This window comes from Budorcas taxicolor, chromosome 3 (assembly GCF_023091745.1).
Source record: "Budorcas taxicolor isolate Tak-1 chromosome 3, Takin1.1, whole genome shotgun sequence".
NCBI classification, from domain to species: domain Eukaryota; kingdom Metazoa; phylum Chordata; class Mammalia; order Artiodactyla; family Bovidae; genus Budorcas; species Budorcas taxicolor.
Genome location: NC_068912.1, coordinates 87,995,298 through 88,067,386, shown reverse-complemented (window position 1 = coordinate 88,067,386; position 72,089 = coordinate 87,995,298). Strand labels below are relative to the sequence as shown.

General features: G+C 41.7%; 1 non-coding gene across 1 annotated transcript; it reads right to left on the bottom strand.

Annotated features, from left to right (window-relative positions):
- Window positions 1-40,568: 40,568 nt before the first annotated feature.
- TRNAW-CCA (transfer RNA tryptophan (anticodon CCA)) lies at window positions 40,569-40,640 on the bottom strand. The gene has a single exon. It is a non-coding gene; the product is annotated as a tRNA-Trp (tRNA).
- Between the last annotated feature and the right edge of the window lie 31,449 nt (window positions 40,641-72,089).

Genomic DNA, 72,089 nt, shown 5'->3' with positions numbered 1-72,089 from the left:
ACTGGGTCCTGCTGGCTTAAAACACTGCAGCAAAGTCCCACGGCTCTTGGTATAAGTCCAAAGGCCTTATAATGGCCCACCAGGTCACATACAAATTTGGCACACCCTACCCCTGACCCCCTCAGGCCACTTGCACACTTTCTCCATATCCGGCAGGCACAGTGCCTCGGCACCTGTGGTTTCCTCTGGCACATACTTCCTTGGATTCTCACATCAGTTATCCTCTTGAAGGTCTCAGGTCAAGCACCGTCTCCTTAGGGAGGTTGACCTTGTCTCTTTAACTGGAATGTCCCCATATTCCTCAGTCACTCCTTCACATGTTCTTGTGTTTTCCACACATGTTGACTTATTTGTTGATGGCTTCCTCTTTAAAGAAGTGAAAATTCCTTATGAACAAGACTCTAGTCAGCCTTGTTCACAGCTGTATCTGAAGAATCTGTAGTGGTGCTGAGCATAAACCAGGCACTCAATAAATACTTTCTGAATGAATGAGTGAATGAATGATTGAAAATGAATCAAAGAATGTTTTTCCAGTAGACGACGAGTTCCTTGATAACAGAAGTGATGTTTTATACTCTTTGAAGTCCCAGCTGTATGATCATAAAACTTTCTGTGACTCTTTTCTATTCTATAAAATAGAGATGGCAGTAGGTACTTCATGGATGAAGATGAAACAGAAGCTTTGATGTGTTCCTAGCAAGAGTGTCTGGCAAATGTGGCTTATGGGTGACAGGTTCGTTTCCATGTCATTGTTTATGAAATCCACACTTCTTAATGCAGAGTTCAGCCCAAAGTAGACTGGCAACAATAATTTGCCAAATGAATAAATGAATGGAATGAATGAGTTTTCTAAAGATTCCCGTCAATCAGATACAGGGAGCATCACGCACATGTTCCTGAAGTCTGCTGTGATTCCGGATGGTGTGATCTAAATCTGATGCCCTAAAGAGAGAAGGAGTGCCTCTGAAAATCTGTAAATTCCTCCTTCCTGAAGCCCTTAAAAATAAGGAGAAGCCATTGCTCTGAGATACACTCTTACCTGCTAGAGAAGGAATGGATAAAAGGGTGACTGATTTCCAGTGAAATACCAGCCACCATGCCGGACATAAAAGATAAGTCAAGCATGACATGTTCTTTGAACTCACAGACCCATAGCCCAGTGAAGGAAACAGACAAACATGCAATTACAGCATTGTAGGATGAGAGCTATAGGAGATGCTTCCTAGTACAAAGGAGGGGTGACCAAAACAAGTTTAAGAAGTCAGAAAATGCTTTCTGGAAGAAGTGATGCCCAGATTAAGAGTGGCGAATGAACAAAGAAGTTGTAGAGAACAAACTAGTGGTTATGGGGAGGGGGTGCAATATAGGGGTGGGAGACTAGGAAGAACAAAGTATTCATTTAAGATAGGCTCAAGGACATACTGTTCAACACTGGGAATATAGCCAATATTTTATAATACCTGTACATTGAAAATAACCTATAAAAATTGTACAAAATTTAAAAAAAAAAATTTTAAAAAGAACAAACAAGGAAGACTCAGCAAGGACAAAAGGAGGCAAGTAGGACTCTGGCCAGAAAGGACCAAGCTCTTGATTGGTTGGAAGGCACACGGGAAAGGGATGTGTTAGCGATGATGGTAAGGATTCTGGTTTGGGCAGTCCTGTGATTCTTCATACCCAGAGGGATGACACGCCTTCTAAACTCCTCCACATGATGGGCTACAGTGTGACTGGCATCCAAACTGCATAATTTGCCTTTTTCAGGCATCTGATCCTTAAAAGTTCCAGTTTTTCCTCTGCATCATTCACCGAGCCATCATAAAGCGTCTACGGTTGAAGGCTAAGGCAGGGATGGCAAAAACTTCTAATCAGAGTGTATGAGTGTGGGTATGTGTTTGTGTACCGGAGTCCCTTGAGGGGGGAGAGGTTCTTGTAGATGAAGAGCTCACTTCAATGACTCTATCGTGGTAATTAATATACTCCCAAGGCAGACTATGCTGCTGAAGGAAAGATAAGCTGCTCTCAAATTGGGGCAGATGTGATGCCAGGAAATGTGAATACTCTGGAAAGTATAGAAGGTCCTTGCAGCATGGGGAGCATCGGCAGATACGAAGGCTGTTCTAAGTAGTAATATCCATACACTGCATTTGAGTTGACAAAGCACTTTCATAATCATGATTTTATTGAATCTCCCAAGTATGATGACCACTCAATATAAAAATATTTGAGTAATACTAAAAGGTGCCCCCCTTTAAAGTCAAAGACATAGACTGAATTTCCATGTCACCATTCAGAGTAGGTATATGACAGAGGGATGTAGAGCCTGAAGGAGAAAGAAATGGCTTCTATCCAGTAGGGCAGGAGGCAGGATTACCTAGTCCAGAATGCAATGCCCATTTGGATACCACTCAGAGAGAGACAGCTACAGGTAACCAACTTCTGCTATTCCAGTCTCATTGCCAGGACATCCCTAACATGGAAATGGATGCAGAACAGGGACCATCACACTTCAGCCCACAGGCCAAATATGGCTTCTTGCCTATTTCTGTAAATAAAGTTTTATTGGAATGCAGCCATGACTGTTCGTTTATGTACTGTCTATGGCTGTTTGCAAACAATGATGGCAGAGTTGAGTAACTGCAAGAGAGATCATACAACCTAAAATATTTACTATTGACCCTTTGTTGACCCTGATGTAGAACACTGCACAGCATCAAACACTGCTGAAACATAAACATCCGTTCTTAACACTCTTCTCCCTGGTCACCGTGTATAATAAGCAAAGCTAATGTTTATGTATTGTTACAACTGTTCTAGTTGCTCGTTAGGCATCCGTTGCATTGGTCTACGGCTGTGCCCCACTGACGGTTAATTTTTAAAAATATCATTCCAGTGATAGAGGCTAGAAAGGTAAATACTCAGTTTCCCAACCTCCCTTGAAGTGAGATGTGGCCAGGTGACGCAGTTCTACACAATTAAGTGGAGGTGGAAATCTGCTCAAAGCATCCTGGGAAAGTTTTACCTTTAGTCTTTTCCTTCCTCTTCCTTCTTGGATAGTGATATGATGCCTGGCGCAAAGGCAGCCATCTTATGAACAGTATATAGGAAGAACTAAATCTAGAGGCATCTTCAAACAACTGCAGTAATGCTAACAACTGCCTATATGAAGACTTCTCCCCAGGTGAGGAATATTAAATTCTGCTTATGTAGACAGCTACTGTTTGGGAGCCATAACTTGGCGCTACACATTCACATCCTAACTAACTCAGCACCCACAGGCTTCAGGTATTTCAGGTCCCATTAACAAGGCCTTTCCTACAGGGAGATGGCTACACCATGCTCTCCCAATATACATTAGACTCGTCTAAATCCTTTTGCTTCAAGCTCACCACACAACTCTTCATTAGAACTTGCCTGATGAATGGGCTGTGAGTCACCAATTCCAGTCTTACTCTGCCAATGATTGACCCTCAGTCTCCACACATCCTCCTTGCTCTCTCTAGAGTTTCAATTACTGTATCTATAAAATTTAAAAAGCTAGACTTCAGTGTCTACTGTTTCCTCTTGTTCTCTCACAATGTAATTAAATTCTTTAATTCTAAAACTGCAGAATAAGTGACTAACATTTTCCAGGGCATCTTCCCAACCCAGGGATCGAACTCTGGTCTCCTGCATGCATGCTGATTCTTTACTGTCTGAACCACAAGGGAAGTCCAACATGACTATAAATTAGCATTAAAATAACTACAAACTTCCTGGTGGTTGGTAGATGAGTGGCGATGGGGCTGATGATGGTATAACTCATGGTTAAAAGAAAATCAGAATCTTATAAGATGACAGTTGTTACTAATGTAAAATCCAAAATATAAAGTTCAGAACTTATAAAGAAGACAAAAGACCACTTAAAGGATAGTGCTTTAAACAGCAGACCCTAAAAGAACAGTGCCAACACTAGCATAATCCTTTACTTCTCAAATATGCTTCACTCACCTTTCAATTAACCCTCTTTCAACAACACAAGAGAAGACTCTACACATGGACATCACCAAATGGTCAACACCGAAATCAGATTGATTACATTCTTTGCAGCCAAAGATGGAGATGCTCTATACAGTCAACAAAAACAAGACCAGGAGCTGACTGTGGCTCAGATCATGAACTCCTTACTGCCAAATTCAGACTCAAATTGAAGAAAGTAGGGAAAACCGCTAGACCATTCAGGTATGACCTAAATCAAATCCCTTATGATTATACAGTGGAAGTGAGAAATAGATTTAAGGACCTAGATCTGATAGATAGAGTGCCTGATGAACTATGGAATGAGGTTCGTGACATTGTACAGGAGACAGGGATCAAGACTATCCCCATGGAAAAGACATGCAAAATAGCAAAATGGCTGTCTGGGGAGGCCTTACAAATAGCTGTGAAAAGAAGAGAGGCGAAAAGCAAAGGAGAAAAGGAAAGATATAAGCATCTGAATGCAGACTTTCAAAGTATAGCAAGAAGAGATAAGAAAGCCTTCTTCAGCAATCAATGCAAAGCAATAGAGGAAAACAACAGAATGGGAAAGACTAGAGATCTCTTCAAGAAAATTAGAGATACCAAGGGAACATTTCATGCAAAGAGGGGCTTGATAAAGGACAGAAATGGTATGGAACTAACAGAAGCTGAAGATATTAAGAAGAGGTGGCAAGAATACATGGAAGAACTGTACAAAAAAGATCTTCACGACCCAGATAATCATGATGATGTGATCACTCATCTAGAGCCAGACATCTTGGAAAGTGAAGTCAAGTGGGCCTTAGAAAGCATCACTACGAACAAAGCTAGTGGAGGTGATGGAATTCCAGTTGAGCTGTTTCAAATCCTGAAAGATGATGCTGTGAAAGTGCTGCACTCAATATCCTAGCAAAATTGGAAAACTCAGCAGTGGCCACAGGACTGGAAAAGGTCAATTTTCATTCCAATTCCAAAGAAAGGAAATGCAAAAGAATGCTCAAACTACCGCACAATTGCACTCATCTCACATGCTAGTAAAGTAATGCTCAAAATTCTCCAAGCCAGGCTTCAGCAATACGTGAACCTTGAACTCCCTGATGTTCAAGCTGGTTTTAGAAAAGGCAGAAGAACCAGAGATCAAATTGCCAACATCCGCTGGATCATCGAAAAAGCAAGAGAGTTCCAGAAAAACATCTATTCCTGCTTTATTGACTATGCTAAAGCCTTTGACTGTGTGGATAACAATAAACTCTGAAAGAGATAGGAATACCATACCACCTGACCTGCCTCTTGAGAAATCTGTATGCAGGTCAGGAAGCAACAGTTAGAACTGGACATGGAACAACAGACTGGTTCCAAATAGGAAAAGGAGTACATCAAGGCTGTACATTGTCACCCTGCTTATTTAACTTCTATGCAGAGTACATCATGAGAAACGCTGGAATGGAAGAAACACAAGCTGGAATCAAGATTGCCAGGAGAAATATCAGTAACCTCAGATATGCAGATGACACCACCCATATGGCAGAAAGTGAAGAGGAGCTAAAAGCCTCTTGATGAAAGTGAAAGAGGAGAGTGAAAAAGTTGGCTTCAAGCTCAACTTTCAGAAAACAAAGATCATGGCATCCAGTCCCATCACTTCATGTGAAATAGATGGAGAAACAGTGGAAACAGTGTCAGACTTTATTTTTTGGGGGTCCAAAATCACTGGAGATGGTGACTGCAGCCATGAAATTAAAAGACGCTTACTCCTTGGAAGAAAAGTTATGACCAACCTAGATAGTATATTCAAAAGCAGAGATTACTTTGCCAACTACGGTCTGTCTAGTCAAGGCTATGGTTTTTCCTGTGGTCATGTATGGATGTGAGAGTTGGACTGTGAAGAAGGCTGAGCGCCGAAGAATGGATGCTTTTGAACTGTGGTGTTGGAGAAGACTCTTGAGAGTCCCTTGGAATGCAAGGAGATCCAACCAGTCCATTCTGAAGAAGATCAGCCCTGGGATTTCTTTGGAAAGAATGATGTTGAAGCTGAAACTCCAGTACTTTGGCCACCTCATGTGAAGAGTTGACTCACTGGAAAAGACTCTGATGCTGGGAGGGATTGGGGGCAGGAGGAGAAGGGGATGACCGAGGATGAGATGGCTGGATGGCATCACGGACTCGATGGACGTGAGTCTGAGTGAACTCCGGGAGATGGTGATGAACAGGGAGGCCTGGTGTGTTGTGATTCATGGGGTCGCAAAGAGTCGGACACGACTGAGCGGCTGAACTGAATTGAACTGAACCTTTCAATTGATATTAATAACATGTTTATTACAACATTCTTTTTCCACTAAGACAAAAATGATGACTACGAACAAAGCTAGGGGAGGTGATGGAATTCCAATTGAGCTTTCAAATCCTGGAAGATGATGCTGTGAAAGTGCTGCACTCAATATGCCAGCAAATTTGGAAAACTCAGCAGAGGCCACAGGACTGCAAAAGGTCAGTTTTCATTCCAATCCCGAAGAAAGGCAATGCCAAAGTATGCTCAAACTACCACACAATTACGCTCATCTCACATGCTAGTAAAATAATGCTCAAAACTCTCCAAGCCAGGCTTCAGCAATACGTGAACCATGAACTTTCAGATGTTCAAGCTGATTTTAGAAAAGGCAGAGGAACCAGAGATCAAATTGCCAACATCCGCTGGATTGTGCAAAAAGCAAGCGAGTTCCAGAAAAACATCTATTTCTGCTTTATTGACTATGCCAAAGCCTTTGACTGTGTGGATCACAACAAACTGTGGAAAATTCTGAAAGAGATGGGAATACCAGACCACCTGACCTGCCTCTTGAGAAACTTGTATGGAGGTCAGGAAGCAATAGTCAGAACTGAACATAGAACAACAGACTGGTTCCAAACAGGAAACGGAGTACATCAAGGCTGTATATTGTCACTCTGTTTATTTAACTTCTATGCAGAGTACATCATGAGAAACACTGGACTGGAAGAAGCATAAGCTGGAATCAAGATTGCCAGGAGAAATATCAATAATCTCAAATATGCAGATGATACCACCTTTATGGCAAAAAGTGAAGAAGAATTAAAGAGCTTCTTGATGAAAGTCAAAGAGGAGAGTGAAAAAGTTCGCTTAAAGCTCACCATTCAGAAAACTAGTCCCATCACTTCATGGCAAATAGATGGGGAAACAGTGTCAGACTTTATTTTGGGGGCTCCAAAATCACTGCAGATGGTGATTGCAGCCATGAAATATTAAGATGCTTACTCCTTGGAAGGAACATTATGACCAACCTTGACAGCATATTAAAAAGCAGAGACATTGCTTTGTCCACAAAGGTCCATCTAGTCAAGGCTATGGTTTTTCCAGTGGTCATGTATTGGTGTGAAAGTTGGACTATAAAGAAAGCTGAGCACCAAAGAATTGATGCTTTTGAACTGTGGTGTTGGAGAAGACTCTTGACAGTCCCTTGGACTGCAAGGAGATCCAACTAATCCCTCCTAAAAGAGATCAGTCCTGGGTGTTCATTGGAAGGACTGATGTTGAAGCTGAAACTCCAATACTCTGGCCACCTTATGCGAAGAGTTGACTCATTTGAAAAGACCCTGATGCTGGGAAACATTGAGGGCAGGAGGAGAAGGGGACGACAGAGGATGAGATGGTTGGATGGCATCACTGACTCAATGGACATGGGTTTGGGTGAACTCCGGGAGTTGGTGATAGACAGGGAGGCCTGGTGTGCTGCGGTTCTGCTGCTGCTGCTGCTGCTACGTCTCTTCAGTTGTGTCCAACTCTGTGCGTTCCCATAGATGGCAGCCCACCAGGCTCCCCCGTCCCTGGGATTCTCCAGGCAAGAATACTGGAGTGGGTTGCCACTTCCTTCTCCAATGCATGAAAGTGAAAAGTGAAAGTGAAGTCACTCAGCCATGCCCAAGTCTTAGCGACTCCATGGACTGCAGCCCACCAGGCTCCTCCATCCATGGGATTCTCCAGGCAAGAGTACTGGAGCGGGTTGCCATTGCCTTCTCCATGCTGTGGTTCATGGGGTCGCAGAGTCAGACATGACTTAGTGACTAAACTTAACTGACTGAAAAATGATGACTAAGACTTAATAAACAATGCCAGTTACTAATGCACACTAAATATCTATGTTTGTCTCTGCCTAAGCTCAGAGGCTTATCTTCCTACCAGAAGAAAAGTGTTGCCTGTACTAGTATATAACTTAAGTGTGCTCAGTACTTTATAACTAACAAAGTGTTTTAATCTATTTTGCATTTGATCTTCATGACAATATGTGAAGGAGACAGAATCACAATAATTACCCCTTGTTGCAAATGATGAAACTGAGGCTCAAAAAGCTAAAGCAATATGAGAAGGTCCCCAGGTTTAGTTCAGGACTGAAACCAAACTGCATCCCATTTAACTCCATACTTGGGGTTCCTGCAGCAAACAAAACACCTCTTTTCATATCAGGCATTGCTCACAGCTATATGCAGGCACCATCTGGCAGGTTCCTCTCAAGAGCGTGATCCAGGGCCTCTCTGGATAACTTCCAGGCAGCAGCCCCACTCTATTTCTATTTCGACCGCTGTCAAACAGAATCAATGAAGATTCAACATATTATCTCAAATATATAGTCCTGACAGCAGATTCGATGCCTTACAATAGCCTAGTTATAGCTGATTTTTAAAAATTAAGATTAGAAACAGGAAAATGGTACAAAGTGGAAATAAAAGATATGAACTGAGTCTTGGTCTAGTGAATCAATAACCATGGTTCACTGTCGGTCTCTTCATCTGAGCCTGACTCTAAAGACCAGGCTATCACCCAGCTATTCCTTGCTCTGGGCATCCAGGTCACCACTCCCAGACTCTCTCATTTATTTACACAATCATTCATTCAGCAATAGAGGACAAGAGATGAATGGGACATGTTGTCTGGAGAGGCTATAGAATATGCAACTTAAGAGCCAGGACTTGAGGACCGAGTTTACAACATCTTTCTACGCCTTGATTTCCTCAGGTTTAATAATAATCATAATAGGCAGAACTATTAGGAGATAACTTCAAGCCAGGCACTGTTCTAGTTTTTTACATATATGAATGCATTCATACCTCACAGCAAATGAAGCGGATAAGATCTTCACGCCCATTTTACAGATGTGAATACTGAGATGCCAAGAGGTAAAGCAGTTTGGACAAAGCCATGTAACTAGGGAATGATGGTGCTGAGCAGTACAGCTCCAGAATCCATGCTCATAACCACCATCCTATATGACATGTAGGCCAAGGTTATCCAATAGAACTTTCCATTGTGAAGGAAATATTCTGTGCTGCCCAGGATGGTTTAGGTACCAGGTATATGCAGCTACTCCAATATTAGCCATTAGCCACATGTGGCTATCGAGCTCTTGACAGTACAACCAAGGAACTGAATTTTTAATTTCATTTGATTTAAATTAGTTTAAATTAATTTAATTAATTTAAATGGAAATAGCTGTACGTGACTAGTGGCTATTGATTGCACAGCACAGCTCTACACTGCTGTACACAGATAGTAACACTATATTCATCATCAGCTCTGGAGCTCTTGTGCAGTAAATGTCTGTAAACGGTTCAGTCCAGTGCTGAGCATGTAACAGGTGCTCGATCCGTGTGAGCTACTATTTTTGCAGTAACAGGCATTGAACAAATATTTACCTGCATCTCTTATCTGAATTACAAAACCCAAAAAGCTCCGAAAACCCGATTTTGTGTGTGCATGTGTGTGTCTGTGTGTGTATAACTCATTTTGAATTTTATCAAATGCTTTTTCTGTACCTATTGAGATGATCATGCAGTTTTTGTCTTTCCTTTTGTTGATACAGTATATCACATTGATTGATTTGTGTATGTTGAACCATCCTATGACCCTGAAATAGATACAACTTGATCGTGGTTCAGTGATCTTTTTCATGTGTTGTTATATTCAGTTTGCTAATATTTTGTTGAGAATTTTTGCATCTATAGGCAACTCATTTTGGCAGCATATCTAAGCTGATCTGAAATTCATCTGAGGCTACAAACTGACCTGTACTGACGGGATACTACTTACAGCATCTATTCATGCTACATTTATTTATTACACATTTTACTGCAGAAATATTAATGTGTTTGATGGTGGGTGCTGCCCCAAGCTTGGCAGAGGTGTTGTATAATATGTAATATACATATCACATGGCCTTTTTCAGATCTGAAATATTCTAAATTTCTGATGTACAACTGGCCCCTAAGGTCCCAAATTAGAGATCATAGACCTGTATTTGCATTTTTATACTAGGTTAGCTGTGATGAACAGGGCAGAGAAAACCAGGCCTGACCTGGAAACCTCAGTCTGCACTAGTGTTGCTGTCAGAGAGGAAGTACTGGTTCTCCAGAAAAGCTGGAGCAGAGGTGGGGCTGAAGCCCCACTGTGTCTGAGCAGACAGACCCAGCCATGGGACAAGGGAGCATCTGCAGCTGTGTTCATCCTGGGGTAGCCACATTTCCAGTCATTGCATTATGAGTCTGCTCAGTAAGTTTACTGAAATAGTCCTGCAAGGAAAAGGACAAGATGCTCTTATTTCTTTAGTGAGTGTGTCATTCTAGGAGGTCTTCTGCTCCAGGCTGATGCTGCCCAAAGCTCCTGCTCCCTTGTACAGAGCCAGCCTCTGACCTCTTCCCCTCATCTTTCTCTTGGACCTACCCCTATATTCCAGAATGCCAGGGTTTCATAAAAATGGACCTGCTTTACATATACCTCTCTCATACCGTGAGCTGGCCCCGGTACCAGAAACATCCCTTCCTGGCTTCATCCTTTGAGAGGAGGCATTTTATCCTGTAGAGATCTCAACTTGAAGGCAGTGTAGTGAGGTGGAGTCTGTACTTCCTAACTGAGTGATTTGGGATAAATCATTTAGACCCGCTGAGTCATGATTATTAGCTCATTCAGAAAAAGGAGCAAATAATATCCTACAAAGAGTTCTTGTAGGAATAAGAAAAGCACCACAGAGTGTACTAGCAAAATGAATGGGATGCTGGAAGGCATAGAATGGTGGCTGATGGACTGAAGCCTCCTCTACAGGAACCCTCTTTGCCTCCACGTGTAGTCATCATCTTTATCTCAGTGGAGAGGGAAAGGACCAGGTTCAGAATAAGCCTGGTGGATCTTATTATAAAGGGCCTGCAATTCCTGTGAGCCTCAGTTTCCACATCTGTATAAATGGGAAATAAGGCTTCCCTCTCATGGTTGCACCCTGAAAGAATCAGAGGGGCCCTATATATCCAAAAAGCCCCACCCAATGTCTGGCCCATGGGGCATGCTTCTCTTCCCTTCTACTAATAAGCCAACAACACTAAAAAGACTGACATTTTCCTTTCAACTTCAGCTGCTTAATAATTCCTAACTAAGAATGATGGAATTCGATACTGAAATCAATGAAGAGGAGCCACGTGGCCCTTTTTAATCGAAATCTAAATCGGCAGTGTCATCACCTGCAGCCACATCAGGGGAAGCATCATCGGGGAAGAAGCCAAGGAAGAGAATGCTTTTCAGAGTTCCCGTCTTCAAAGAAACAAGAGACAGGCAGAGTTGGCCTCCGTCTTTAATGATAGGATATAATTCCAATTTCACAACTTAATTATGAGCGGATGAAAAGGACAGCGTGAAAAACTAGGTGTAGGGTAGGGAGTTTCATCTCGTTAGGTTCACTGACACCTCATTAGGGACTTTGAAAAACATTCTGCTTCCAGGCAATTTTGCTACTATCTCGACTTTTTTCTACGTTTATCTGGCTCCATTTATTTGACTTGACACAAGTAGGAAAATGGGATCTTTGATTTTTTTTTTTTTTTCAGCTCATCAACCAACACTTCTCATCCCCGACTTGGAACTGCAGGTTCTTCGTCAGGTTATGATCATCAATGCCATAGAATCAGAGCTGCCAGACTCATCTTCCAAAAACATGAGCTGGATCACGCCAGGCCCCTGCTCCAAAATCTTTAATGGCGCCCCATTGTGTACAGGACCACGTCCAAACACAAGAGCATGATGTTCAAGTACTAGCTACTTCTCAGATCTCATTTCCTACTTCCTTTTTTCTAAATGTCCATTCAGATTATAACAGGCCTACTTAGCATTTCCTCAGGTCCACCCAGCAGAAGGTATCATGATATTCACGATGTTTCCATCTTCTTTCTCAATTTCCCCTACTACCTGTGAAAACACAACTCATTCCCAAAGATTCAATTCAAACATTCAGATTTGGGGGACTTCCCTGGTGACTCAGTGGTAAAGAATCTGCCTGTCAATACAGGAGACACAAGAGACACGGGTTCAATCCCTGGGTCAGGAAACTCTCCTGGAGGAGGCAATGGCAAACTACTCCAGTATTCTTGCCTGGAGAATCCCAGGAACAGAGGATCCTGGTAGGCTACAGTCCATAGGGTTGCACAGAGTTGGACATGGCTGAAGCAATTTAGTACACATGCATGTATAATATATACATATGTATATTTATTTATATATATGGACGGAGGAGCCTGGTGGGCTGCAGTCCATGGGGTCGCTAAGAGTTGGACATGACTGAGCGACTTCACTTTCACTTTTCACTTTCATGCATTGGAGAAGGAAATGGCAACCCACTCCAGTGTTCTTGCCTGGAGAATCCCAGGGACGGGGGAGCCTGGTGGGCTGCCATCTATGGGGTTGCACAGGGTTGGACATGACTGAAGTGACTCAGCAGCAGCATCACTGATTCACTTTGCTGTATACTTGAAACACACAAAATTGTACATCAATTATACTTCAATTAAAAAATGAAGGGAAAAAAATTCAGTTTTCTATCAAAGTGTGTTTGTTTTCCATAATCCAATACTTCCTATTCCTTTGCACCGCTAGTACAAAGATTCTTAATACCTGTCTTGAATGCTAGTCAGTGGCCCAGGTCTGCCTGCCCACCCAACTGTGAGGTCCTTGAGGACAGACTCCTGCTATAGTTAACTGTCTACACTTACTACTGGAGCACATCACACAGGTACATCCCAGTGAGTTGTGAGATGTGTCGGAAGCTTCCTCTAAGATACGAAACTTCGTAAAAAAAAAAAAATTAGTATTCAGAATAAATGAAAGATAAATAGTTTTTTCTCCTAACAATGTCCTTGTCACTCCTTTCCTTACTCTCTTGAGCAGAAAAGGGTCAAGTTACAGTTAGAACACGAGGAATGATCCATATCCTTGAGGTCTCCCACAGGTGTGTGTCTTGTGTGTGTTTAAAGAAAAATAAAAGCTTTGAGACATGCTACTCTGTAACATCAAATTGTGTAATGATAGGACAAATATATGGAAGACTAATCACTGTCCTTGATCACATTCTGAGGGCTGGGATTCATTCACTTGACAGGAACATACCACCAGTAGATGGTACCATCCACCGGACCACACCATTGCCCAAAGAGGAAAAGTCTTGATGATATGTGGAACCAAAGAGAACGTCTTAGTCTCCTAAGGACAATCCACCATTTATTTATTTGGAGATTCTGCCTTTACTGCATGTTGAGCCAACTAAGAACCTGAATTAATTGCTGCAATATGGCAAAGGGATTTGAAGTTAGGAGATGTGGGTTTAATTTCCTGCAAACTGCTAACTGTTAGAAAATAGCGGGATGGCTTTTGGCAAATCCCTTCTCTGGGCCTCCATTCCTCAATTGTAAAGCCATAAACTAAAATTGTTGTGAAATCACCACCTTGCAGCTTCGTTAGATGGATCTAATGAGATGATGCATATGGAAAAATGCAGTGTAAATCATAAAGTATTCTATCAATGGGAGTTAGTTATTGGTATTAGGAATCAGCTAAGGGTGGAAATGACAACCCACCAGTATTCTTGCCTGGAAAGTCCCATGGACACAGAAACCTGGTGGGCTATGGTCCACGGGGTCACAAAGAGTCAGACGCGACTTGGCAACTGAGCACAGGGGTAAAATGCATTCTCACTTCTGGATCCTTTGTTATTAAAAAGGCAGCCTCAGACCATAGCAGAGACAATGGGCTTTGGAGTCTGACATCCTGTGCTCAAGAATTGATCCCATCACATACTGGCTGTGTGATTTAGAATAAGTTATATAGCCTCTCTGAGCTTTGTATCCTTATCTATAAAATGGGGATGACAAGATTTTTGTGACAGTATTAAAAGGAATGTATTTCTGAAAGATAAAGGCAGCAAAACTGCTCAAGTATCATCCACAGAAACTTCAGTGAGGGCACCAAAGAGGAACTGAGTTTCATCAAGGAACTGGCTTTGCGGAGTGAGTAGGAGTTTTCTGGGGAAAGTAACATTCCAGGAAAAAAGACAGTGCAATGAAGGGCAGAAGTGAGAATATCTAGAAATCTCTTGATTTCTCTTCCTTCTGCTTTCCTATATACAAAATAAGATTAGGAAGCTCTGCCTTTCTCCTATCTTTCTGAGATATTCTGAAGGGGAATCAGACCAGGAACTTCTAACACATTTCAGTCCCCAGAGAAATAAATATACACAGTCAATATGGTCATTATCTCTCTCTAGAGGACTATGCTTCCACTGCAGGGGGGTGGGTTCAATCCCTAATCAGGTCAGGGAACTAAGATCCTGCATGCCACTTGAAGCAGCAAAAAAACCCAAGAGCCTATGACATCAGTAGGCCCACGGATGGAGAAAGGACTCTATAAGGAAGGGAAAGTGCCTGTCATTCCCCTATTGTTTTCAGTTGCATTTTCCCAAGTTCAAGACATTTGAAGAAGTAAAGTACAGGTACAGTCTGTACAAAATGTCTCTTAGAATCTTCCTGGGGAATATTTTCTTAAGTTCCTGCTCCACCTGAGATAGTCCTTAAAATAAGAGCCACAGATAGAATGATAAATTATAATAGACTTTTCCAAGCAGGAGCAATTGGTGATGGGGGCGGGGGCAGGAAGGAGATGAATAATAGCAAAGTAGGTGAAAAGAAAAGTATTTCGGGAGCTCTCCTGTTCTTCAGCAAAATGGAAATGCTTTACCTTGACAAAGCTCCCGGGTTTTAGGGCACCTTGCAATTTATCCTTTATAGAAGACACAGTTTCCCTTTGTTCTATGAAATCACAGAGAGCCCAATGACAAGACTGGCTTAGAGAACAGGTGGGCCCTTATTAGCCAGGTGGTCTCAGGTAAGACACATAGCATCCCTGGTTCCCAAATTTCCCATCTGGAAGATGAAAGTATTTAACTCACAGATTGGTCAAGACTCTTCTGGCTCTTAAAAGTCTTACTCAGTTCATATCTGAAACCATGTGCTAATTAAGCACTAGGGGAGGGGAAGGAGAGGACCACTTGGAAGATACAGTCTGGGTCGTGTTTGGTTTACAGTCAGACATTGGAGGGAAATCTGATGGCCACCAAACAACTACCATGTGTAAAACACCATGCTAGATTCTTAATACCCTTACTCTTGCTTTAACCATGGCCTCAGTCCTGTGAAGTGCTAGAAGGTAATGACCACTCCCTGGCAGAGTTCCAAGCCCAGAACCAGCTGAAGGATCCATACAAAAGTCAGACAGAGAGAGATCAAATGCTCAGATTTACTGCTGATGCAGCTAGATTGGAGAAAACACTAGTGTGTGACCAGAATCAAGCTTCCTGTAACTATCCCCCTTCCCTAACTCCTTTGCAAGGTACCTTCTGCAAGAAGGCAGGTAAGGAACACATGTGTCCTTTACATAAGCAGATGCCAAAGTGAACTTCCGGACAAGGCTGGACCTCTGGGACAGCCCTTCACTCACACTCAGCAAGCAGGTAAGTCACTCCCGGTCCTCTGGGTAACACAAAGGAGTGAGCACAGAAAGAGCGGGAGGTTTCTGCTCCTACCTTCCTTTCCTGAAGGTGGTATGGAAGCTTTTTGTCTGTGAAAATGGAGGTCGTCATGCGGGATAAGTAGCCCCTTCAAAACAATGATTATCCAGGTTCACAGGAGCTTAGCGGGCTCACACTAGCTGCTCAAGGTGACCCAGCTAGGAAGGGGCAGGGCCAGAGTCAGCACTCAAGTGTGCCAAATTCTTTCTCTTTCCATTCTACTATGTCTTATGCAAACACACACATACAACTTTGCTGAGTGACAGTGTCATGGGTATCATGTGAATAGTAGAAATGCCACAGACTATTTTAAAATAAGCAGTGTAAACATCTAGGTTTTCAGAGTAACTTGTCATCTCAGTATCTCAGTTACTGTGAAGTTACATATATATATAGATGTGTGGGTATGTGTGTGTATGCATATATATACACACACAAATACATATATCTTTCTCTGTGTATGTTTATGTAGCATCATCTTGTAGCCCTGTAGCAATAAGCTTCGGGAGGCACATAAACAGCAATAGGGAATAAAATGGTTGCTATGCTATGGATTATATATATCATCTTAGATTTCTATATATAAACCACACAAGACCTTATTTATCCAAACTCATGAATTCATAGAGATATGAGCGATTGTAGATTTAAGACCAGTGCCTTAAAAAGTTACCTTTAAAAAAATAACGTTCTTTCTATCATATCTTATTCTCATCCCTGCTTCCTTAAATAGGGGTTAAGAAGTCAAGTCAGCATTATCCACATCAACTACAGGGCTACGTTTCCATAATGATTCAGAGTGAGCTGTGTTCAGGAGAGGATGTGCTACCTGTATTTTCTTGACTATCCTTTGCAAAGATGCACGTCTACCTGCATAACATCGGGATATCTGTTCTTCGGAACTTGCATGCTTTTGATCAGTTACAGGTAATAAGCTAGACATTAAGAACCATCAGATAAATGATTAAACACTTGACACAAGATTCTCTTTGGTGTCTCCCCATGGAAATGATCTAGTATAGTAGCTTAAGACTGTGTACCATGGAGTCAGATGCCACCTGCCACAGTGTGTGTTTAGGCAAGTGTCTTTGCCTCTCTGAGCCTTATTTTTCCTTTCTATAAAATAGGAGCACAGTGGCACCTTCATCATAGAGAGCATTCTGAAGGTCAAGTGAACTCATTCAAATAAAGTAATGAGCAATAAACCCAGCACATACTAAGCATTAGAAAGAACATGGTCATCACAATTGTATAAGGCAGATTATATAATAATAACAGATATGGTTATAGATCTAATCTGTCATGATTATTATTACTCCTATTATTACTATTACTATTATATTTATAGTATTACTATATTTATATAATTATTATATTCTCTGGAGAAGGGAATGACCACCCACTCCAGTATTCTTGCCTGGAGAATTCCAAGGACAGAGGCCCTGGTGACCCATGGGTTCACAAAGAGTTGGACATGACTGAGTGACTAACACTCCCCATGACATGATGTTACCTTATTTGAACTGAGGGAAATTTAAGATCTGGTTTTCTCATATTTCTTATGCACCTATGAGGTAACAAAAGATAGAAATTATAAATAGTACACACTGAAGTATTTTATTGGGGACTTGTGTTGAATCAAATGCTAAAGCAGTTAAGGGACATTGAGGGGAAAATCCAGTGGTCTTGAAACAAACAGCACAAAGGTGCAGGACTATGAGGCATGGGTTCACCAAGTTGAATGGATTTTGCTTATTTGTTTGTCTGATTTTTAATTAGTACAATCTTAAAAACATGAATTTTGATTAGGTCCGTTTGAAATTCAACACTTTTATCCTGGGCTCGATTCAGTTTCTAGTTTATGAAAGCTCCTTTCATTCTTTTAAGAAATATCTATGAGTAGAGTATAAATGATAATGCTAGAAATAAAATATTATTTATATATCATTTTTTACTTTTTTTTTTTTGGCTCTGCCACATGGCTTATGGGATCTTAGCTCCCTGGACCAGGGATCAGTCCCTGTAGTGGAAGCACAGAGTCCTAATCATTGAGACTCTGGGGAATTCCTATCATTTTAAACTTTTCAATAGGACTTTAAGTATATTCTCTCCTGCTGAAATTCATTAGGTTCATGGATCTGGGATACTCAACTCATTATATAGATGGGAACACTCAGAGGTGAAGAAATGCAGAGAAGTGAGGCTGGATTATGATACTATTGATCTAAGCTGTGGGGGAGGCCAGAAAATGATCTAAAAATCTCTATTGCAGGCTCCAAGAGAAGAAGGGGACAGGCCATCACCATGAAGAAGCCAGAGGAAGGGAATGGGGCTACTGATGAAACACTGGACTTGATTATTAAGACCCCCTTCTATCTATTCTATCTCTCTATGAAAAAGCACTTTCAAGCATCACACCAATTTGGTCCTGGAATGTGGTCAATCTGGTCTTTTCCATCAGAATATGCTCTACAGAAGGAAAAAGCCTCAAAGGGCCCTCCTGGCATGAATGCCCTGCTGCTCCCCTTCACTAGACCAGGGCCAAGATTCCTATCGAGGTAACTAGAGATGAAGAAGGGAACACACCAGGCCCTTGATATTTCTGAGCCTCCGGAAAAGCCAATCCCCCAGGACTCCCTGCAGGCGAGGGGAAAAAGAAACCCTTTGAGGCTCAGCTTGAATCCGCAAGCCTTTCAGAACACTGAGAAAGCTAAACACAGCAGTTCCATGACTACTCATTTGGAAAGAGCCCATCTCTTTCAAAACGTGGGTCTTAAAAGTGGATCATCTATTTTTGCTTTTGTCGCTTTTGCTTTTGGTGTCAAATCCAAAAAGTCATTGCCAAGTCTGATGTCAAGGAGCTTAACCCTTATGTTTTCTCCCAGGAGTTTTCTGATTTCAGGTTTTACATTCAAGTCTATCCATTTTGAGTCAATTTTTTGTATGGTGTAAGATAGGGATCTGGTTTCATTCTTTTGTGTGTGGCTGTCTGCAAACAGGATATGGAAGAGATATCTGTACTCCAATGTTCACTCAGTATTACTCACCGTAGCTAAGATGCGGAAAAGTCCTACATGTCTACAAACAGATGAATGAATAAAAATGTGAGATATATACTAGGCTTTCTTCTGTACATTCCTATGAGCTTATACTCTCTTGGGTATATCCCTGTTTTCTGCTTATACACAAACTGACAGACCAGTATCTGATATTATAGATGTTATGGGGAGGGAGGTGGGAGGGGGGTTCATGTTTGGGAACACATGTAAGAATTAAAGATTTTAAAATTAAAAAAAAAAGAGAGAAAAAAAAATTAAATGTGTCTTTGTCCTTTTCTTCCATCTCCAACTTTTGGGCATCTAAGCTGCTACAAGCCTCTGTCTGGTGTAGGTGCATGACTACGTTTTAGTCTCAATACTTCCTTTTTCCCTACTCTGCACCTTGCACCCCTGCTTGCTAATGGTGCTGCTAAGTCGCTTCAGTCATGTCCGACTCTGTGCGACCCCATAGACGGCAGCCCACCAGGCTCTGCCGTCCCTGGGATTCTGCAGGCAAGAACACTGGAGTGGGTTGCCATTTCCTTCTCCTGCTGCTGCTGCTGCTGCTGCTGCTGCTGCTGCTGCTAAGTCGCTTCAGTCATGTCCAACTCTGTGCGACCTCATAGACGGCAGCCCACCAGGCTCCCCCGTCCCTGGGATTCTCCAGGCAAGAACACTGGAGTGGGTTGCCATTTCCTTCTCCTTGCACTCCTGCTTAACACTTTGCTATTTGGTCTCTGTGGTTTTCTGCAAAGGTTACATTTCCTTCACTTACTCTCTTTGTCTCCTGGCAAACTCCTATTCACCTCTCAAAATTACACTAAAAGATTTGCAGGCACCAGTCTCCAAAATAGCCCTCTTCCATTACACATCTAGCAGGCAGCCTCAGCTAATGCCAGAGCCCCTTTAAAGATGTCCCCTGCCAGAGCAGTGTGAAGAGGCGAGAGAGACCCCTGGACTGACTAAAGCCGCATGCCACAGCATCCCTGTGTCCAGCACCTACGTCCCACTGCTGGAGCCACCATACCCAAGAGAAAAGCTGAAGGGAATGCTAAAGGAGATGAGGCCGAGGTGAAGGACGAACCACAAAGAAGATCTGCAAGGTTATCTGCTAAACCTGCTCCTCCAAATTCAGAGCCCAGGACTAAAAAGGCCCCTGCAAAGAAGGCACCCAAAGGGAAAAAGGGGGAAGCTGGTGCTAGCAAGGGTGGGAATAACCCTGCAGAAAATAGAGATGCAAAACAGACCAGGCACAGAAAGCTGAAGGTGCTGGAGATGCTAAGTGAAGGGTGTGCATTTCTGATAATTGTGTGCTTCTGGTGACTGTACAGTTTGAAATACTATTTTTTATCAAGCTTTATAAAAATGCATAATTTTGTTTTACTTTTTTTTAAGCTATGTTGTTAGCACACAGAATACTTCATTGCTGTTTTTTTGGGGGGGGAGAAAGGCACATGTCTCTAACAGAATGTCTCAGAAGCTGAATTGACGTGGGAGAAAAACACCTTTCCCATCTAGTTTTGACAGACTTCCTTTGGTTCCCAGGAAGGAGGGATTCCTTGATGTTGACACACATTAGCTGCCTTGGCACAAACACCTTGTGATGTGGACAAACTAAAATTTAGTTTTTATGTCCTCTTCTCCTTCTCCACCTCAGCATAGAAATTACTCCCCTAAACCCAGAGACCTGTGGAACCTGACCCCCAAAATTGATGATCAGTATGTCAAGCAGTCTGGACTTTCCAGTGTCACCATTGAGATGGTATCCTTCAAAAGAGGAGCAGTTCATTTTTTTAGACTATGGCTCCTCAGAGTGATATTTCTACCATCTCCATTTCCATTTCCTGAAAGTCAGGGTCAGCTTGTGAAAAGTTGTTAAACAACATGCAAAATATGAAATGTCAACCCTCAGTCTAAACTTTCCCTGTTCAGAACATCACATGAAGATTTCACTGGGTTTCATAGCGGCTTTCTGATTTTGGTAGTCCATTTGAAAAAGGGAGTTTGAAGTTGTATACAGTTAACGACTGCCTGCCCATATCCTGCCTGAAATACCATGATTGTTTATTTTTTTAAAAGCTGGATACAGTTTGGCTTGAAAAAAATAAAAAGATGTTCCCTGTCCACCTTACCTGGCAAGCAGCCTCTGCCAGGACTGGCATTCCCCCTAAATGTCTCCTGGGTGGCTGGTCCCATCTACCAGAAAGCCTGCAACAGTCATGGCCACACCAGAATGCCTGCAGCAGTTGTGGACCAGCCGTAATAAGAGGGCACACCCACCCCACACAAGTGGGTCCTCCTGGAACACCTGGCTCTGGTGACAAGCGGAGACCATGCTATTGGGCCCCCAGGATACCTTCCACATGAAACCACTCCTTCCAAACGGGGAAGCATAGCTAATCTACTTAATATGTAAAAACAGAGAGCTAAACAAAATAAGGAGACAAAGCAATCTATTCCAGATGAAAAAATACACAAAACCTCAGCAACAGAACTAAATGAAACAGAGATAAGCAATCTATCAGAAAAAGTTCAAAATAATGGTCATAAAGATACTAACTGAACTTGAAAGAATAATGGAGGAATACAGTGAGAACTTCAAAAAGACAAAAAATGAAAAAGAACCAAAGAGAGCTGAAGAATATCATAACTAATGCAAAAATACACTAGAGAGAGTTGAGAGCAAATTAGAGGATGTAGAAGAATGGATCAGTGATCTAGAAGAGAGAGTAGTGGAAATCACCTAATAATAACAACAATAATAATAATTTTTTAAAAGAGAAGAATTTAGAAGACTTCTGGAACAACATCAAACATACTAACATTCACATTATTTGTTCCACATAAGAAGAGAGACAAAGGGGCAGAAAATCTATTTGAAAAAAAAAAAAAAACAGAATAATGGCTGAAAATTTCTCTAAATTGCTGAAGGAAACAGATATCCAAGTTCAGGAAGCAGAGTCCCAACCAAGATGAACCCAAAGAAACCCACACCAAGACAAATTATAGTTAAAATGTCAAAGAGATAAAGAGAATCTTAAAAGCAGCAAGAGAAAAACAGCTAGTCACAAAACAGCTATCATAATACCAGTGCCATTTGTCACAGAATCAGAAAAAATAATCCTAAATTTGGTATGGACCTATAAAGCAATCTTGAGAAAGAAGAAAGAAGCTGGAAGTACCAGGCTCTCCAATTTCAAACTATACTACAAAGTTCTAGCAATCAAAACAGTATGATACTGGCACATGCGTGCACGCACACACGCACACACACACACGCACACACACACACAAAGATCAATAGAACAGAATAAAGAGTAAAGAAATAAACCCACACTTCTGCAGTCAACTAATCTATGATAAAGAATATACAGTGGGGGAAAGACAGCTTCTTCAATATGTGGTGTTGGAAAAACTGGGCAGCTGGATGCAAAAGGATGAACCTGAACCATTTTCTTATACCATGTTCAAAAATAAACTCAAAGAAGATTAAAGACTTTTGCGTAAGACCTAAACCCATCAAACTCCTAAATAAAAATGTGGGCAGTAAAATCTTTTGTATATATCTTGGTATTTTTTGGATCTGCCTTCTTAGGTAAGGGCAACAAATGCAAAAATAAATGCAAATTATTACATCAAACTAAAATGAAAAGCTTCTGCACAGAAAAAAAGAAACAACAGAAAAAAAGCAAGCAACAGAAAAAATATATCATAAAGGGTTAAATTCAAAATATATAAAGAATTCATAGGATACAATTTCAAAAAGAAACAATCCAATTAAAAAACTAACAGAAAATATGAATAATCATTTTCCACAGAAGACATAACACAGCCAGTAGATACATGAAAAAATGCTCAATATCACTAATCATCAGGGAAATGCAAATGCAAATGAAAACTACAATGAGACACCAACTCACATCTGTCAGAGTGACTATTATCAAAAGACAACAAATAACAAGTGTAGGCAAGGAGACAGAGCAAAAGGAAACCTTTGTGCACTGTTGGCAGGGATATAAATTGGTGCAGCCACTATGAAAAACAGTGCTGAGCTTTGTAAAAAAATAAAATAAATAAATAAAATAGAGCTGCCATATAATCCACCAATTTCACTTCTGAACATTTACATGATGAAAATAAAAACACAAATTTGAAACAATATATTCACTGCAGCTTTACTTGCAATGTAAGACATGGAATCAACCTAAGTGCCCATCAATAGAGGAAAGGATAAAGAAGATGTGGTGTACACAAACAACAGAATATTACTAAGCCATTAAAAAAGAACAAAACCTTACCATTTACAACACAGATGGACCTAGAGGGCATTGCGTTACGTGAAATAAGTCACACAGAGAAAGACAAATAAGATGTGATTCTACTGATGTGTGGAATCTTTAAAACAAAATGATAAAAGAAAACAAAACAGAGACAGACTCATAGATACAGAGAACGAACTGTTGGTTGCCGGAGGAGAGAGGTGGAGCGTTGGGCAAAATAGATACAGGGGATTAAGAGGTACAACCTCTCAGTTATAAAGTAAATAAGTCATGGGGATATAATATACAGCATAAGGAATACAGTTGATAATACTGTAATAACCTAAATGGGGACAGATGGTTATTAGACTTCCCATGGTGATCACTTTACAATGTATTTAAATGTTGAATAGCTATGTAGTATACCTGACATTAACATTAGTGTACACCTGAAATTAACGTATTGTTGTACATCAGCTACACTTCAATAAGAAAAAAACGGAGGCTCGGAGGCTCGGAGACTCCCTTCCCAGTGCCAGTCTGACCTGTCTGATTTGGATGCACTCTTAATTTTCTTTCATAACCTCTGTCACAGGATCTTTTCCTATTTGCCTACATGTCTGGCTCCCATCCTTGGCTCGATGCTTGCAGAGAATGGGCACACTGTCTTACTTCTATCTCGAGTGGGTTATTAGGGCTTGTGTAGAGTATGTGTTCATACATTTTTTCTTTTGCTGTTTCATTTATTTAGTAACTGAGAAATTAGTTGATAGATCTCTTTTGGTCACTCAGAGATCTTTTATCCTCATTCAAGGCTCTCAATTATTTTCTGAATAGATAAAGTTGGTGGAAAATTCAAGTACCTTCAAGTAAGTGGAGGTCACTTCATCAAGTTTCCAAGTATTATACTTTGATCCATCCACACTTGGCAGCCAGGTATTGCGGAAGAATAGATGGCTTGGATGTCTTCAGCAAATGCAATCATTCTTCACGGGGATGGTAATAAGCAACATTACCAATTTCAACCTTCAGTTCAGTTCAGTTCAGTTGCTCAGTCGTGTCCGACTCTTTGCAACCCCATGAATCACAGCACGCCAGGCCTCCCTGTCCATCACCAACTCCCGGAGTCCACCCAGACTCACGTCCATCGAGTCAGTGATGCCATCCAGCCATCTCATCCTCTGTCGTCCCCTTCTCCTCCTGCCCCCAATCCCTCCCAGCATCAAAGTTTAGGTCCTTCCAATTTCTCCCTTTTTCAAGCTCTGCACTTCGTGCAAGGTTTAATTCTCCATCCCCAATTCATATAAGGCGCTCATCTTCAACTGCTTTCTCTTTACCCTGGTGTTCTGCTTCTCGCTGTGTGAACTTGGGCACATTACTTCCCCTCTCTGCCTCATTTGCCTTCACTGTCAAATGAGGTAGGATGGGAAATGACTGTCTACCAGCCCGTTTGATTCAACAAGTGCTTTCTGAACCTCTACTTGGCAACTGGTAGCTTCTCTGCACAGGAGACAGTACCAGGTAGAAACTGGCTTAATGCAGAGTAGAGACCTGGAAGAACTGGGGCGGAGAGGGTACAGACTATGCCATCTGCAATCCATATTCCAATCTCCCCTCCTATCTTTAGTTCTGTCAGTCATCTAAGTCTCTGGGTTTTTTGGTCAAGGAAAAGGCATTATCTTTCTGAGAAGACCATTGTAAATCAAAAGAGTTAATGAGTGCGAAGGATATCTGGCAACTGTAAAGTTCTGGAGTCATTACGATTTCTCTAAAGTAAACTGTAGGTGTCAGTGGGGGTGTCTCTTGACTTAAATCACTGTTTACCAAAATGCATGTCATGAACCTGGTTCTGTGAAGTGTTTACAGGAGTTACAGGGTGAAGGGGTAGGAAAAGTGAGGTTCTGTGGTCAAATCATTTCAAGGAACAATGCGATGACAAAGTTAAAAGAGGGTTCCTTACTGATGAGGGCCCTGTACCAGCCACCAAGCACTGTGAATCTAAAAAGGGGAACATGTTTTTGCAAAGTTTCTCAATCCCTTTTGGCCACAGACCTCTTTTTCTGGATGGAGCATCAGATGAGCATATTTTGGAAAATGCTGAACCAACAGAATAATGTTTCCATAGAAATATTGGATGCTTTTAATGGATTTAGGAGAGGTATCTTGGGCAGGTAAGAGGGGCTTTCTGTATGTTTAACTTCCTAACCCTGGGGGAAGATAATCATAAGCTGCCGAATGCTGGAGGGTGTGGAGGTTGTAACTTGGAGTAAGGACCCCTGGGTTGCAATCCCAGCTCTACCACCAACCCCCTGTGTGACCCTGGACCATTCTCTGAGGCTCAGTTTGCTCATGTATAAAACATAGGGCCAGATGGTGGGAGCATCAGGACCACCAGAGACCAGTCTGAGATGCCCAGATCACTTCCACAAAGTGCTTGCTGTGGGAAAAGAGGAGGAAAAACAAGGCAGCCTGCATATTTGATATCATAGGAAAACACAGCCGCTTTCAGCTCTCAGATCATCAATTCAGGAGCAGGTCACCTGTAATCCAAGGTTCGCTAGCAACAAGGCTCTAGATGGTGGAAACTGAGGTTAGCATATGTGCAACCTATTCGAGAAGACTCTGCTGGGGAGATGCCCTCACCACTGGCTGCCCATTTTACCTCCTAGCACTTCAGAAGTGACTTAGATAACACCACTTATTCTGAGGCTGGGGTCGTTTTCTGCGCTACCTCAGTGTTTTCATACGTTCCCCTATACGCCACACCCACCACTCAAATGGACACAAAGGTCAAGTGTCTGATGGCCTCCTAACACTCAGGACTGCATTAATCTTGGACCCATGGTGAAAAAAAAGAAGCTGACCTCAATATTCATAGCCATGCTCTTGAAACCCCAGATTTATGATGTGTGGAAGGCATTTGCAAAGTTTCACATTTGCATTTTCTACTCCACTGGTGATAGATTGAAAGCATTAGCTGCAAAGCAAGTAAAACCCAGAAGCTGGAAGGAATTCAAATCCATTTGATTCAACAAGTGCTTTCTGAACATCTACTAGGCAACTGGTAGCTTCTCTGCACAGAGCAGAGGGTAAGGAGGAGACTTCCACTTACCAGAGTTATCAAGACTTATTGCCTTCCTGACACAGCTGTTCTCTTTAATCCTCACTGTGAGGCATTTGGTGACATCAATTGACAGGTAAAAAGGTCTAAGAAGTAACTAACTTGCCAAATATCACAAATATATAGGGAATCCAGATTTTGATTCTAATATCTGTCTGATTCTAAAGTCTGAGTTATTTCCACTAAAATACACTTTCTTACTAGTTATGGATGGGATAAAGAATTGTAACCCTCCGGAGGCGATGAGGGTTTGGAGAGATAACACAGGAAAAAATGGACAGCATGGTGGGAGGTACACAGAACGAAGAATCAGGAACTACGTGTTTTTTCTGCTTTGATTTCTGAGAAAACAATAAAACTACATGCTTGTATATCAATATCTGTTTTTTAAGATCAGTTAAAAACTACAAATACTGATTTATGTTCTACTTCACAGAGCTACAATTTCAGAATATGATTTTACAATTATCATATAGATCATCTTAAGTCCATTGTTTTGCAGATAAGAAAAAGAATTCTCAGACACCTTAAATAAATTGCCTGGGGTCATATAGTAAGGTCATCCAGCCCTCTGTACTCTATCCACCCATGCATCTCTACAACTTCTATCCATCTACCCTCCATCCAACCTCTACCCATCCAACCATCCATCCTTCCATTTTTTATATATATATATACTCGTCCCCCTGTCCTCTATCTATCCATCCTGCATCCATCCGGCTCCCACCCATCTACCCATCAAGCCATCCTTCCTTCTAGCCAACATTGGGCAAGCACCTATTCTAAACCAGGTCCCAAACCAGACCCCAAAGAACTCCAGGCTTCCTGCCTGTTCCAGTAACATGTTTTTACTGTAAGAGTGAATCTGGACCAAAGTTCTACTCCATGATAGAAGGCTACATATCGAAGTGTCACAAATAAAGAATGTATGAGGTGAGAGGAAAGTTCTCCAGGGCTTGGACCTGCTATCATATTTCAGCCTGGATGCCTCTGGAGCTTCAGCAGAAGGCACATGCATGCATCTGAGCCAGAGATTATGGGAACGTGATGGTCTGACATTTGGAAATTGAATCAAGACCTGTAGCTCTAGCCTAGACTGGGCCTGAAAAAATATTTCCTTGTAAAAACAATATTATAAGTTCATTAAAAATAGTGAATATTGGCATAATTTTTGACTGATTATATTTATCCATTCACAAATACTTGTTGAGTACCAATGATGCATTTCATATGCTTTTCATTTAATGCTCACAATAAGTTTATAAGGTTGATATTAATATTTCCTCCACTTTCATATTATGGGTGCAGAAACTGAACTCAGAGAAGTCTGTACCTTTCCCATAATCAAATAGATAGTAAGTAAAAGAGCCAATATTTTAACCCAGGATTCTTGGACTTCAAAGTTTATCCTAAACTAAGCTATCTCCAAAAAGCTTGTGCTTCAAAGGGAGAAGGAATAACTCCTTGCTATGGGGTTCAGAGAAAGACTCACAGAATAGAATTCTAATCAGAAAAAAACAAGGTAGTATTCTGGACAGGGCCAAAAAGGGTGGCTCCAGGAAGAGAAACAGCTTGAGCAAAGGGATAGGAACCAGGGAGCTGAGTTCAGGGAAAAGCAGGTGGGCTGTGGTGACAGAGCCATGAGTTGGGAAGATGTAGGTGGGGTCCTGTTGTACTTGATCTTAATCCTTTGAAAAATAAGGAGCCACTGAAGGCTAGTAAAGTAATGCTCAAAACTCTGCAAGCCAGGCTTCAGCAATACATGAACCGTGAACTCCCAGATGTTCAAGCTGGTTTTAGAAAAGGCAGAGGAACCAGAGATCAAATTGCCAACATCCACTGGATCATCGAAAAAGCAAGAAAGTTCCAGAAAAATATCTATTTCTGCTTTATTGACTATGCCAAAGCCTTTGACTGTGTGGATCACAATAAACTGTGGAAAATTCTGAAGGAGATGGGAATACCAGACCACCTGACCTGCCTCTTGAGAAACCTATATGCAGGTCAGGAAGCAACGGTTAGAATTGGACATGGAACAACAGACTGGTTCCAAATAGGAAAAGGAGTATGTCAAGGCTGTATATTGTCACCTTGCTTATTTAACTTCTATGCAGAGTACATCATGAGAAACGCTGGGCTGGAAAAAGCACAAGCTGGAATCAAGATTGCTGGGAGAAATATCAATAACCTCAGATATGCAGATGACACCACCCTTATGGCAGAAAGTGAAGAGGAACTAAAAAGTCTCTTGATGAAAGTGAAAGAGGAGAGTGAAAAAGTTGGCTTAAAGCTCAACATTCAGAAATGAAGATCATGGCATCCAGTTCCATCACTTCATGGGAAATAGATGGAGAAACAGTGGAAACAGTGTCAGACTTTATCTTTTTGGGCTCCAAAATCACTGCAGATGGTGACTGCAGCCATGAAAAGACGCTTTCTCCTTGGAAGGAGAGTTATAACCAACATAGATAGCATATTGAAAAGCAGAGACATCACTTTGCCAACAAAGGTCCGTTTAGTCAAGGCTGTGGTTTTTCCAGTGGTCATGTATGGATGCGAGAGTTGGACTGTGAAGAAAGCTGAGCGCCGAAGAATTGATGCTTTTGAACTGTGGTGTTGGAGAAGACTCTTGAGAGTCCCTTGGGCTGCAAGGAGATCCAACCAGTCCATTCTGAAGGAGATCAGCCCTGGGTGTTCATTGGAAGGAATGATGCTGAAGCTGAAACTCCAGTACTTTGGCCACCTCATGCGAAGAGTTGACTCACTGGAAAAGACTCTGATGTTGGGAGGGATTGGGGGCAGGAGAAGAAGGGAACGACAGAGGATGAGATGGCTGGATGGCATCACTGACTCAATAGACGTGAGTCTGAGTGAACTACGGGAGATGGTGATGGACAGGGAGGTCTGGCGTGCTGCGATTCATGGGGTCACAAAGAGTCGGACACGACTGAGCAACTGAACTGAACTGAACCAAAGGCTTTTGAGCAGGAAGGTGATGCAATAAAATCCATGCTATTAAGATATTGATCTAGAGGTTGTGAAAGCATGAAGGAAGAAGATCCTTTAAGAGGACAATGTTTAAGAGACTTCTCTAGAAAAGAAGGAATAAAAATGTAAACACGGTGGCAATGACAAGAAAGAAAAAGGAAGAGAAGAATACAAAGATGCTAAACAGGTTGAATAGATAGATGAGCGAATGGATAAATGACTGGTTAGATGGATGGATAGCTAGATGGCTGTCTGGCTGGCTAGGTAGATGGATAGATAAGTGATTGGGTGGATGGATGGATGGATGGATGGGTGGATAGGTAGATAAAGGGATGGTTATTTGTGCTTGTGTAAGAACTTCTCTATTAGGAAAATATTTCCTTTCCTTTGAGCTCTACCAACAGTGTGTGTAATTTTTGGCTTTCCCCCTAGTGAGACCTCAGTAACAACCAGAACTGCATATCTGGCAGCCTCCACTTCATTCTATTTTCTGGGGAGAAAGGCCAAAACATGGAAGCCTCTCCATTCATCCACTCTGCACATCATCTTGAGATTCTTCTGCCAAACCATGATTTCATCATGTCTCCACATGTTGTCAACGAAATTAAAAAATGTAACAAATGTTATTTATGCTGTCAACATGACACGTACTAAACACTGTATTAAGTGTACGATATAAGCCTGTGAAAAGCCTAAGTTTTCCTATTAGGCTTAATTTGATTTTATCCTGACCAGACCATTGGAAAAGACCCTGATGCTGGGAAAGATTGAAGGCAAGAGGAGAGGGGGACGACAGAGGATGAAATGGTTGGCATCTCCAACTTGATGCACATGAGTTTGTGCAAGCTCCAGGAGTTGGTGATGGACAGGGAAGCCTGGCATGGTGCAGTCCATGAGGACGCAAAGAGTCAGACATGACTGAGTGACTGAACTGAACTGAAACCACTTACTAGATATGTGACCTTGGACAAATGATTCAATTGTACTCAAGCACACCTATAAAATGGTGATATCACCAATTTATAGGGCTGTTACAGGAATTAAATAAGCTAATATATGAAGTGATCAGTGTAAAATATATGCTCAATAAATGGAAACTATATCTTTAAATTAAATAAGGTCTTCTAATTCACTTTGGCCACCTCATGCGAAGAGTTGACTCATTGGAAAAGACTCTGATGCTGGGAGGGATTGGGGGCAGGAGAAGAGGGGGATGACAGAGGATGAGATGGCTGGATGGCATCACTGACTCAATGGACGTGAGTCTGAGTGAACTTCAGGAGTTGGTGATGGACAGGGAGGCCTCGCGTGCTGCGATTCATGGGGTTGCAAAGAGTCGGACACGACTGAGTGACTGAACTGAACTGAATTCCTATAATGGAGTTCTTTTTAATATCTTCCTGTTTCTCAAGGATCATTGGATGCCTGGGTTCCCCTAAACAGGGATCCTTGTGTAATGGCATATTTTTGGCATTTGGAAGATAGGCCCTCTCACCACCATCACTCTTTTTTTTTTTTTTTAATTTTAATTTTTACTTTATTTTACTTTACAATACTGTATTGGTTTTGCCATACATTGACATGAATCCACCACGGGTGTACATGAGTTCCCAAACATGAACCCCCCTTCCACCTCCCTCCCCATAACATCTCTCTGGGTCATCCCCGTGCACCAGCCCCAAGCATGCTGTATCCTGCGTCAGACATAGACTGGCGATTCGATTCTTACATGATAGTATACGTGTTACAATGCCATTCTCCCAAATCATCCCACCCTCTCCCTCTCCCTCTGAGTCCAAAATTCCGTTATACACCTCTATGTCTTTTTTGCTGTCTTGCATACTGGGTCGTCACTGCCATCTTTCTAAATTCCATATATATGTGTTAGTATACTGTATTGGTGTTTTTCTTTCTGGCTCACTTCACTCTGTATAATCGGCTCCAGTTTCATCCATCTCATCAGAACTGATTCAAATGAATTCTTTTTAACGGCTGAGTAATACTCCATTGTGTATATGTACCACAGCTTTCTTATCCATTCATCTGCTGACGGACATCTAGGTTGTTTCCATGTCCTGGCTATTATAAACAGTGCTGCAGTGAACATTGGGGTACATGTGTCTCTTTCAATTCTGGTTTCCTCAGTGTGTATGCCCAGCAGTGGGATTGCTGGGTCATAAGGTAGTTCTATTTGCAATTTTTTAAGGAATCTCCACACTGTTCTCCATAGTGGCTGTACTAGTTTGCATTCCCACCAATAGTGTAGGAGGGTTCCCTTTTCTCCACACCCTCTCCAGCATTTATTGCTTGCAGATTTTTGGATCGCAGCCATTCTGACCGGTGTGGAGTGGTACCTCATTGTGGTTTTGATTTGCATTTCTCTAATAATGAGTGATGTTGAGCATCTTTTCATGTGTTTGTTAGCCATCCGTATGTCTTCTTTGGAGAAATGTCTATTTAGTTCTTTGGCCCATTTTTTGATTGGGTCATTTATTTTTCTGGAATTGAGCTGCATAAGTTGCTTGTATATTTTTGAGATTAGTTGTTTGTCAGTTGCTTCATTTGCTATTATTTTCTCCCATTCAGAAGGCTGTCTTTTCACCTTGCTTATATTTTCCTTTGTTGTGCAGAAGCTTTTAATTTTAATTAGATCCCATTTGTTTATTTTTGCTTTTATTTCCAGTATTCTGGGAGGTGGATCATAGAGGATCCTGCTGTGATTTATGTCTGAGAGTGTTTTGCCTATGTTCTCCTCTAGGAGTTTTATAGTTTCTGGTCTTACATTTAGATCTTTAATCCATTTTGAGTTTATTTTTGTGTGCGGTGTTAGAAAGTGATCTAGTTTCATTCTTTTACAAGTGGTTGACCAGTTTTCCCAGCACCACTTGTTAAAGAGATTGTCTTTACTCCATTGTATATTCTTGCCTCCTTTGTCAAAGATAAGGTGTCCATATGTGTGTGGATTTATCTCTGGGCTTTCTATTTTGTTCCATTGATCTACATGTCTGTCTTTGTACCAGTACCATACTGTCTTGATGACTGTGGCTTTGTAGTAGAGCCTGAAGTCAGGCAAGCTGATTCCTCCAGTTCCCTTCTTCTTTCTCAAGATTGCTTTGGCAATTCGAGGTTTTTTGTATTTCCATACAAATCTTGAAATTATTTGTTCTAGTTCTGTGAAAAATGTGGCTGGTAGCTTGATAGGGATTGCATTGAATTTGTAAATTGCTTTGGGTAGTATACTCATTTTCACTATATTGGTTCCTCCGATCCATGAACATGGTATATTTCTCCATCTATTAGTGTCCTCTTTGATTTCTTTCATCAGTGTTTTATAGTTTTCTATATATAGGTCTTTAGTTTCTTTAGGTAGATATATTCCTAAGTATTTTATTCTTTTCATTGCAATGGTGAATGGAATTGTTTCCTTAATTTCTTTTTCTACTTTCTCATTATTAGTGTATAGAAATGCAAGGGATTTCTGTGTGTTGATTTTATATCCTGCAACTTTACTATATTCATTGATTAGCTCTAGTAATTTTCTGGTGGACTCACTCTTTATCATAAATCCACAAATTTAATGTCCCTTTTTCAGCCTTTAACAATGGGCAGCCTCATCCCTCTAACTTCACAAGTCTTTTCTCTATTAAGGCCAATTCCCATTATCTGGTCCAGATGCCACATGTTGACTCAATAGGAGACCACACTCTCCAGTGTTTCCAGGAGTTCTGCAGTGCAATCAGGTGTCACAACTGTATCTTCAGCATTGACATCAAAGAGAAGTGTCTTATTCAACAGAGCTTGCTAGAGGAAGTACTGTGATCTGATGTCAACGTGTGTACAATGAACTGGTGTTTGTAGCGTTTGTCTCCCTCCATCATCTTGAGCAACATCACATAGTGAAAAGGATGGGAAAAATCCTTAAAAGCATGAAAATAGGAAGGTACAAGGATCCAGGTGAAACTGCTTCCCTTTGTTCATGCTCTTCCCTCTGTCTAAACCTTACACAGTTTGTGCAAGCCAACACCATTGCCATCCTTCAGAAGCCTCTTCTATAGGCTTCCTCTCTGGTTGAGGTGCCCATGGACACCCCCTTTGCACAGTGCGCTCATCCATAGTCAGGCAAGGATCATGCTCTCACCTTCCTCATCTCTCCTGCCACGCTCCCAGCACATCTCATTTATCCCCCTGCCACTCAGCTGCCCATTGTCCCTCACTCATATGAGGATGAAACAGGAGTACGATGCCAGGAACATTAAGCTAGTGTTTCAGAAACAGTTTTCACGGAACAGTGAGCTAAGCATATGATTTTTAAAAAGATGGTTTCCAGATGAACTGTTAATTCCATTTTTAATTCTGTTGACATTCCCTGGGGGACTGAGTGATGGTGTTTTTGTTTCTGCAGGAAATGGAGTTTCTTCATCGTTGATCTAAGGGAGATGGGAACTCTCGTTAAAACTGCAGTCTCATTCCTAGCCCACATGAGGGCAGAAATTGGAGCTTTTAAATACAAGGGGAGAGATTTCTTTGAATCTAACCCTTTGCACCTTTATGTTCCCCTGAGTCAAGGAAGGAAAGAAAGAGCAGATAACCTTATAGCATCTTTTCTGAACCCCTAACCCGCTATATTTCAGAGAAAATCTCTTCTGCACCTTTTCACACCTGCCTAGTTCCTTCTTAGACTGCTGCCTCTTGCCACCTTCCCTGATTGTCCCACAGCACAGAAATTGCTCCTTTCTCTCTGCCTTTTCTTTATGCCTCTGTCTTAACCTCTCACAGTCTGATTCTTATATGAATCCATTATCTGCACTTCTCACCAGAAGAAGTGCAATAAGTTCCTTAAGACAGTGGTTCTCAAAGTGGTCCTTGGACCTGCAGCATCAGCATCATTTAGGAACTTGTTGGAAATGCAAATTCTTTCCCTTCTCCTTTCTCCAATAACCTGCAACCAGCTATCGAGTCAGAAACTCTGGAGGTGAGGCCAGCAATCTGAGCTTTAACAAAGCTCCCAGGAGATTCTAAAGCATGCTGAAGTTTGAGGACCACTGCTTTAATAGTGGCACCTGGTAGAGTGTTTCCCCCCCAACACACATATACATACACAGTAGGAGTAGGCTCTCAATAAATGTTTTGTTGAATGGAACTGTTTAATGATACAGCCCCTAATGTACTGCTAATTATAATACATTATGGAAAAGAAGATGTGAAGGAGCACTCATTCAAGAACAGAGATGAGCCATATACATGCAACTGCCCCAGCTCTCCACCCCACTTAGACCAACATAAAATGTTTTAAAAGATCATTTCAGATAACAGCAGGCGTTCATTCCAAATCAGTTGATAGCTGCTTTGTGTCTGAGACATCCCTGGAATGTTTATTGTCAGGAGTTCTTCACCATTAACGATGGTATTTGGTTGGAGAGTCCGGAAACCTCTGTTTGCACTGAAGCTGTTTCACAGTCTGAGAAGGTGGCGCCTACAGCATTTGGAAGCCCTGGCAGAGAAGGCAGGTGATAACAGTGCTTATTATTGTATGGATTCAATATAGAGCAGGTCAAAATCCTGTTCCCTGGTACACAAAAACTACCTGGAATAAGAGCCTGAAATAACACAGCTGTCCTCTAAGCTATTATTTTCCTCCAGTATCATCATCGTAAAGGGTTTCACTTTACTTACCTTTCTCAAGAAAGACTCCCAGCTCCAAAACAAAAGATAACAGTCCTAAGACTCAGATCCTTTCTACCCCAACAGATCTTACATATGTATTTTTTTTTCACACAAGCAGATTTTAACGACACAAATAGAATGATGTCTCACCAGAGTATTTGTAACTGTTTTTTTCTCATGAATTCCTTCCTTCCATTTAGTTGCATTTTATTTCTTTAAGGAGGGTCAGTGCATTTTAATCACACTGGCTAGAGCTACTGATGCAAGAATTCAAAGCTCAGTTCATTTAGACGTGAACTACCAAGTTCAATGAGAGAAGCAAAGGGTAAAATGAAATTACACAGCCTTTTGGCTGATTTCCCATTTCTTTGTCTATAAAGGCACGGGATGGCCTTTGATGCCCCAGATTTCTGGAACAATAATGCCCTAGAAAGAGTTCATATAATATTAATAGCATGTTATTGAAGGAGATAAATATAAAACCCAAATTTTAAAAAAAAACTGACTTGGTAAGTAAAGATTATCAAAAGTCCTTTCTCTCTTATTTCTAACTAACAATCATCACCAAAATAATAACTAACATTTGTACAGAGCTTTGCAATTTATGAAACACTCTTATATCCATTAAGTCAGTTAACCAGCATGGTCAGTACTAATAGCTAAGATTTATATAGAGCTTACGACACACCAGGCATTGTGCCAAGAACCTCATGTGGATTATGTAACTTCATGTTCATAACAGTCTTCTCATGTGTCCTCATTTTACACAAACAGTAACTAAAGTTGTGACTAGATCACACAGCTAGTAAGTGATAAAGCTAAGACGTAACCCAAGCCTTCTGATTCTACTAGAATCTGCTACTATCTCCTAGCATCTTATACTAGTATTATACTAATGTCTAGATACTATCCATTGGTATCTCATATCTATCTAGCAGCATCTTAGAGGAAAGAAATTTGGACTCAGGTAGATTGTGCGATAAGCCCAGAGTCACCCAGCAGTAAGCAGCAGAGTTTGAACGAGGACCTAAGTGTCCCCAGTTCTCAGTTTTAAGACAGCCCCTGTGATCTCTTCACACAGTGTTCACGCATAGGCGCAAGCAAGACAAAGGCCCCTGTGGCGATTCCAGCCTGCCTCCTCTGCAGACAGACCTTGTGTCCAGTTGAAATTTCCTTCTATAATTAACACACAGAAAAAATGAAACATTGTGAAGAATGAGAAACAAGAGCTACTGGAAAAAGAACACAAACAGAAACAAAGCAAGTGTCAGTGAGGGGGTGGGCACTCAGCGAGGAGCAGCAGAATGCAGACAGGAGATGGAAATCTTTTGTACTTGCTCAGTTCAGAAAGGCCACATTGTACTGCAGGACAGAACCAGCCCAAACTAGTTTCACATGCCAAGGAATGCCACTGCCTTCCCTTCACAGTGGCTTCTCCTCCTGTGGGACTATGCAAGACTTGTTCTTGGCTTCCAAGACTTCCAGACTGAAGGCTTTTGGAGGGCAAGGTCTCGGCTTACAGCTGCAGCATCTTGCTTAATGCCTGGCACTTGTGAAACTCCCAAAGGGTTTTGGTGCATAGAACTGCAGAGAATCTGGCTGCTATTATTAGAGATGCTCCCACTTCTCTGCCTCAGTTTCCCATCTGTAAAATGGGAACAGTAAAAGTACCTCTTTCACAGGACCATTCTGTGCTAACATACAACATATATATGACATATAACACATTGTCTGGCCCCACTGTGTGTTCCATAACTGATGGTTGCTGCTATTAAAGTTTAATATTGGCATCAAATAAAATCAAGTCCCTATCTGCTTTAATTAGATTATCCAGCCCAGTTTCCTCATTTTATAAATGAGGGATTACAACCCAGGGAGGGAGCGCAGCTTATCCAAAGTCACTCAGTAGGGGAAATCGAAAATCAAGGCTACCTCCTGCCTTTTGATGCAGTGTTCTTTCCTGATGATATGTGCTTCACTGACATCAGGGATGGAGTTTGGGCAGACATGTCTGGCCTCCCATCCCTGCCCAGGAATGCAAAGAGTTGAAGGAGATGATTTAGAGTCTAAGCCAAATAACTTGCATTGAAAACCTACTGTGTGCTAAACATTGTCACAGATACTATTAATATCTCATTTGAGGCTTCAGCATGAGACTGCAAGAAGCATTATTATTGGCCTCTTTTTGCAGCCAAGGAACTAAGGATTGGAGATACTAACTTAAAAGCTACCCACCGAGGAGAGGGTGAGATGCATGGAGAGAGCAACATGGAAACTCACGTTACCATATATAAAATAGATAGCCAATGGGAATTTGCTGTATGTCTCAGGGAATGCAAACAGGGGCTCTGTATCAACCTAGAGGGGTGGGATGGGGAGGGAGATGGGAAGGAGGTTCAAAAGGGAGGGGACACAGTATACCTACAGCTGATTCATGTTGAGGTTTGACAGAAAACAACAAAACCCTATAAAGCAATTATCCTCCAACTAAAAAAAATAAATTTAAAAAAGAAAAATAAAACTAAAAGTTACCCACCTCGTAAGTCAACCACCTATTAAGTGTTGCAGCAAGGATTCCAATCCAGATCTATCTCACTCTGAAGCACATTGATCTTTCACTAAGAACCACTATAACCTGGAGACAAGAAGCAAAATCTAGCGTGATGAAGAATGTCACTGTTACTTTCGCTTACAGTGACAAGGAGTGTTCAACATTCAGGAAGCCAGGGAAGGTAGTAGCATTCAGTCATCCACTCAATGAAATGGCCTTGCCACTATGGGTGAGTCTCATAATGTGCAGTCTCACCTCATCTGAAACCACCTTATCACGCACATCATTAGCTACCCACACCTTAGTCCAGTTGAAAAATACCTATTGCCAGGACTACTGCCCATTTCCTATTTGGTTTCCTTTTCCCATTCAGTGCTAGAGAGTACGGTCAGATTCCACATCTGCATATTCAACCAATCACGGATCAAAAATATTTGAAAAAAATCCAGAAAGTTCCAAAAAGCAAAACTTGAATTTGCTGCATACCAGCAACTATTCACATAGCATTTACGTTGCATTTACAATTTTTACATAGTGTTAGCACTGTATTCAGCTAAAGGTGAAGCTCCAATACTTTGGCTACCTGATACAGAGCCAACTCATTGGAAAAGACTTGATGCTAGGAAAGATAGGGGGCAAGAGGAGAAGAGGGTAGCAGAGGATGAGATGGTTAGATAGCAACTCAGTGGACCTGAACTTCAGCAAACTTCGGGAGATACGGAAGGACAGGGAAGCCTGGCATCCTGCAGTCCGTGGGGTCTCAAGGAGTTGGACATGGCTTAGTGACTGAAAAACTAGCATTGTATTAGGTGTATTAAGTAATCTAGAGATGATTTCAAGTATACAAAAGGATGTGCAGAGGTCAGATTCAAATATTATTCCATTTTATATAAGGAACTTGAGCATCTGAGGACTTTGGTACCTGCAAGGGTCCTTGAGCCAACTTGCTGAGGATAGCAAGGACCGACCATGCTCTATTCATGGCAGCCAGAGTGATCTTTTCAAACTACATCAAATGGTACCATTTTCCTGCTTAAACCTTCCAAGGACTTCTTGCTCTCTTAGAATCAGTTCTGAACTCGTTATCATGTTCTTCAAGGTCCTTCATGATTTGACCTCCGCTTGCCTGTCTGGTTGGGGCTTGCCTGTCTGGTTGGGGCTTGCCTGGTGGCTCAGATGGTAAAGAATCTGCCTGAAATGCGGGAGACCCAGGTTCGATCCCTGGGTTGGAAGGATCCCCTGGAGAAGGGCATGGCAAGCCACTCCAATATTCTTGCCTGGAGAATTCCATGGACAGAGGAGCCTGGAGGGCTACAGTCCATGACGTTGCAAAGAGTTGGACATGACTGAAGTGACTTAGTACACGTGCACTTTTCTCCCTTGTGCTTGACACGTAAACCCAAACGTTCCTTCAGATCATCAAAGGGACCACAGGCTGCCTTGACTCATGGTGCCAGGAATGCCACCCCACCTCACTTCTGCACATGGCTACTTCTTGTCATTCAAATGATTCAAATGTCCCTTCCACAAATAGGAACTTTGGTTTTCATTATTACAAAATTATAGTGAGGGGACCTGAGGACTGCCATTTATGCAGATGGACTTTCTTCCCTCTGTCTTACAAATGGGTGGTGATGGGGGCAGGTGCTAGTTTTAAGACTGTTTAGAAGAGACACACAGCAGGAAGAAAGCCACCAACTGTCTACCCTTGGTGATAGTTACCCTGACAGCAGCTGCTATGGATACATTTCCTGAATACTAAACTGAGTTCATACAGGGCTTCGGATCCCAAATTTGATAAGAGTCATACTTGGACCCTGAACCATCAACCTAACATAGCTCGAACAGTTCCCCAGGGCAAAACAGCACTTGTGGAACCTTAGGCTGACAACACTGTGTTGCAACTAACAGCTGCATGTCTGCATCCATATTCTGCTACAGGTAAGAGGTTATTTGCACCAAAGAGTTTTCACAAATCCTACTTCTCCGCTCCCTTCCCGACCCCACCTCCACTATTAGTTTTGCAGCTTTTACTGATAAATATGGATTTACTCTTAAAATGCCACACTTTGATTTTGAAATTAAAATAGATAATGTAAAGGATAACAAAAATAGGGACAACTCCTTTTATAGTGGTTCTAAGACAACTACTCACTGATGGTGCTTTCAGCCAGAAAGGAAGATTAAATACGCTTCAGGGAAAATTTTTACAATTATTCAAAAATTAAGGGAGAGAGCCCATGATCAAATACCTTCTATTCATTGAAGGTTTTCTATAGATCAGACATTTTAAAATGCATCATCTCTAAATCTTAGTTCTCTCTGCAAAATAAGTGGCTGTGTCCCTGTTTTACAGATAAAGGAAGAGAACTTCAGAGAGGCTAATACATTTCCCCATGCCTAATAGCTGGTAAATTACAGAGCCAAGATTCCAACTCGGATATGCCTGGCTCCAAGGCCCGTGGATTTTCTACTATGATCCCTGTCTTAGTTCTTTTGGACTGTGATAACCAAATACCTGATAGCTTATAAACCACACATTTCTTTCTCACAGTACGGGAGGCTAGACCTCCATGATCAGGGTGTACATCTGGCCAGGTAAGGGCCCTCTTTAGGGTCCCAGACTTCTGGTGTGTCCTCACCTGTTGGAAGTGCCTAGAGGGCTCTCTAAAGCCTCTTTTCTAAGGGCACTTATCCTATTCATGAGGCTGGGACCATCTTGACTTAGATGACTCCCAAAGGCCCCACCTAATATCATCACCCTGGGGGGCAAGGAGGTTAGGACTTCAACATATGAACTTGGATGGGGGACACAAACATTCAGTTCCTAACACCCAGACAGGGAGGCCTGGTGTGCAGCAGTCCGTGGGATCACAAAGAATAGAACACGACTTAGCGGCTGAACAACAATCCCCCATACTTCTTAGGGCCCAGATCTTATATTCAGAGCCACTAAGGTGAAGTCGCTCAGTCGTGTCCGACTCTTTGCGACCCCACGGACTTCTCCGTCCATGGGATTCTCCAGGCAAGAATACTGGAGTGGATTGCCATTTCCTTCTCCAGGGGATCTTCCCAACCCAGGGATCGAACCTGGGTCTCCTGCATTGGAGGCAGACGCTTTAACCTCTGAGCCACCAGGGAAGCTAGAGCCACTATGATTCTACAAAACCCAGAAGCCACGGTAAAAGTCAAGGATGGGGCAGTTAAGGAAGTGTCCCCTTTGTCTGAGCAAGACACCTTCAGAGCTCTTTTGTATCCTCTATTCACAGCCAAGCTTCTCCCCTCAGAGCAGTACTTTACCAAAAATAACTCCCTGACAGGCTAAAATAGGAAAAGGCACAGAGATAAAATGTGGCAAGTTGCCCAAAGGGATTTCCTCCTGGACTCACACTCTCCAAGGCAGTGAATTTGCCTTCAGGTAAAATTCAAAGATATGTAAAGTTAAGGAAAAAGGGGAACTAGGGTGGGAGGCCTGCTTTGCTGCACCTGATGGGTCCAGGGTAGGTACCACAGGCTCTTGAATAAGAAGAGCACAGGTTTTGCTAAACATTTCTAAGTCAATCCAAAAGTATCAATTCTCTTGATAATTTGTATGGAAGAAAATAAAATTTCCCACAAGGTCATCAGAGAATTGTTTGCCCTGCCCACACCTAGCCAGACAGAGGCAGTCATCCCGTCACCTGTACATTCCTTCAGCCAATGGTTCCTGAACTCCTACTAAGCCAAAAGCATGTCCTGGAGTCTGAGGAAGATGAAAACAATTTGCAATTCCTTCCCCAGAGAGTTCACTCTAGCCAGGAAGACAGGCAAGCCTATAGTTAAATACAGCTGGATAAACTGTAAAAAGGAGGTATGTCAGAGAACAGTTGAAAAAAAAGGAAACAATCAACTCTGTCCTGGGAAAGGGCTTCTTCAAAGCTGGGTTTGAATACCAAGCAGGTCTTCATCAGGGATGTGAAAAGGACGATATTCCTGGCAGAGACAACAGGGGACACAAAGGCAGGGGGATTTGGGTCAGGAACAGAGTTGATTCCAGGGTAAAACTGACTCCAAGTGTGAAAGGGCTGGGGGAGGGGCAAGGAGGTCAGATCCATTAGGTGAACATAGGGTAAAATCAGCGCTTTCCTACCCATTTCCACTGTCGACTGGAAAAAAAAAAAATACACAACCTAAAAGCTAAGAGTTACATTTTATTTGGTAGACAAAACTTTAACCTCAGGACTTTAACCTGAGACACAGCATCTAAGATAACTCTGAGGGACTGCTCCGAAGAGGCAGGGAGAGTGCCAGGATATACGGGAGTGTCTGCAACAAAGACTAGGGAGTCAAAATGTTACTGTTAATGAAACAAAACCAGACATCTCAAGATAAAGAATTTAGTGCTCTTCTACATATGGGAAGATGCAAGAGTCTGGAACCACTGAAATTATTCCTTTGATATGTTGTTGTTGTTGAGTTGACCAGTCATGTCCGACTCTTTGCAACGCCATGGATTGCAGCACGCCAGGCCTCTCTGTCCCTCACCATCTCTGAAGTTTGCCCAAGTTCATGTCCACTGCATCTGTGATGCCATCCAGCCATCTCCTCCTCTGACACCCTCTTCTCTAGCCCGCAACCTTTCCCAGCATCAGGGACTTTTCCAGTGACCCAGTTGTTCACATCAGATGACCAAATGTTTGCATCAGATGACCAAAATACTGGAGTTTCAGCTTCAGCATCAGTCCTTCCAATGAGTATTCAGGGTTGATTTCCCTTAAAATTGACTGCTTTGATCTCCTTGCTGTCCAAGCGACTCTCGAGAGTCTTCTCCAGCACCATAGTTCGAAGGCATCAATTCTTCAGTGCTCTGTCTTCTTTACTGTCCAGCTCTCACAACTGTACATGACCACCGGAAAGACCATAGCCTTGACTACATGGACCTTTGTCCGTAACGTCTCTGCTTTTCAACACACTGTCTAAGTTTGTCATTGCTTTCCTGCCAAGAAGCAAACATCTTCTGATTTCATGGCTGCAGTCACCATCTGCAGGGGTTTTAGAGCCCAAGAAGAGGAAATCTGTTACTACTTCCACCTTTTCCCCCTCTATTTGCTATGAAGTAGTGGGGCCAGATGCCATGATCTTATATTTATTAATATTTAATTTAAGCCAGATCTTTGACTCTTCTCCTTCACCCTCATCAAGAGGCTCTTTAGTCCCTCCTCACTTTCTGCCAGTAGGGTGGTATCATCCACATATCTGAGGTTGTTGATGTTTCTCCCGCCTATCTTGATTCCAGCTTGTAACTCATCCAGCCCAGCATTCCTCATGATGTACTCAGTGTATAGAATAAACAAACAGGGTGACAGCAGACAGCTCTGACATACTCCTTTCTCAATCTTGGGCTTCCCTGCTAGCTCAGCTGGTAAAGAATCCTTTGATATACATCTCAGTTATTTGGGGTGGGGCCAGTGTTGGGGAGCATCAGACTGGCCTGGTGGTGGGCATTCTGTTTCCATCCTGAGTTCCCTGAGGGCTCACCCTCAGGCTGCAACATTCTTTGTTTACTGACATGGCAGGCATCGTTCTTAGTCAACACCAAGATAACCAGTGATGCATTTAAGAAGGTATGCATGAAAAGGAAAATTCTCTCAAGCCCACAGAGGGCCTAACTTCACCCCACATTCTCAAGGCAGATGATGATTATCCCTGGATCCTGTCCATGCAGGTGAGATACTGATTCTTGGGCAGGTATTTGCCCAATGAGATGCTCCAGCCCACCAGTGCGTCATAAGAGAGAAATGTCATAGTGAATCTGTTTTCCAAAGTCTTCCGTAATGCGAAAGGGAAGGGGAGTATGAAACATGATGTGGTCAATTGCTACATCAAGTATGAGACTTCCTCTTGGCAGCTCGTGGCTCTTACGAGCACTACTCATATACCATGGGAAATGTATGACGATCTCTGCCTCTCAGTCTCCTCATCTGTAAAATGGGGAGAATGACGTTTATGGCATGCTGCTGAGTCGCTTCAGTCATATCTGGCTCTGTGCGACCCCATAGACAGCAGCCCGCCAGGCTCCCCCGTCCCTGGGATTCTCCAGGCAAGAACACTGGAGTGGGTTGCCATTGCCTTCTCCAATGCATGCAAGTGAAAAGCGAAAGTGAAGTCGTTCAGTCATGTCCGACTCTTAGCGACCCCATGGACTGCAGCCCACCAGGCCCCTCCATCCATGGTATTTTCCAGGCAAGAGTACTGGAGTAGGGTGCCATTGCCTTCTCTGGTTTATGGCATAGGGTTATGTTAATGCCTATTGCAGTGTCTGATGTTTCCTTGTTATTCTTGTTAGTTTCCATCCTCTTCTCCTTAACTAAACCTCCATTCATGATAACAGCCCTGAGAGACAATATTGCCAATTTTTCCTATTATTCTAAACAAATGATTCACAATATATGTGAAGCATGCTGCGGTTTTAAAAGCACATGAACATCTGCCTGCTGATTTGATGATCTTAGCGACCTTCCGAGTTACATAGGAAGTTATGTCAATGATATAGGTGAGAAACAAGTGACCTGCCCAAATTCATACAGTTGTCACGTGGCAGAGGGTAAACTTGCAGGTTTATCCTTTATCTCCAAAGCCTAGTTTCTTTAACAGAATGGTATTGCATCTCTGAGTACTCTTCCAGAAAAAACTAAAACATTCACTTGGCAGCCATTAGCAACAAAGCAGGTTCGACTCCTGGGTCGGGAAGATCCCCTGGAGAAGGAAATAGCAACCCACTCCAGTATTCTTGCCTGGAAAATCCCATGGATGGAGAAGCCTGGTAGGCTACAGTCCATGGGGTCGCAAAGAGTCGGACATGATTGAGCGACTTCACTTCACTTACTTTCTTAAATGTAATATTAGTACCAATCCCTTGTGAATTATGGGAACTTCTCCTACAGCATGGCAAGCATCTTTGCCAAAGCTCGTTGGTTTATCCAGAGATTCAAAAGACAGAGACCAGGTCTTATTTGTGCCTGTCCCACCCCCCCCACCCCACCCCCCGACCCTGTCATAGCAGACAATCTCAATACATGTTTGCTGGATGAATGGATAGATTTTGTAGGCAGTTAACGGTTTACAAACTCTTTCCACATCTTCCATCTTACTTGATTTTCCTAAAAGCTCTGAAACATAAAGAAAAGCTGATATCATTATCTGCATTTAGCACATGATGATATGCAGGTCACATCCAGGCTGTTGTTTTCTTTCTTTTAAGAATTATAATGGACTCGCCCTCCCTCCTGGGGCAGAAGCCAGCTGAATCTCACACACCACTGCTGCCCAGCCACACAAGTCTGCTTAAAAGCCAAGATACCACTTTGTTATTATCTCTGATATCCTATAAAATACATCAAACCCTGAAGATCTCTGTGATAATTAGACCAAAAGAAGAAACAAAAACCTGAAGCTAAACCATTCGACCCAGGATAATTGTTAAATTCCTATTCTTTCCTTGTCTCACCTCCTTTTGGTCTCCATTGTCGGTAGCATGGAGTACTCATTCACCTGGTTCCACAGAAAAGAAACCACTTTCTACAGAATAGAGCTGTCAGGATTGTGGTTGTGGGAGCTCTGCTGTCTGTTGTGAACCCTTCCTATTGGGTTTTATGGCACTCAGCTCTTCCTGAATGGCTTCCACCATCAGTGTCTCTTCTAGAACTCTGAGCTGCTGCTGCTAAGTCACTTCAGTCATGTCCGACTCTGTGCGACCCCATAGACGGCAGCCCACCAGGCTCCCCCGTCCCTGGGATTCTCCAGGCAAGAACACTGGAGTGGGTTGCCATTTCCTTCTCCAATGCATGAAAGTGAAAAGTGAAAGTGAAGTTGCTCAGTGGTGTCCGACTCTCAGCGACCTGCAGCCTACCAGGCTCCTCCGTCCATTGGATTTTCCAGGCAAGAGTACTGGAGTGGGGTGCCACTGAGAGCTCTCCCCAAAAGTAGAATCTTGTGATGCCAGTCCCTGACACCAAAGCCGCTGAACCTACCCAACAAACACTGCACGCATTGCTTACCCTGGTTCTCAAGGTATCCAAAGTCCATATCCTACTAACTTCTGCAGCCCCACCTCCCAAATTTCCTTTCTATATGCTCTATAGTCTACCAGACTAGGATAGTTCAAGATTCCCTAAACAGCTTCTCTGCATTTCTTCACGTCATCCCCATCCCATAAGCACTACCAAGGATGAAGTTTCCACTCCTAAAATCTCTCCCATCCTTCAAAGGCTTTCCCTTGAAACCCTCCCTCATTTCCTTCAGGAATTCATTCAACAACTACCTGGGAAGAATAGGTTTATGCTCAACAAACCCTATCCTCAAGGAATTTGATATCTACTGAGCAAAAGAGACCCAGCTCAGAAAAACCCAACTCAGTGAAGGAGCTGTAATGGTGTCATTGCAAAGTAACAGGTCAGCCACTGAAAAGGATGTGGGGGATTCCGTCTGGACCCTCACTGAGACTGCTAGGCAAGGGGAAGACACAGCACCGGGCAAAAGTCCTGTGCCATATTGTCTTTCCTCCATCCCTTCTTTCCTTTCTGTTTTCCTTCCTTCATTCTTCCCTCCTCCCCTCCATCTTTTCCTTCCTCCCTCCCTTCCTTTAATAAGCCTGAACATATGCTAGGAGCACAGAAACTGTTTTGTGCTTCCTGCCCGTGGGAATTTACAATCTAGTAAGAGAAACAGAGGTATACAGATGAGGATCTACCATAGGCTAAGATGCACTGAACCAAGAGCTGGGGGATGACAGTGACTCTGCCTGAAAAGCTCCAGAAAAGGGTAATGTTTGTCAGAGCTCTAACAAGGAGTAGAGACTTACCAAGTAGAGAAGAAGAAGAGAAGGAAGGAGGAGAAGGAAAAGGAAGGGAGGGGGAGGGAAAAGAAAGGAGTGGAAAGGAGAAAGAACATTGTGAGTCCAGTTTGAGAAAATAATCATCTCTATTACCTTGGCACAGAGGCTGTAGTAAAAAGAAAAGGCATTACACGGCTGCAAAATTCTTAACTAAGTAACTGAGATTAAAAGGAACTCGAAGGCATCATGAAAGAAGCAGTTGCAAGAAACAACTGAAACAAAGGGAAAAACTTAGAATTTTAGAGGGGAAAGCCCACTGGTACCTGGTGCCATAATACTCGTTTTCAAGGAAGGCACTACTTAGCTGGGGCTGGTGACTCTGAGCTCAGGAGAGGGGCTCCATGGGCTGGCCCAGGGCTCTGAGGACAGGCACTGGCCAGCTGGTGCTGCCATCTTCTGGGTTATGACAAAGCTGGGTCTGCAAGTGTTGGGAGAAGTGCAGCCTGGATGCAGCGGTTGCTACAAGAAGGAACTACAGCTGCCAAGGTGAAGTACCTAGACTCTAGGTCAGTGGTTCTAAACCAGAGTCAGTTTTGTGCTCTAGGGGACATCTGGCAATATCCAAAGACACTCTAAATTGTCACAATTGGGGGGTTGCCACTGGAATTTAGTATATAGAGGATAGGAACACTGCTAAACATCCTACAATGCATGAAACACCCCTTCCCTTGACAAAGAATTACCAAGTCCAAATGTCAATAGTGCCAAAGGTGAGTCACTTATTCTAGGTTAACCCTGCAAAGTGCAGGGAGCAAATAAGGAGCAAGTTCTAGTACCCCCCATTCAGCTGTGGTGACTCCCTCTAGCATCCCCTATTGACAGAGTCTAAAAGGGGGCCAGTGGGCAAAGTAGACTCAGCCCCAGGGTCACAAAGCTGAGTACAGAAGGACGGGTTTGTAGCTGACTGCCAGTAAGTTAAGAGCAGGCACCAACATTTCTGGCCAAGTTCTTGGGACAAACAAAGCCATGATGGCAGATACAAGAGTGGCATCTGGGGGCTAGAGTCAGCAGCCATGAGTGCTTATGGCAAAGCCAAATAAAGTGTAGGTGCTCAGCACAGACTGGAATTCAGCAAGCATTTATTCAGTGAATGACTTCAGGATGAGACATTCCCAGTAGGACTTCTTCCAAACCAATACTCCTGGTGGGTTTTGAAAGTCTTCAACTTAAGCATGAAAACAGTACCTCATGATAGTGAATACTCTTTTGTCTCAGAACTTGACATTTTGCTTTCTGTTTGTCTGTTACCTTATGAGGACTGGAGTATGTCCTGACATTTAGATAACAGAATTTGTCAAAAGTGCTAGGCTCCTTTTTGTTTCATCATTACTGTTTATAGATGAGACACATGACTTTCACTCATCAATAGTATCTTGGAGATTTCTGCCTATATTTTAATGAAGATGTATTTAGTGCCAGTTATCCCTTCAGTTCAGTTCAGTTAGTCATGTCTGACTCTTTGTGACCCTAGGGACTGCAGCACATCAGGCCTCCCTGTCCATCACCAGCTCCCGGAGTTCACTCAAACTCATGTCCATCGAGTTGGTGATGCCATCCAGCCATCTCATCCTCTGTCATCCCCTTCGCCTCCTGCCCCCAATCCCTCCCAGCATCAGGGTCTTTTCCAATGAGTCAGTTTTTCACATCAGGTAGCCAAAGTACTGGAGTTTCAGCTTCAACATCAGTCCTTCCAATGAAGGACTCAGACTGATCTCCTAGTTCAGTTAAGTTCAATTATCCCTTACAATATACTTTACCACTGTTATCTTACTTTATCTGCACCCTCTTCCCCATCTCTGGATGAGAAGACTGGGGCTCAAGTGAAACAAAGTGAAGTAACATCTTTAGTAGAAGAGTGGAATTAGATAGAGCCTGCACAGGTGACAGGAAAGAGGTTTGTATATTTATTTGAGATGGTGATATTGTTGTGTCTCTTAGCCCTTCCAGCCTGGGCAGGCTTCAGTTAGGTTCTTCTGGTATGCTAAATGCCTTACTTTCTCCATCCATGCATTCTGCCCCCACTGACTTGCAGAACTAATGGAACCATTCAGGATATTAGTTTTCCACCAAAGAAACATGCTATAGTAAGAAAGAACAAAAGAGTTCACAAAGGTGCTCAGAGAGCATGGGATCATAATGACACGGCAGAGAACCTATCGTAAGAAGTCAGGGAACCTCTTCTGTATGAGGTGAGACCTGCAGGAGAGGGAAGAGATAAATGGTGAGGGTAGGCTGGACAGGAGAGGAACAGGATGTCTAAAGTATAGAGGAGAAAAAGAAGGTGATGCCTTAAGAGTCTGCAAGTTGACTGAGGAAGGAGTTTAGACTGAGAACAAAATAATGTTTCAAGAAGAGACTGAAGCGAGAAGTAGGAGCCAGAACAACAAGGGATTTGTAAGCTCTGTGAAGAAATTTGGACTTTATAATGGTACTAGCTAATGATGTGAGCCCAGTCATTTATCTTCTTTGAGTTTCAGTCTCCACTGTGTAAAATGGGAGTAACAGCATCTGCTCTGCCTACCAAACGAGATCTGAGTTGTTCAAATAAAATATGTATGGACACACAGACAAATGTGCAGGCTCACACTGGCTTAGGAAAACTGTCATACATTATCACTACTGCATCTCAAGTCAGTTTCAGAAAATACGAGCAGCCGCCTTCCCTTTCCTCCCATTCCCCTCAACCCCTGTGGAGGAAAAAAAAGTCCCCTTTGGAAAAGAAAGATTCTCCCCAGTCCTTTGGCAAAGCTTTCTTAAGCAATAATCCATAATGCAATCTTCACTGAAATTGTATTTCAGCCCCCCTCTGCTAAAAATACAAATACACGTGACTTTAGCCTCAGAATGGCCTTTGTCCCTTCCTGCCCCTGGTGCGCACCTTCCTAAGTGGCTGTCTTCTCTGTGGGCACCAGCCTGTGTGATAACATTATAATTTTGTGTACATTGTACTCTCAGAGGCCATGCTGAGGCCAGCACGAGGAAATGGCAATTGACAGCAGGCCCAGTCTTCTTTGTGAAAATCTGTGGCTTCCTCCTCTCCAGGTTCATTGGGTTTGAGCCACTGGATTTGGGTACCTGGCCCCAAGAGGCACAGGAGCAGGTACCATCAGGCCTCTCATCTGAGTGCTTTGTTTAAAAAAAAAAAAAAAGACAGTTAGTTGCAATTGGTGGAGTGGCAGAGGTGAGGAGGAGGTTCAAAGAATGGCCTGGGTAGGGAGGCAGGCAATAGACCCAGAACTCAATTTTCTGGACGCGTGAACTCTGAGTTGCCAGAATCCAGAACCAAATCTGGCAGGGCCTTAAAAATCAGCAGGGTTAATGGTTTGCATCATCTTTTTACCTATTGCAATACAATAGCTCCCCACTCAAGTAACTTTTATACTGCTAATTAACAACTCAGCAAACATTTGAGAAATATTTATTAAATGCCTATTCTGAGCTAACACTTGTAGGCACTAGGGATTCAGTGATGAATAAGGTGCAATTTATTTTATGTGGAATTTACACTGGGTAAGGAATCGATTGATTGTGTGATCAGTGCAAGATGCTGATATTTTGATGAGAAGTTGCTAAAAGACAATGGCCCACAGGGGGTTAAATGAAAAGCCATATTCAACTTGCCCTAGTGACTTTAATGCTAGCATTCAAAAAGGTTCCACCATCATCTCTTTTTGCCTTTACTTATTCTCTTCATTTGCATGGAGATAGGAGAGCCAAAGCCTCTTACCCATTACCCCACCCATTGAGCCACAGACCCAAACAGAGCTCAGATTATCTATTTAATTCTCCAGCCTGCAAGGGGGCATTTACCTATTGTCTCTGTCTTAGCCAAATGTAATGGATTAGTTCAGAGCCCAGGGGGAAAAGGCATGAATACTGTGTTCAGAAGGAAAGCTGTACAGAGCGGAGATATGAATTCAGAGGATGAATTTAAAGTCTAATGAGTTTATAAGCAACCCCTGTGAGTCCAGGGGTAAGGTGTGTGCTGTCCAGAGCCACGACTCTCGTTTCACATCTCGGATGGTCCCCTGTGCTCCACCAAAGGCAATCCCACCCCTAAGCTTACCCCAGACCATGGCTATCCACCACCAGGGGGATGAAGTGAGGCTTGGGGGTGAGAGGACAGCCACTCAGGCTACATCAGGCAGAGAGAAACATCCACTGCAGCTGCCCCCTTAGAAACCCCCACCAGCCAAGAATGGGAAAGTACCCAGTCAGACAGGACTGCTCCTGACTCTTTCATCAAAGATCACATACCGGAAGGAGGAGGAAGATGTTGTTAGGCAGCTTAATCCTTCAAGCAAGGCCCAAGAAAGCAGCCTCCCACAGAGGCCCAAGGAAGGAACAGGTCTGGTTCCTGAAAAGATGCAGCCACAGGCAGGGAAGTCAGTCAAATCTATACATACACACACACATGAGAAGCCCTGATGAGAAAGCAAGGGAGAGAAAATATCCTGATGGAATATTCCGATGAAGTGTGAGTTCCCATAGAGACCCTTTTGTGAATAACCAGGAAATAATCACATGACCTCCACTTCAAATGGGGAACAAATCTGACTGAATCTAATTCTGAAAGTAGCTCAAGCTCTTACTCTTGCTAGCAAGTTCCAGCTGTGGAACCAGAACTGATTTTCCACCAAGTCATAGCTCTGTGACTCCAGGCAAGTTACTTGACTTCTCTGAGCCTTACCTGTGAAAGGAAGAGAACAGTCCCTTCCTCAAGACACTGCTTTATATAATACATGTGATATACTTAAGACAGTGTTTGCCTCACTCTAAGAACTCCTTCAAGTCAACAGATACAGATGGTACAAAGTATTAGATGTCAACAGGCTCAAGGATGCATTGTACAATACAAGGAACAGAGCCAATATTTTTTAATATCTGTAAATGGGAAGGAATGTTTCAAAATTGTATAAAACATAATTTTAAAACATTTTTAAAAAGAAGAATGAACTATGATACAGACTTCTCTGATGGCTCAGTGCTAAAGAATCTGCCTGCCAATGCAGGGGAAGCAAGAGATGCAAGTTCAGTCCCTGGGCTGGGGAGATCTCCTGGAGAAGGAAATAGCAATCCTCTCCAGTATTCTGGCCTGGAAAATCCCATGAGCAGAGGGTGTCAGGCATGACTTAGTGTCTGAACAACAACGATACATGCACAGCATGGAATGAATCACACAGACATCATGTTGACCAAAAGAAGCCAGAAGCAAAGAGGACATGCTGTGTAGTTCCACTGGTTCAGAAAGAGGCGTGACCAACTGAGGCTCAGAAAAGCACCTCCGGGGGAGCTGACTGGGACGGGGCATGGGGGAAAGTGCTGGGATTCTGGAGTGTTCTGCACACTGTCAGGACGGTTACACAGTGTCTGTGTGTGTGTTCAGTCATTCAGTCTTGTCTCACTCTTTGCCACCCCTGGACTATAGCCAACCAGGCTCCTCTGTCCATGGCGTTTTCAGGTAAGAATACTGGAGCAGGTTGCCATTTCCTCCTCCAGGGGATCTTCCCAACTCAGGGACTGAACCCAGGTCTCCTGCATCTCCTGCATTGGCAGGCAGATTCTTTACCACTGGACCACCTGGGAAGCCCCCATACAAGTATGCTAAGTCGCTTCAGTCGTGTCTGACTCTGTGCGACCCCACAGACGGCAGCCCACCAGGCTCCCCCGTCCCTGGGATTCTCCAGGCAAGAACACTGGAGGGGGTTGCCATTTCCTTCTCCAATGCATGAAAGTGAAAAGGAAGTCTCTCAGTCGTGTCCGACACTTAGCATGGACTGCAGCCTACCAGGCTTCTCCATCCATGGGATTTTCCAGGCAAGAGTACTGGAGTGGGGTGCCATTGCCTTCTCCCCATACAAGTATATACGTATATAAAAACTCTTCATGCTGTATACTTAATTTTTTTTCTTTCATGTCCTATTTATTCCCCATACCAGTTACAATGCGCTGTAGGCACAATACTGTTTTTATGTCACCCTTCAGTTCTTTTCTTTAAGAAAATGCAAAGAAGCTTACAGACTGCCTAGCATGATGTCTGGTCCAGAGGAAGTTTTCAGTAAGTGTTAATATCACTTGGAAAAAAAAAAGTAAAAAGATAGCAACAGTATTACTATTGCCACTGTCATCAATAGCAGCAACACGACAGAGCCTGTGGGTCATCAGACATCTTCTCTGTCGTCACCACAGGGATGTGACTGCAGGGAGTGAGGAAATTGGGTTGAATTTAGGGTCTATGTTAGCTGATGCCTTCTGCAACACATTGGATCTAGAGGTTGATTATTAAAATTCTGACTCTTTCTAATAGGAGAACTCATACTAAGAACTGGGCAGGAAAGGCATTCTTATCCCTCATGCTCAGTTGAGGAACTCAGGGTGGTAAAGACTTGGGTGCTGAATATAGCTAGTGGAGCAGAGTCAAGGAAAAAAGGCAAATCTTCATATTCCAAGATATTTCTATCTGTTTGGAAAATTTCTTTCAAGATATTTAGAGATTAATTCCTTCATCCTGAAGGGAAAAATAAAAACAGGTTGTTTTTTCCCTAAAAATTTCTACAGAGAAACAGGCCTTCTAAATATGAATGAATAAAATTAAGCTTAATTGCCACCTGCACCCTCCATGACATCCAGGCAGAAACAAGAGGGTGGATCTTGCATTTTAGGCAACAGGAATAGCATTACTCAAAATCACAGACGTTTAGAATAGCTAGATGCTTTAGAAAACTCTGGTGTAGCTAGAGTATAGATCAAGGAATGAAGAGTTACAGAAGAGAGGGAATAATGAAAGTCAACATTTACTGAATATTTACTGAGTGCCACGCACTGCTTTCAGTGATTATATACCTGTATAAGTTTACTTCATCATCTCAGTAATTTTACAATTATGAATTACCATCATCCCCATTTCACAGAAGAGAAAACTGAGATGGTTAAGTACCTTGCTCAAGGTCATTCAGCTAGTAACGAGTAAAGCACACATATAAACCCTAGAATTAGCCTTAGCCACTGCATTGTTACTGAGAACCTGAAGGCCAAGTTTAAGACAGTTGACTTCATTCTTTGGAAAAACAGGAATCTCCTTAAGGCTGTTAAGTTGGGGAATGGCACAGGCAGACTTAACCTTTTAGAAAGATTCAGCTGATTGAAATACACAGAATGGGATTCGAAGTGTATAGCACAAAAAACATGATGGCCAGGCAGGAAGCCTTTCATTGTGCAGGGAACTGGTGCTGAGGGTCTGATGGTAGGAAAGATCAATGAGTACAGGGGAGCTGGTGCAGGCTATGCAAGGGGAAGATGTAATGGCACTTGGTGACAGACAGGATGTACAACATAGGAGAGAAGGAAGCATAAAGGGTGATCCTTCAAAGTGTAGATTCAGTCTTAACAGGCAGATCCTGCCCTTCAAGTAATGAGGAAATAGGACAGCCTTACCCTGACAGAGAACAGAGTTCTAGGAGATTGATGATGTTCTTGTCAAGTCTCTGAGCCCAGGTGTGTGAATTCAGAATGCTGATCCAAATTACAAACATCCTTAAGCAGGCTGTCAGCCTCACAACGACGCTGCTTTCTTTCTTCAGTCTTTTATTCTCTCTCTCTTTCTTTCCTCCCTCCTTCCCATTTTCCTTCCCTCTTTCTTTTTCTTTCTTCCTCTCTTTCTTGCTAATGAGTACAACCATATTACGTTTCTTTATTTTAAAATAACAAATGCAACATGCAGAAAATTCAAGCAATATGAAAAATAAAACAAAACAAAAAAGTTGCCTGAAATCTTACCACCATCAACACCTTGGTGAAGGGCTCTCCAGGCATTCATGACTGCACAGCACACACACACACATTCACATGCTCTTCTTTTTACTTTGGAAACCTGCTTTTTCACTTATTCTCTCATGGAAAGAAAGTCAATGAATCTGGAGCAAAGTCATCTTTTTCAGTGCCGAAGTGTTACTTCATTAACTATATGTATCACAGTCTACTACAAATCCAACAACAGCCAAGTGAGGAGATGGGCAATTCCTCTCCCTTCAAAATATCTATTAAGCTGAATAAAACTAACAAAATCAACCATTTCAAGCACTCAGGAAATTTACCAAAAGCACAGAACAATCTGAGAAACATTGATATTTGAAAAATCTTGGTCACAACAGTGCTAATCTGCTGTATTCTTGCCTGGAACTGCCTCCATTTCCATCACCATCAGGCTCTGTTGATGCAAAGCTCAAAGAGGGCAGGACAAACCTCAAAGACCAGTGGCTTCTCCACCAGCTAGAAAGGGGCTCCTTGGACTTGAGGGGTAGGAGATAACCACTCTCAGGGGTGTTTTCAGTGGAAGGGATGAACGTTGAATTGGTCAGTGGGGACAGTCAATGGCTCCACGAGTCTGAGATGGCAGTCATGGGTGAGATAAGTATGTTTTTGGCTGAGGCTACTAATGTGTCCACGTACTCCTGGTTAATCTCAAGACTGAGCACAAATACACAGGTCACAGAAAAAAAAAAAAGCACAGTGGAAAGTCAAAGCCAGGGCATCTCAACTTTGAATGTGTTCTTTCCTCCACAAACAGTTCCAAAGCAGCCTTCTTGGCTTGAAGTGTTTGAACACAACCTCTGTCTGACTGTTGGCTGACTACTAGGCTGTGCAAGCAAACACAGGGCAGCTCTTAGGCTCAAACCAAACAAAAAAATCTGAGCATAGACCTTAGCACTGTACACTGAGAGAGGAGGGAGACAGAGCTCACAGATTTAGCTCATGCAGGTTATTAAACAAAGATGCAGACAGACCAAAAATAAAATGAAAGAACAATAGCAACAGAGTTACTAAAATATATTAACAAAATGTCCAGATTCCAACCAAGATATTATGAGACAAGCAAAGCAGAAAGAAAGCAGAACCCAGACCATAGGGTAGGGTGGGGGAGGTAGTCAGTAGAAACTGTCTCTGAGTGTCCCAGATGTTGGATTATGCAGAACAAGACTTCAAAGCAGAAATTATAAATGGTCCAAGAACTAATGAATTTCAAAACTTTGTAACACATCTCTAAGCCACAGTGGGTAGAAATAACTAATTATTTCCACTTAATCTCTTCTCTGTTTTGCAAAGTTCGCTTGGAAGGGGTTGAAATTGGTGGTGAATGTGTGTCAGCAACACAAGAAAGAGAGAAAGGACAGAAACACCATTTGAAAAAGTACTGACACTAATTTTCTCACGTTGGTGGAAATCTACAAGCTTTAAGTGTTGAAATCTTAATCTACAACTTCAAGAAGCTCAATGAGCCACAAAGTAAGATGAATACAAAGAGATCTACACCTACACATATCATAGTCAAACTTCTGAAAGACACAAAGAAAAATCCAAGTAGCAACAGAAATCTATAATGAGTCCCCTGCATACGAGACATAAATTTCCAATATTTTGTCATCATAAGCAGTGCTAGAATGGACACGTGTATGATCATCTCCCCAGGATAATTTCCTTAAGGTGGAATTGTTGAGCCAAAAGATATCCTCAATGAGTAACCCTGCTTGTCCTCTAACGCAGGGTTAGCCCTTGTACAGGGAACTTGCTCTTTCTTCTCTTTACTTTTTAAGTCTCAGATGCATGCTGTTCACTCTTCTTAGAACTCTCCACCACATCCATTCTTCCATAGTTAATTACGTCTAGTAATTCAAGTCTCAGCTTAAATATTTTCCTGGAGAGACCTTTCATGACCACTCAACCAAAACCAGAGCCCACCCAACCACTCCTATTTCTCTCTCTCATAGAACCCCAATTATTTCCTCTATAGCATTTGCCACATTTTATAATTGAAGTCAATTCTGTGATTCACTGTTTAATGTCTCTCTACACCTATTAAGACAGGGACATCGTCTTTCCTGTTCACCACCATATATTAACACTTAATGCCAGGCACATAACAGAGACTTAATAAATGTTCACTGAATAAATTTGCTTTGCTAAGGCAAACACATGCTAGAATTTTTAAAAGTAAAAATCTCTGCTGTAACTAGCCTGGCCCCAACCTCACTATCAAAGTCTCCGTTGGTTTTATTGGCCATTCTGTCCTTCCTTTTTTGATAGGAAGCCCCTGTCTTATCTCTCCTGGTTCTCTACTAGTAATTTGACCCCATACCCTGGTTTTGATAACTTGCTTTGGACAGAATGTATCCTGCTAGATATACTGTCATGCCCCTCCAACAGAGGAATCACCTTCCAGCAACACACACTGAGCCTCTGCTTAGCAATGATCTGGGTTTTCACTGCAGCAGGTCTTTAAGTCAACTTGCATGGCTCAAGACTGCCAACTACTTTAGCTGAGTCATCAGGAGAGAAGGGCTAGGTTCCTCAGTGGTCCATAGGAGAGACCATCCTTCCTGTAGTGCAGAAATCAGCGCATGTTTGGAAGATGTGAGTTAAGAAAGGAGATTATGCCTTATAACAACTGACACAAGGGACTGCAGCACCTCGCTCATTAGAGCGCAATAGCACGCATGTGCCAGAGTGGCCTTATAAATGGACATCAGCTTATTTGTGGGCTCATTGCTGGTATCTACAAACGGAATAGTCCTCTATGAGCTCAGGGTTTCATTTCTGTCATTTGGGATTTTTTGTTTGTTTTTGCTTTTGCTTTTTACTGAAGTATAGTTGATGTACGATATTATAAACGTTACAGGTACAGAAGATAGTGATTCACAAATTCTAAGGGTCATACTCATAGTTATTACAAAACATTGGCTATATTCCCTGTGTTGTACAACATATCCTTGTAGCTTCTGTGATAGATAACAGTCTGTACCTCTTCCTCTCCTACTCCCACACTTCCCCTCCTCCTTCCCTTTTCCCCATTGGTAACCACTAGCTTGGTTTCTGTATTTCTGAGTCTGCTTCCATTTTTGTTATATTCATCAGTTTGGTGTATGTTTTAGATTCTACATGTAAATAATATCACACAGTATTTTTCTTTTACCATCTGACTTATTTCGCTTAGCAAAATAACCTCCATATTGCTGCAAATGGCAAAATTTCATTCTTTATTATAGCTTAGTAACATTCCATTGTGTGTACATATACATATATAGATGTGTGCATGTGTGTGTGTGTGTGTGTGTATCAGTTGATGGACACTTAAGCCACTTCCATATCTTGGCAGCTGCAAATAACATGAATTGCTATGAACATTGGGATGCATGTACCTTTTGAATTAATGTTTTTGTTTTGTTTTTTAGGTTATGTTCAGGAGTGGGATTGCTTCCATAAGGAAAACAACAGTGTGAGTGAGGTGATTAATGTGGTCCAGTTTACCACAGTCCCTACCACTCCCTAATGTCAACTGGACCATGTTAATCACCTCACTCACACTGCTGTTTTCTTTATGGTAAAGAAAAGCACGTGTCCCCGGACCTCTCTGGGGAAAGAAACACAGATTGAAAGAGCTCTGATTTCTTACATTAAAATCACTTTCTTCATTGAGACCCCAAACTCTGTTGAAGAAACCTGAAGGGCCCCCTTCCTATCAGTCACCTCTCTCCATCAGTTTGCCATACAATTCCTGTAATCTCTCCAATTCTCTGTACATCAGTTTATCAGTCTGCAAAAAGGGGGCTTTCTTCTTGATCCTCTCTCCCGCTACCCAATAAGAAGGCTGCAGAAGCCATTTGATAACATCTGTAAGAGTGATGAGCTTCCCACAGGCAAGTACCCAAGGACACATGCTAACATGCTGAGTGATATTAGTTGTTTATCCTCCTCCAAGTGACACTCATAGAAGGAGTACGCAGGGCTTCTCTGGTGGGCCAGTGGTAAAGATTCTCCCTTGCAGTGCAGAGGACACTGATTCAGTCCCTGGTTGGGGAAGATGCCACACGCCACACAGCAGCTAAGCCTGCAAGCAGCAACTATTGAGCCCAAGCACCACACCTAGAGCCCCTGCTCTGCAACAAGAGAAGCCACTGTAATGAGAAACCCACACATCACGACGAAGAGTAGCCCCCGTCCACCACAACTAGAGGAACTGGCGCACAGGAACAAAGATCCAGCACTGCCAGAAATAAATAAATGCATAAATAAATTTTAAAAAAAAGAAGTGGTGCATAACCCATGGTCAGACAATGCTAAGCAGTATTTCAAGTCCAGACTCTACTACAGACCTATAAGCTGACTAAATTCTGTAGAGAAATCTCAGCATTGTGGGAAAGAGGAGTAGAACAAAAGGAATTCTGTTATCACCTGTGTTGCTAAACAGGGGATGAGCAGACAGGAAGCAATGAATCTGGAAAACAGATTCATATGTTGCTATATTTCACTGTGGCCTTACTGTATGCTACACACCTTATATCCATGCTGCTGCTGCTGCTAAGCCGCTTCAGTCGTGTCCGACTCCGTGCAACCCCACAGACGGCAGCCCACCAGGCTCCGCTGTCCCTGGGATTCTCCAGGCAAGAACACTGGAGTGGGTTGCCATTTCCTTCTCCAATGCATGAAAGTAGAAATTAAAGTCACTCAGTTGTGTCCGACTCTTCACAACCCCATGGACTGCAACCCACCAGGCTCCTCTGTCCATGGGATTTTCCAGGCAAAATTACTGGAGTGGGTTGCCATTGCCTTCTCTGTTATATCCATGATCTTATTGATCTCACTTAATTATTTAAAAAAAATCTTTATAGCTATTATTATTTTCAGTTTACAAAAATGGTAGCCTGAGCCCCAGAGAGATTAAGCCATATTTCAAAGACACACAGCTAGTTAAGTAAGTGAAAAAGCCACGGTTCAATTTTAGGGCCTGAATTCTGAATGGCAATGTAATTTTGCTTCTCTGTAGTTAAAGGGTAAAAGAAGAAGTTGCATTTATTAAGCAAATATTATATACCAGAAGGTGAAGAGGAACTAAAGAGCCTCTTGATGAAAGTGAAAGAGAAGAGTGAAAAAGCTGGCTTAAACTGGGACGACCTTGAGGGATGGGATGGGGAAGGAGGTGGGACGGGGTTCAGGATGGGGGACACATGTACACCTGTGAATGATTCATGTCAATGTATGGCAAAAACCACTATAATACTGTAAAGTAATTAGCCTCAAATTAAAATAAATTAATTAATTAAAAAAAACTCAACATTCAAAAAAATGAAGATCATGGCATCTGCTCCTATCACTTTATGGCAAATAGATGGGGAAAATGTAGAAATAGTGTCAGATTTCATTTTCTTGGGCTCCAAAATCAAAGCAGATGGTGACTGTAGCCATGAACTTAAAATACACTTGCTCCTTGGAAGAATCTGTGACAAACCTAGACAGCATATTAAAAAGCAGAGATATCACTTTGCCAACAAAGGTCCATCTAGTCAAAGCTATGGTTTCCAGTAGTCATGTATGGATGTCAGTTGGACCATAAGAAAAGGCTGAGTGCCAAAGAATTGATGCTTTTGAACTGTGGTGCTGGAGAATACTCTTGAGAGTCCCTTGGACAGCAAGGAGATCAAACCAGTCAATCCTAAAGGAAATCAGTCCTGAATATTCATTGGAAGGACTGATGCTGAAGCTGAAGCTCCAACATTTTGGCCACCTGATGTGAAGAGCTGACTCACTGGAAAAGACTCTGATGCTGGGAAAGATTGAGGAGAAGAGAAAAAGAGGGCAACAGAGGATGAGATGGTTGAATGGTATCACTGACTCAGTGGACATGAGATTGAGCAAACTCAGGGAGATAGTGACGTACAGGGAAGTTTGGTGTGCTGCAGTTCATTGGGTTACTAACAGTCAGACATGCCTTAGGGACTGAACAACAAGGTAGGGTTTTTTATATTTTTTTATAAAAAACAAAAAAAATATAAAACTGCTCTGTTGAGGTATAACTTACATACCATAGACTTCACTGTTTTTAAGTATACAGTTCCAAGATTTTTAGTGTATTTCCAAAATGCCACAATCTAATTTTAGAACATTCCCATCACCCTGAAACGATGCCTTGTGTCTATATGTAGTCAATCCCTGTTCCTACCCTCTGCTCCCAGCAATAACTAATCTACTTTCTTCCTCTAGAGATTTGCTTTTCTCTGTAGCTCTTCTAATTATAATGATATAATATGTAAACTTTTACATCGGGCTTATTTTACTGAGCATATTTTTGAGGTTCATCCATGTTTTAGCATCTCATTGCTTTTTATTTCATCGTATGATATACACCATTTTATATGTCCTTCTACCAGATCATGAACATTTGAATTGATTTCATTGTTTTATAAATAATGCTGCTGTGAGAATTTCCAAATAAGTCTTTTGTTACACGAGTTTTCATATGAATAGATATCCATGAGGGGAATTCTGGGTCGTATGGTAAATTCCTGTTTAACATTTTAAGAAACTCAAATTGTTTTCCAAAGTAGCTCCATGCACATCAGGGTGAAACATAGCCTAACCAACACTTAGCCACCTATCTGGCCCTGCAGATGTTCAAGTTTGCAGCCATCAGTCTGCACTGGGCTATGTTCTGTACCATCATAGGAAACTCTTCTTCACATCGACAAAGAAAACACAACTTTACTAGAATACGTGTGAAGTGTTCGTCTGTCAGTTCTGTCTCATTCTTTGCAGCTCCATGGACTGTAGACCCCCAGGTCTGTCCATGGAATTTTCCAGGTAATAATGCTAGTGTTTAAGTGTTAGTCGCTCAGTCGTGCCCGACTCTTTGCGACCCCATGGACTGCAGCCCTCCAGGCCCCTCTGTCCATGAGATTTTCCAGGCAAGGATACTGGAGTGGGTTGCCATTTCCTTCTCTAGGGGATCTTCCCAACCCAAGGATCGAACCTGGGTCTCCTGCACTGCAGGCAGATTCTTTACCAACTGAGCTACAAGGGTAGCAATTCTCTTCTCCAGGGGATCTTCCCAACCCAGGGATCAAAGCTGGGTCTCCTGCCTTGAAGGCAGATTCTTTACCGTCTGAACCACCAGGGTAGCCCCCTACTAGAATGTACATATTTAAAAACTGAATAGTCTATGGTGAAAAGAATCTGCAATTTGGGACAGCATTCACTGTAAAGCAAAGACCCCCTGGGGCAGCTGTATTAAAAAAAAAAAAAAAAGGCTTCAAATTCATCTCTTCATATCCAATATGCAAAATAATATGGTAAAATTGGAGGTGTTCCAAATAAAAGAAGGTAGAGTTTGAGTTGTGTTATTAATCATATTTTATAGAAGAAACTGGGATTCAAAGAAGTTCAGCAATTAGCCCAGAGTCACACAGCTGGTAGGAAATGGTCCAGTTGGAACTCAACTCCATGTCCTTAGGAACTAAGCTAAGGCCTCTATCTGTGCCAGAGTTGCCCACTAAGGGCCATTGCCCTCACATAGAATAAATTTGCCTCCTTAACTTCTGTGATTCCAGTGCCAATCATAATGTTTGACACACAGAAGATGCTCTATAAGTATCTTTAAATGAATAAAAGTGCTCCATAAATATATGTTATAAAAATGTTACATTTTAATTTGATAACCAACATGGATTTTCAGGTGGGAGAAAAAAAAAAAGTTCTGTATAACTGTCTTAATGTAACTGAATAGTCAAGTGTTATTGGAAGAAAAAAGATCATATATTTACTAGTGCTTTCCATGTACAGGGTATTGTACTTGTTGCTATGGGATTTGAGGGAATGTCATACAGTGCCTGATCCACATTGGATTAAGAAAGCTACTAGCCACTCCAGCGCTCTTGCCTGGAGAATCCCAGGGACGGCAGAGCCTGGTGGGCTGCCGTCTATGGGTTCGCACAGAGTCGGACACGACTGAAGCGACTTAGCAGCAGCAGCAGGAGCAAGAAAGGAAACCGATTTCTTAAGTACCCAGCTGCCCTACTTTTTCTGTTTCCTTTAAGCCCCACAACAACCCTAAACCTATATATAAACAATTTCATCTCATATCCAAAAATGACCTGCTCAAAGCCACCCATATTTGGTAAAGCCCTCTTCTTTGCACTGCACCACAAAAGGTTTGAAAATCTACATTTGTGATCCAAGAATTAGATAAGAACAGAGGAAAACAACCCTTGAACTGTTGCAAGCCAGTTCAAGATTCATTGCAGAAATGTTATGAATTAAAAGGAGAGTGACTCTGAGCCTCAGTTTCCTCATTCATAGATTGGGTCATAAATGTGCCCCCTTCCCAGTAGGATTGTAAAGGTCAGCTGCCTCAACGGATATGGAAGAACTTTTGAGACAGAAAGTACAAGATGCCCTGTCCTAAGCCCTTGATGAGGCCTCTGTCCTCTTACCATTTTTTCAAAACTATTCTTTGCAAGATTGCCAGTGACCTCCTACAAATCAGGTAGTAACATTTCCAGTCTTTTTCAGCCACGTTCCCCCTGCAACCTTTTGGAAATATTTGATACCAGTATCTACTCCCTCTTCTTTTTTTCTGAAACACTGTCTCCACATCTCTGTATTTATCTTTCTCTCCTGTACATGCTCACACACATGCACCCACACAAACCATCCATCACCTCTCTTCTGACCGTTCCTTCGCTCATTCCATTCCTCTCTCCAGTATCGTCACGTACCTCTTCCCTAAGATATGCCTCGAATCTTTCATTTCTCTCTATACTTTCTCTGCTCTATGGATAGTTGTTCTGATTCAGTATCATGGCTTCAATAATCCCATCTATATGGACATCAAATTTATTTCTCCTCTTTGACATTTTCACTTCTAATAAGCGTTATCAGAAAGCATAAAAGCACCTTCCAACAGGTACCTGAGTCAGTTCTAGCACGTTTTATCTGTAGTCATGAAATAATAATTTCTCCCCTGTGTTAATGTGGATTTTTTATAGACAGTAGTGTCATAAAGTCTGGGCTATGAAAATAATCAGACCCAAGTTCTAAACTTGGTTTAGTCTTCTGAACTATAAAATGGAAATTAAACTTAACATCACTTAAAAAAATAACTTCCATTAAAGATTGTTATAAAGAGTGACTGAAATAACAAGGGCTGAGTGCTCAGCATGGTGTCCAATTTCTAGTAACATAGTAAACAACTGCTATATTAGTAGTAGAAGCATTCATTGTACTATAATCAGAGGTCAGCACACTTTTCTGTAAAAGGATGGACAGTGAATATTTTAGCCTTTTAGGACACATAAGGTCACTGTCATATTTTGTTCTTTGTTTGTCTGTGTTATTGTCAGAGTTTTCCAGAGAAACAGAGCAAATATTTATTTGGAATTGGCACGTGTGATTTTGAAGGCTGAGAAGTCCCAAGATCTACAGTTGGCAAGCTGGAGCCACAGGGAGAGCCAGTGATATAGTTTTAAGTCCAAGTCTGAAGGTCTGAGAACCAGGAGAACTGATGGTGTGAGCTCCAGTGTGAGTCTCAGTCTGAAGGCAAGAGAATTATGTCCCAGCTTGAAAACAGTCAGTCAAGTAGAGAGAAAGAATTCTCCTTACTCAACACTTTTGTCTATCTAGCCGTCAACACATTGGGTGAGGCCCACCCACAAAGGGAAAGACAATCTGCTTTATTCAGCTTATTGATTTATATATATATATTTATATATATATATATAAATATATATATCTAAAAACATCTTTGAAGATATACCCAGAGAATAAAATTTAACCAAATATCTGGATACCTCAAATATCGGGCTTCCCTGATAGCTCAGTTGGTAAAGAATCTGCCTGCAATGCAGGAGACCCCGGTTTGATACCTGGGTTGGGAAGATCCGCTGGAGAAGGGATAGGCTACCCACTCCAGAATTCTTGGGCTTCCCTTGTGGCTCAGCTAGTAAAAGAATCTGCCCACAATGCGGGAGACCTAGGTTCGATCCCTGGGTTGGGAAGATCCCCTGGAGAAGGGAAAGGCTACCCACTCCAGTATTCTTACCTGGAGAATTACATAGACTGTAAGTCCATGGGGTCACAAAGAGTTGGACACGACTGAGCAAACTTTCACTCACTGGATACCTCTTGACTCCACAAAGCTGACATACAAAATTAGCCATCACATTATGTTTGTTTGTTTTACAGCCATCTAAAAAAAGGTAAAAATCATTCTTATCTGGTGGGCCACATATAAACAGCACCTAGGCCAAATTTAACCCTTGCACAGTCTGGTCTAGAACCTCCAATACAATGAAGCTGTCAGACCAGATTTCCTGTCTTTTTCTTGATCAGCAGAGGAAACTTTCTGTTTTTTTCACCATTAAGTGTCACATTAGCTATTGGTTTCTCATAGATATGACTTACAGTTAGAAATTCTTCCTGCTTCTAGTTTATTGGGAGATTTTGTCATGAATGTTGAATTTTTTTAAGTAGCTTCCCAGGTGGCGCTAGTGATAAAGAATCTGCTTGCCAATGCCAGAGATTTAAGAGACCCAGATTCAATCCCCAGGTCAGGAAGATCCCCAAGAGGAGGGCATGGCAACCCACACCAGTATTCTTGCTGGAGAATCTCCATGGACAGAGGAGCCTGGCAGGCTACATACAGTCCATAGGGTTGCAAAGAGTTGGACACAACTGAAGCGACTTAGCACACAACATGCATGCACACACAAGATAATACGGTTTTTATATTTTATTAATACAGTGTATTATATTAGTTTGGGGATGTTAAATTTAGCTTGCATTCCTGTAATAAATTCTACTTGGTTATAGCATAAAATCTTCTGTTTATACAGTTGTGAACTCAACTTCCTAACATTTTCTTGAGGATTTTTGCATCTATATTCATGAAGAATATTGATCTGTAGTTTCACTTTCCTGTGATACCTTGTTTGGCTTTGATATTAGGTTAATACTAGCCTCGTAGAATAAGTTGGAAAGTGGTCCCTCCTCTTTTATATTTTGGAAGAGTTTGCAAATGATTTGCGTTAGTTCTTTAAAAGTTTGTTAGAACTCTCCAGTAAAGTCATCTGGGCCCTGGGTTTTCTTTATGGGAAAGTTTTAAATTATTCATTCAGTTTCTCTACTTGCTGTAAGTCTATTCACATTTTCAAACTCTCTTTGAATCGGTTTTGTTAATTTATGTCTTTCTGGGAATTAGTCCATTTTATCTAAGTCGCCTTATTTGTTGGCCTGAAGTTCATAGAATTCCCTTACAAATATTTTAATTTCTGTAAGGTCATTAATAATTGCTATAGACTGAATGTTTGTGCCCCCTAAAATTCATGTGTTGAACTCTAACCCCCAATGTAATGATGATTGGGAGTGGAGCCTTTGGGAAGTGATTAGGTTATAAAGCTAGAGTTTTCATGAATGGAATTTCTGCCTTTGTAAAAGATATCCCAGGGCTTCCCAGGCCGCTCAGTGGTAAAGAATCCGCCTGCAATGAAGGAGATGCAGGAGATTCAAGTTCAATCTCTGGGTCAGGAAGATCCCCTGGAGGAGGAAATGGCAACTCACTTCGGTATTCTTGCCTGGAAAATCCCATGGACAGAGGAGCCTGGTGGACTACAGTCCATTGGCTCACAAAGAGTTGGACACAATTTAGCAACTGAGCACACTCGCACACAAAAGAGATCCCAAAGACTCCCTAGCCCCTTCTGTCATGTGAGGACCCAGCTAGAAGATGGAACAGGAAGTAGGCCCTCACAGGAAAACGCTCACACTTGATCTTGGGCCTCCTAGCCTCTAGGACTGTGAGAAATAAATTTCTGTTATTTACAAGCCACCTAATCTATGCTATTTTGTTACAGCAACCTGAACTGAGTATGACAGAAATGCCACATTGATTGATATTGGTCATTTGTGCTTTCTCTCTCTTTTTTATCAGTCTAGCAAAATGTTTGTAAATTTTGTCAATATTTTTATTATATTTTTAGTTTTGTCTATTATCTCTTGCTTTCTGTTTTCCATTGATTTCCTATTTCTGTCTCATCCTTTTCCACTATACTTTTTCATTGTCAGCCTTCTGCTTGCTTTGGGTTTAGTTTGTTCTTAGTTTTTAAAGTGGAAACTTAGGTAACTGATTTGAAATCTTTCTGTTCTTCTAACATAGGCATTGAAAGCTATAAATTTTCCTGCAAGTACTGTGTTAGCTGTACCCTGTAAAATTTGTTATGTTTTGTTTTCACTTTTATTCAGTACAAAAGATTTTCTAATTTACTCTGTTTTTTTTTCAATTTGACTCACAGTTTATTTATAATTGTATTGCCTAGTTGCCAAATATTTGTTAATTTCCCAAATTTCTTTCAGTTGTTGATTTTTAACTTGATACGGTTGGAGAATGTATTTTGAATGACTTCAATTCTTTTAAATGTGCTAAGTAAGGTTCGCTTTATACTCTAGCTTCTGTCTGTCCTGGACAATGTTATATGTGTGCCTGAAAAGAATATGAATTCTGCCACTGTTGAGTGGAGTGTTCTCCAACTGTCACTTAGGTCAAAATGGTTGATAATATTGTTCAAGTCATCTATATACTTGCTGATTTCGTGTCTAGTTTTAAAATATCAGCCACTGAGAGTGGAATATTGACATCAACTGTTATTATTGAATTGCTTATTTCTCTTTTTAATTATTTCCGTTTTTTTTCTTTTTTCCTTTCTGTACTTTGGGAGTCTGTAGTTAAGGTTTACAATTGTTTTATAGCGTCCTGAGGAATTGCCCCCAGTAACACATTTGGTCTTAAAACCTATTTCGCTTGATAGTAATACAATAGTCTAGCTTCTCTTTGGGTTATGTGCATAGTATATCTTTTTCTGTCCTTTTACTTTCAACCTATTTGACTCTTTAAATCTAAAGAGTACATCTTATGGAAAGCATATAGTTGGATCTTTTTATCGTCTAGTCCGGTGATCTGCTTTTAATAGGAGAGATATTCACATCTAATAAAAGTTCTATTTATAATTAATGTGTTTACATTTAATGTAATATTAATATGGTTAGATTTACATCTGTATTTTGAAAGTTGTTTTCCATATGTCTCAAGACTTTTGTGTTCCTCTTATACTACCTTCTTTGGAATAAAATAGATATTCTCTAGTGTACTATTTTACTTCCTTGTTGGATTTTTTCACATCATCCTTTGAGTTATTTTCTCAGTTGTTTTGCCCAGGATTCTAATGTGCTTCTTAATCGATTAGAATATACTTCAGATTAATATTAACTTAATTCCAATAAAGTATAGAAACTTTGTTCCAATATCTATTTGCTTTCTTCACCTTCATTCTATTATAGTCATATGTCACATTATTATAGGTTATATGCCCCCAAATACAGTTTTATAATTATTGTTTGATGTGATTGCTTTTTCAGTCAAAAGAAAAATATATACATATTTACTCTCATTTGTATTTACCTCAGTTCAGTTCAGTTCAGTCACTCAGTTGTGTCCAACTCTTTGTGACACCATGAATCACAGCTCACCAGGCCTCCCTGTCCATCACCAACTCCCGGAGTTCACTCAGACTCATGGCCATCAAGTCAGCAATGCCATCCAGCCATCTCATCCTCGGTCGTCCCCTTCTCCTCCTGCCCCCAATCCTTCCCAGCATCAGTCTTTTCCAATGAGTCAACTCTTCACATGAGGTGGCCAAAGTACAGGAGTTTCAGCTTTAGCATCATTCCTTCCAAAGAAATCCCAGGGCTGATCTCCTTCAGAATGGACTGGTTGGATCTCTTTGCAGTCCAAGGGACTCTCAAGAGTCCTCTCCAACACCACAGTTCAAAAGCATCAATTCTTCGGCTCTCAGCCTTCTTCACAGTCCAACTCTCACATCCATACATGACCACTGGAGAAACCATAGCCTTGACTAGACGGACCTTAGTCAGCAAAGTAATGTCTCTGCTTTTGAATATACTATCTAGGTTGGTCATAACTTTTCTTCCAAGGAGTAAGCGTCTTTTAATTTCATGGCTGCAGTCACCATCTCCAGTGATTTTGGAGCCCAAAAAAGTAAAGTCTGACACTGTTTCCACTGTTTCTCCATCTATTTCCCATGAAGTGATGGGACCAGATGCCATGATCTTCGTTTTCTGAATGTTGAGCTTTAGGCCAACTTTTTCACTCTCCTCTTTCACTTTCATCAAGAGGCTTTTTAGCTCTTCTTCACTTTCTGCCATGAGGGTGGTGTCATCTGCATATCTGAGGTGATTGATATTTCTCCCGGCAATCTTGATTCCAGCTTGTGCTTCTTCCAGTCCAGCGTTTCTCATGATGTGCTCTGCATATATTTACCTACATAATTACAAATGCTATCTATTCATGTGAATTCAAACTATCATCCGGTGTCATTTCCTTCCAGGCCCAAAACTTTCTTTACTAATGCTTATCAGGTAGGTCTGCTGGCAACAAATTCTTTCAACCTTTTTTTATCTGAGAATATCTTTATTTCACATTCATTTGTGAAAAACAGTTTTGTTGGATATAGAATTCTTGGTTTGCAGGTTTCTATCTTTCAGCATTCTGAATGTCATCATACTGCCTTCTGGCCTCTATTGTTTCTAATGAGTTTGCTGTTAATCTTACTGTGATTTCTGTGTATGCAATGAGTTTTTTCACTTTTGCTGCTATTAGGATAATCTCTTTATGTTCAACTTTTAATCATTTGACATGCTTCTAGTCAGAGGTTTCTTTGTGTTTATCTTACTTGTAGTTTATTGATGTTCCTGGATATGCAGATTACATTTTTAATTACATTTGGGAAGTCTGGGGCCATTAATTATTTAAATATTTTCTTCCTCTTCTTTCTCTCTCTCATCTCCTTCTTGGGCTCCCATTAAATATATGATGACATGCTTCATGGTAATCCACGTATCTCTGAAATCGTTCATACGTTTTCATTCTTTTTTCTTTCTGTTCCTCAAATTGGATAAATGCTAGTTACACATATTAAAGTTCACCAATTCTTTCTTCTGACATCTTGAATTTGCTCTTGAGCATTTTCCATTTCAACTATTGAACTTTTCAACTCTAGAATTTCCATTGGGTTCTTTTTTATAATTTCTATATCTTTATTCTTTACTTAATGAGTCATTGTCAGCATATATTCTTTATTTTTTACAATGTGATTTTTTTTTTAATCTAACATATTGTGAAGCTGCTTTGAAATCATTTTCTGTTAAGTCCAAACTTAGGCCCCTCAGAGATCGTTTCTATTGACTGTTTGTTTTCCTACACATGCATCATAATTTGCTATATCTGTACATGCCACATTTTTTGCTGAAAATCTACATTTAAGATAATACATTGAAGGAATTCTGGATTTTTTGATTTCCAGAGCTTTTTTGTTTGTTTTCAGGGTTTTTGTTCTTGTTTATTTGCTTAATAATTTTGCTGGACTAATCCTATAGAATATGTCTCCCCCCAAATGTGCAACTGTTAATGTTTATGCTCAGTTTTTTTTTTTAAATCCCTGTTTTTATTTTAACCCTGGCTTCCTAGGGTTTGCCCTAGCTTAGCAGGCACCCAATGATTGGTCAGAAGTAGTGCTCAAATACTTTGGTTTAGTAAGAAATCTGCCCTTTTCTGATGAACCTGTAGGTGGGTTGAAAAACGTATTAAAAGTTCAAGCACTTTAAAACTGCCCAGTTTACTTTCTGATGGGCCTTCTTGCATCTCCTCTATGAGTTTACTAGGCCTCATCTTCAGCCATAGATGAGTAGTTAGCAAGGGCCCTCTGGTGCCTCCTGAGTATACACACAGCCTTGCACATATGTGTAGCCTTCCAGACCAACAGGGAATGTGGCAGCTTATCAGAGTCCAGTATAGCTATCTCATTCTCTGGATCTCTTTGTTAAACTTCTGATATAATCTGTTGACATGTCTTGTCCCAGTATTTGCCAATTGGCTTTCCAAGTGTTTGCCACTGAGACTGCGATTGTTTTTAACAATGCCACTGGGTATACACACTGCTCCAAATCAATCCAGTCTCCTCTAGCGGCAAAGCTACTAGCTTTCAGTTTGCTCTACCATTATAAAACCACCCTACATGCTTTAGAGGGCTCCTCTTTGCTCCTATGGGAGTAGGAGAGACCTGCTCTGGTCCTTTACTGCCTGAGATTACAGAGAGAAAGTCTTTCTTGTTCTTTAATCTGGTATTAAGAAATCTTGCTTATAGATATAAACCACTGTTTATATCATTCACCAGTCATCAGTTTTATTAGAAATAAAGAGTTTTTAAAAATGTTAACACGCTCTTTTTCCACATAAACTAAACTGGAATTGATTAGATTAAATAGTATGTGGAAAAGCACTCCTAACAATTGGGACTAGAACCCTAGGCCCTTGAATTCTGGATCCACCACACACTCTACATCCTATTCATGTCTCTTATTTTGAATGATAATAACAACAAATAAAATGGAAAAATGAGGGTTTCCTAGTCTCCAAGTCCACTATCCAAACACATGTAAAAGCTACTTGGTATAAACTGCTTGAAACACAGTAACATCAGCTAAAAACAATGCTCTATCCTTCAATTCAATTTCATGTTCATTCCAACTGGCTGGAGCATGAATTCAAAGAAATAAGTAGTTGTTCACAGCAGGCACTGAGGTGAGCTCATGTTCTGGGGAAGGCCATGTTTTCTCTGGTTAGCAGATGTTTTGCTAGCTGACATTTAGAAATAAGTCAAAGTTGTCTTTTGTTATTATGCATAATAGATCTCAAAGAATAAATGAAAAGCCTTTTACTTTAATTCAGAATGCATTTTGCCTCTCTGAAGGCTACACTGGTTGAGTTCTTAAAAGCTCAGGCATGGGGACACATAGAAGAGAATAATGTGACTGAGTCTGTGTCTATAGAAACAGTCCAAGAGCCTGGTCATGTGTAACACCAAGAAGAGGAGATTGCACCCAAATCAGTCTGTTATACTGAGGAATGAGAGAGGCTTCTTATTGCCTTCTCAGCTGGATGAATGCTCTTATTCCATACTCTGAGAAAAACTCAGTTATCTTTTCTATTCCCTAGATATAATGTAGGAGAACCACTGCTGGTTTGATAAGAGTTTCTACTTAATCAGCATATTCCACTCCTGGTCCAACTCACCAGTATCAAAGCTAACCCATCCCACCAGTATGATAAATGAGAGACAACCATAAGAAGAATGGATAAAGTGCCATGGATGTGTAGTCATTATCTGCAGGAATCTGTGGTTTTCAGTTATGTGCTGAGGAAATATACACATAAATGGGGCCCTGAGTAGTATTTTCCTGACATATCTCTAGGGCCTGCAGCAAATGTTAATGCATGCTGGGCAAGTGTCCTGCTGCCATATCATGTGGCAGTCACCCAGACTGAATCTTTCTAGCCTAAAGCCTTAGGGAGCCTGACAATTCAGAGCTTGGAATGCCTTTCTAATTGGACCACAGGCCTGGCTATAAGGTTTTGTTTCATGCTGGTTCCTGAGGCCTACCACAGCTTTTTTTGAAAATTTTGAATCTCTTATGTATGACTTCATTCTACCAATACTTCTGGCAAAGCAGCTTCATGCTGGAACTTCAGCAACCTCCAAGAAGCTCAGACCAAGGCAGCTCATCCCTCACTTTCCCAGTCAGCAGCACTATCTGCACCTACATTGGGCCACCCTGCAATAGATGCAGAAGGCTGTTGTGTTACAGAACAAACAGGGCCCTCGATATGTGAAGACTTGTGTTTGGATGCTGTTGCCCTTCAAAATTTATAAGACTTTGGGCAAGTCACTGAGTTTCTTTGAACCTCAGGTTGCTCATCTGTGAAGTATGAACAGTTGTTGATCCCAGATTTTGTGTGGCTGAGACTATGATGTATTTCACTCAGCACC